General features: G+C 39.3%; 3 protein-coding genes across 4 annotated transcripts; 2 read left to right on the plus strand and 1 right to left on the minus strand.

Moving 5' to 3' along the window:
- Nucleotides 1-227: 227 nt before the first annotated feature.
- On the minus strand, nucleotides 228-21,938 carry LOC139735858 (acetyl-coenzyme A transporter 1-like). The gene is made up of 7 exons (XM_071646605.1): nucleotides 21,849-21,938; nucleotides 10,337-11,299; nucleotides 9,433-9,614; nucleotides 8,798-8,982; nucleotides 5,374-5,494; nucleotides 3,174-3,395; nucleotides 228-407 (listed from the first exon to the last, which is right to left on the minus strand). The coding sequence occupies exons 2-7, from the start codon at nucleotides 11,073-11,075 to the stop codon at nucleotides 228-230; spliced, it is 1,629 nt and encodes a 542-aa protein (XP_071502706.1). The 5' UTR covers nucleotides 11,076-11,299; nucleotides 21,849-21,938.
- Nucleotides 21,939-22,210: 272 nt separating this feature from the next.
- LOC139735898 (uncharacterized) lies at nucleotides 22,211-31,431 on the plus strand. Its single transcript, XM_071646652.1, has 9 exons — nucleotides 22,211-22,255; nucleotides 23,281-23,384; nucleotides 23,926-23,991; nucleotides 26,570-26,700; nucleotides 27,373-27,535; nucleotides 28,170-28,286; nucleotides 28,987-29,091; nucleotides 30,495-30,581; nucleotides 31,258-31,431. The coding sequence occupies exons 1-9, from the start codon at nucleotides 22,237-22,239 to the stop codon at nucleotides 31,429-31,431; spliced, it is 966 nt and encodes a 321-aa protein (XP_071502753.1). The 5' UTR covers nucleotides 22,211-22,236.
- Nucleotides 31,432-40,979: 9,548 nt separating this feature from the next.
- On the plus strand, nucleotides 40,980-47,841 carry LOC139735899 (uncharacterized). Of its 2 annotated transcripts, none has more exons than XM_071646653.1 (6): nucleotides 40,980-41,063; nucleotides 43,332-43,480; nucleotides 44,179-44,290; nucleotides 45,553-45,672; nucleotides 46,509-46,577; nucleotides 47,644-47,841. In XM_071646653.1, the coding sequence occupies exons 2-6, from the start codon at nucleotides 43,424-43,426 to the stop codon at nucleotides 47,664-47,666; spliced, it is 381 nt and encodes a 126-aa protein (XP_071502754.1). In that variant the 5' UTR covers nucleotides 40,980-41,063; nucleotides 43,332-43,423; the 3' UTR covers nucleotides 47,667-47,841. The 2 variants fall into 2 exon arrangements, with proteins under 2 accessions (XP_071502754.1, XP_071502755.1); XM_071646654.1 differs by having other exon boundaries at nucleotides 43,332-43,476.
- Nucleotides 47,842-58,746: the final 10,905 nt, after the last annotated feature.

Below are 58,746 nucleotides of genomic sequence, written 5' to 3' on the forward strand. Positions count from 1 at the left end.
ATATATCCTTACACACACACACACACACAGCATAAAACTGTAGATTTGTTTGTCCATGTCCTCAAATGTTAATCGCAGTTTGAACCAAGACACAGATATGCATAGCAGTATTTTTGATGTATGAACTGCTAAGTTAACTATGTAATGTTAAAAAAAGAAATTAAAATATTTACAGCAGTATGCTACCTGAATGCTGAGAATCAAACATTATAGGCTTTTGTTGCTAGTCAATCCCTCGATTGCTGGAGTCCCTTTAATTTCCATGAGCTGAGGGGAAGGTCTTGGAGTCGAAGAATGCGTCGTCTGTACATCCAATACCACACAAAGCCAATGACAACACAGATCGCTGACTCTATGTAGTAGCCATCAACGTCTGTAATGCACTTCCCTCCTGCACCTGTGCAAGCCTGCAAAAGTTATAATGTGCTGCTGTTTACATTGACTGCTGTGTATTTTTTTCAGAACCAGATTGAGGAGCACACATTTAGAAAGGTGATGAAAGTTACTTCATATGAAATGTTCTGACAAGGCAAATGCCAAGCAATGCCTCATTGTTCATTGAACTTTTGACCTTTGGCCTTGTCTAACATGACCAATATCTTAAAGGGACTGCACAGTACTGGTTGAGGTAGGGATTCATGTTCTGAACATTCCTAAGTGAGATAATGAAAAGCCTCTTATGAAATATGAAAGAGCATGTAATTTTAAGAAGGATTTAACGTTTATTTGATGAAAATTGGTTTTCAAATGGCTAAGATATCCAAAAAAGTGCTAATAATAAAAGGCGACATGCCCCAACTTTATTAGTATCTCTTTGTTTCACCTTGTTTTTGGATATCTCAGCCATTTCAAAACCGATTTTCATCGAATAAACTTTTGATACCCCTTAGAACCGCATGCTCTTTGACATCTCATAGAGTGGTTTCTGAGTATCTCACAAAACGTTAAAAGCTAAATCTTCACCTCGACCAGAACTGTACACACCCTTTAACTTGACTGGCATCTTTAGGTGGTGAATATGTGGTGTAAACTTGGTGGTTATAGCTAAAAGCCATGGAAAGTTATTGAGAGTACACCACGAAATGTTTTATACAGTGCTAATCTGGTAAAGTTCATGGACCTTTGACCTTGTCAGACTTCACATCTTTAGATGATGTACAGAGCTGCCAACCTTTGGAAGCACGAATCCCTACTCAGCAGCTCCAAAATCCGTATTTTTCCACCAGAATCCATATTTTTTCCATCTCCCTCTTTTTGCTTTTTTGAATTAAACTCGTCGACTTATGAGCCCTACATGCTCTAAACATAACATTACGACACATGCCGAAGAATCGAGCTGGTCATCAGCACGATAAAGAATCCAAACGACGCAATGTTCAGCGTTGATTGATTGCTTTCTCGCAATGCATGTGTACAAGTGCATGTATGTACCTCCAGAAACTTGCTGGGCTGGTTATGGAAGCTTCCACTATCTAGCAGGGGAGGGGGAATGCTTTCATCTTCTCAAGAAAGCTTCTGTGTGAGCGAATGCAAAACTCTTTTCGGTGTTTCCAACTATTGTTTACTATAAAACATAATCATGCGTTGTTTTCAGGCTTTTTCATTTTACTGGATTTTAAACATCACTATTTTCCGAAGTATTCCAATTTCTTTTACCCTGACTGGAATCGGAAAGTCTGCTATAACGATGATCGCAAAATGCCGCGCTGTCTGTAGTTGCGCCAATGTGCAAACATGTGGTTTCACTTTCAAGTTTAAAGGAATGCGCCATGTGCTCCTGCCTAAGAGGTTACTGCAAGTTCGATGGATCGAATGCGCCATAGCTGAGCTGAATGGCTTGTTTACGGTAAACATGCAGTTTACATTCGATACGAAGAAGTCATTACGTCTTTCACGAGGAAAAACATACAAAACAAACAAACAAAAAACACCTACGAACAAATGTTGACAGCCAAAACTTTGAAAAGTAATAAGCAGTTATGATGAGCGTAAACTGAAATTGTCATGATTTTGCTGTCTAACCAGGTGATGACTGCATCTCAATGGACCTACTCGTAGTGAATTTGTCTGGGCATACGAGACCTTTTAAGTATTTCTGTGATTGCATTTTTAATTGACTGACTAATCGATCCTTTTTCTACTGTTCAGACATAAGATATTCGATTAAGTACACTATATTCGACTGTTTGATGTTTCCTTCTATGCACCAAAAGAAAGGCTATAGAATCACGATATCTTTGCAATGATTCCTTTAATTCAACTAATGAGCTGGTTCTTCGATCGATATTTCCAGGATATTTACACGCTGTTTATTCCAGTGCGCGCATTCTTTCGTCTGGCACGCACCTGGGTGTGGCACCTGCTTTTGTGGAAATTTCCACAAGAGGAGAGGGGTGGGTGTCATGTTTCTTCCAGCCGAAGAGACTGCATGTATTCAGTATCTCACAATCTCTTCGCTCTAATTTATTGTCATTCGTGCTTTCCCCTTATTCTTTGCTGATATCCAACATTTAGATTTAACTTTACGGACCGGGGCGCGCCGGGGAGAGGCGGGGAAGCCTACCGCATGGATGTAGTGCTTACTGCATAGGCGATAGGGCATTATCGGAATTTCCAAAATCCGTAATTTTTAGGTGACATTCCGAACTCCCGTAATCGTGGTTATTTCCCGTAACAATTACGGGAAATCCGTAATAGTTGGCAGCTCTGGATGTACCTATGGTAAAAGTAACGATAAAGGTCACTGACCCATTGATCTTTGAACTTTATTATATTGAGAAAAATAAAATGAATGTAATTGCGATGAGAAATGGGTAGAGAGAGAGGAAAAAGAGAAACTCAAGGAGACAGTGTGAATGCCAACTTTTATATATTTCATAGTCACCAAATGGGAATCTTATTTCTATCAAAATTTAGGGATACGCCGTGTATTCAATACAGTAGACTTCCATTATAACAAAGTCAGCAGTCGGCAGTCAGGACTGGCAGTTTTCTTTCGTTAGATTGAAATTTCATTATAACTGAACAAATAAGCAATAAAAAACATATTGAGTGGATGGTGTTGCGGTCTATATTTTTATTTTGTTGACTTGTACGCAGAATTTCGTTATAACTGTGTTTGTTATAATGGGAGTGCACTGTGTTATTATTTAATGATACTTTGTCATACACACCTCAACTTCAGCTTGGACATCACAGTCAAGTCCCTCCTCACTGCCCCCTAGACAAGATTTCCATGTCAGGTTGTCAACCAGCCACAGGGCAACAGTTGGGGGCCAGTTGCCCCCTAGGTTGGATAGAGTGTTCAGGAGGGTCATATACGTACCCCCCATCACTGGGTCAGAGATACGGGCGGTGAAGGCCATGGAGGAGACGAACATACAGTAGAGGGCCACCTGTTGGTTATAGACACACCACATGAGCATTATTCTTGTCACATCTTGTAGTTTTTTGGAATTATATCTGGTAAATAAAACTTTTGATTTCTGGGTTATGTTTTGTTTTATTTCATTTTATTTTACTTTATTTATTTTATTTATTTTATTCTATTTTACTTTATTCATTTTATTTATTTTATTCTATCTTACTTTATTTATTTCATTTATTTTATTCTATTTTACTTTATTTTACTTTATTTAACCTTATCTTATTTCATTCTGTTTTGTTATGTTTTATTTCTTTTCATTTTCCAGCACACGTTAGTGGGTCAACAAATGCTAGCAGCCTTCACGATACATTGTGATAAATACATATCCTGGTGGTGGGGATGGGGCTTTTTGTCCAGCTGAGATCTACATCCATAATTTGAATGGGCACAGATTGAGAAATTCTTCTACCATTCTGTTTGGATCCACTGCCACACACTTCTTGACAGTCCATGCCCAACAGTGGCTACAGAAGCAACTCAAATCCAAACTATGGATAAACTGACTCTTATATTTATTGTTTGATATTTCTCTCACACATGACGCAAATCTCTCGTTTGAAGAGGCTACACCCCAGTAAATAATGCCAGTGCATATCTTGGCAATCAATGACTTAAAGTCAAAGATATAAAACACCTGTTTCTTGACCCCGGCCTAATCTAAGCATCAGTCATCGCCACAGCGCCACAGGAGGGGGGGGGGGGGGGGGGGGGGGGGCACCGCGAGAGGAGGAGATTGTTTTGGTTTTGGCATGGGCCATGTAGCTCCATGGTGCGTGTGTGTGTGTACGTGTGTGTGTGTGAGTGTAGACATTCAGCGTATGCAGACAGAGCATGCCTGTACTGTAGTGACCGGAACTATTGTCATTCCATTTTGCTCTCCCCTTCTCCCTCCCCCATCTCTCCCCCCTCTCCCTCCCTCTCTCCTTCTCTCGCTCTCCCTCTCTCTATCTCTCTCTCTCTCCCTCTCTCTCTCTTTCTCAATGATCCAGTCAGCAGGCTGATTGTAACCAGGGAGGTAGTCTCAGCTCCCCATTGTAACTCACTGCCAAATAGCACATTGTCAGCACCGGCAAACTGGCAATGCTCTCCTTCTTATTCCTGTATTTTCGTTATTTACGGGTCAATTTTTTTCGTTCGAAATGTAAAATGGATGACCATAGAATTTCTCAATAGAATATAAAATTGAAAACTTTAGAAAGGATAGAGAAAATTGAGTTCACTTTGAATGGTCTGCCACAGGCAGATATCCTTATCATGCTCTTACGTAATACGACAGCTGCTTTCTCAACGATCCAGTCAGCAGGCTGATTGTAACCAGGGAGTAGTCTCACCTCCCCGTTGTAACTCACTGCCAAATAGCACCGGCAAACTGGCAATGCTCTCCTTCTTATTCCTGTATTTTCGTTATTTACGGGTCAATTTTTTTCGTTTGAAATGTAAAATGGATGACCATAGAATTTCTCAATAGAATATAAAATTGAAAACTTTAAAAAGGATAGAGAAAATTGAGTTCACCTTGAATGGTCTGCCACAGGCAGATATCCTTATCATGCTCTTACGTAATACGACAGCTGCTGGAGTCATCAAACCCTGGCTTGGCCTCCAGGTTTGTCACGCCTGAGCAGAAGGTTTATTTGCAATGAACAAGTACTTCGACTCCCAACTCCCAAACGACAAATATACGCACCCCACTTTGGGTATACCTCAGTTGGGGACTCGCCTCAAACGAAGGATTGACGGCATGAGAAACAAAATACTACATCTTCCCCTTTGGTAGTCAAGGCATCTAAAAAAAAAGAAAAAAAAACCATGTTCTGATGACATCAAATCTAATCTCTAGTGTGGTGGATGCATCATATCAGTATTATGAAAGTGGTAAACTGACTGATGCCAAATTACAAGGGTTTAGTTGTGGACGTGCATTGCTAGTCTTGAGTCAAACGTACCTGATGAAAGGCATAGCTGACTATGAGAAGTCCATAGTAATATGTAGGAAATGTTCCATCTGGTAGCTTCATAGACGGGGTAATCCACACCAACCAGGCAAACTCCAAACCCATAAGTAACCTGAGGGTAAGAGATGGATAGATTGATAAACAGATTTGCATACACATACTAAAATCAAATAGTCAGATGGACTCTTGGAAGTTGGCGGTGAAATAATGTCAGAAGAGGGAGAGGGAAGGCAACAAACTTACTTCCATGGACACAGAAAGACATAACAGTAAAATGCAAGCACACACTTTAGCAATGAGTAGAACTAGCAATATAGATATAGAAACCATCCAAAATCACTGCCAGCAGAAATAAATATCATTACAGATTAAACAGGAACTCCGGACCAGCTACAAGTTATTGCATCTGATTGACAACCATCCTTCAGTGACGTATTATAAGCACTGGTTATTTAGTGTGTTAGTGGTAGCGATTACAATGAAAACTTGATGCAAGAATTCATTCATTTGAATAAATACACAATATTTGTATTTGCCCCACTTTTGTACATCAGCATATGGCCTTTCCTATGCATCTTGTCTGAGATTCCCCCTCCCTCCTCTCCCCCCCCCCCCATGACCAGTTAAGATTCTACAATGCATTATTTCAACCCTTTTTAAAAACACCTATTGTCTTTCTATTGTTCCTGATCTTCTTTGCTGCATTCCCCCCTGTACCTCTATCCTTCACAGGTTGCCCATTCATTAGCTTTGGTGATCATCACTGACCCTACTGTTCCTTTTTGTTTGCTCCCTCCCATCCCTTTAATCCCCCCTTTCATACCTGATTGGCTTCCTGCTAATGACACTCAACACATCACTTTTGTTTCCTTTGTTCCATGTCCCCAGCCCTTCCAAGATAGTGCATGGTACAGTTGATAAATGTCTCTGGTCCATGTAAGTGTCTGCTGACTTTTTCTGTTTGTCATTATGCCACTGATGAAGATTCTGCTGGGATTCAAAGCTCAGGCCCCTTTGTCTCAATTTTACTCGACTGTCTTACTGTTATTGGCTAAGTTTTCAGCAGCTTATTTCCCCCTTTTTTAATGGAGAATTCTCTTCACACTTTCTTGTGAACTTCCTATACTATAATACTCGAAGTTGTTGTTGTTGTCGCGGCCTTATGTATTTCCTGTTTTATTTCGGCGTTGCTGGTTTCTCTATCTCCTCCCGAGCCGTCGGCTCCGGGAAGTTGCGACCGGTGCCGTCGGCCGCAAGAGAGTATCCTACATCGAATGGCGTGGGTTTCGTCCCCTCTCCGCCTCCGTGTCGACGTCGAGGACGAAAAAGAAAAATTAATTAGCTACATGCATAATGCATTTTTGTGCGTGACGAAAGAGCCGAGCGTTTCAATATTCACGGAACCTGCGCTGGCCTCCTGCTTTCTCGATCTTCCATCTTTTAGCTTGCAGAGACACTGGGGGATACTAAAGATGATGGTGCAGCGAAATCTCTGACATCTTCCGGCGGACGCGCACGCACACACACAATGTACCTCGCAGAACTCTATACACACTCTACACTGTGTGTATATAGTTCTGTGATGTACCTTTGCCTCCGCCTGTTACGTGTACTGAATGTATTGACGATGGTTTCACGAATCTGTGTGTGCGTGACATGGACTACAAGGGCATTTACGTACAGTTCGCCATTATTGGCGTCCCCAAATGAAAACAACGAACGTTGGTTATGTAATTGTATTTTGCACAACTGCAGAATACTATATGCAGCTCAGGTACGTCATTTAGTTTGCTCGCCGTTTGCTCTCAAGTCCGGTGTCATTGTACGCAGACTGTTTAGGACGCGGCTAAATATATTTGCCGATCGTACCCTTACATATCAGATTACACGCGCAGCTGTGTCCATTCGTTTACTGCAGAGCTGCTGTAATCATACATATTCATAAGATGAGCGGACGTAGAGGAAAACCTCGCTTTGCCGACCGCCTATTTTCAAAATTGCAAGTGGAAATAGAATGTGTGGTTCTATGGTCTATCAAACCAAGTTTTGGTGACAAAAAAGAGGGAGCAAATGAAGACGAATGCAGTGATGTATATATTCTTCTTTCTTCCATAACATGGGAAAAATATTAAAGAAAAAAAAATACGAGGTCGTGAGAACCTACTCCCACGGGTGCCTATTAAACCTGATGACTATGATCTCCCCCTCCCCAAATAATAACAATGATGATAATGATAATAATAATAATAATAATAATAATAATAATGATAAGGATAATGATAATAATGATATAAATAACAATAATAGGAGCAATAATTGTAGGCCTAATATTAATTATGATAATGTACAATCTGAAGCAGATGTAGTTCTATATTGATATGATATATCAAGCCAAGTTTTGGTGATTAAAAACAACAAGGAGGGAGCAAAATTATGAAGACGAAAATATCTTATTTTTCTCACATAACATGGGGAAAAGAAACATGAAAAAAAAAACACAAAACAAACCGAGGCCTTGAGACCAGCCGTGGATTCCCGCGGGTGCCCGCGTGGATGCAAGAGCAGGGGGTAATCAAAGTCATAGTGTTAATATCTTCCCGTTTCAACGGGAACAACCTGTGGGCAGAACTTTCGGGGAATCTCATTTGCGTTTTTGGTAATTTTTCCCTGAATGTTTTTGTTTTTTTGCCCTGCGGAGGTGGAAATGTGTGTGTGCGTGAGGGGGGGGGGGGGGAGGGGGTGAGGGGCAACAAGACAACTGTTGGACTTCAACGGGTGCAAATAACCCCTCGAAACTCAAGTTCTATAATAAAAGCAAGTAGTGGCGGGAATGATCCCTACCAATGGACCGGATCGCCTGGCATATACTACAAAAATGTATTATAAAATTTCTGGGAAGGGTGGTCATTTAGAAGACAGCACAATTAACGAAAGAATGAGAAGACTTTTCTTTTTATTTCTTCAATAAAAATGTGCAAAATCGTATTATGAGAAAAAAAAATAAAACCCCTCAGACCCGTGGATTTCCACGGGTGCTGCTAGTTCTTTATATAATTATGCTACTGAGACAGCTTGTGCCAGCCTTCTTATCAAGCAATGATGACACTTGGGTTTTATGAAACTTTGAAAATCATAACTTTTGAACAGATGGTCAGATTTTCCTAAAACTTCAGGAGTATGATCTACTACTATCCTGCATTCACTGCATTTTTCAGACGTTTGGGGGTTCCAGTCTTTCATCCATCAATATGTGCCACTAGCAGAGTTTTGCATCAGTATTTCTGTTTTCATTTTCTTTATTTTCTATAGTATTGTTTATCCTTGTAGGTTACTTCACTCAACAGCAGTGCAGATGTCCATGGAAGGGGCCTCAAGACTGTTTATAAACATGTCCACATTGGTTGCATCTGCTCACCTGAATGGCATCGCATTGAGGTTTATGTTGAGGGGCCTGGAGCCTGCAGTGTACTTGCTGATTACCCATGGAAGGATAATTTGGAGTGGCACTAGTGGAACTCCTAGGAGGGCCAGTCGCTCCTTAGGAACTCCCTCCTCAATGAGCTTCAAGGCAGTTATAGAATCTGCAGCTGCAAAGCCAATCTAGAGAAAAGTTACCAAAATCACAAGAATGAGGTCTAGAGATAATTATAATGCAGTGACAGATATATAGCTGAGAAAGAAATACACTGTAGAACAAAACTTGTGAAAGTGTGTGTCTAATCTCTGCCACATACATCCAACACAAAATTAACATCACATCTTTTAATTTCTCATGTATGTATCAGAGCCAGAGAAAATAAAATTTGTAACACTATTGTGCTTTATAAAAGGCTCTCACTAGCACACACAGTGACTAAAATCAGCAACAACTGATATTACAACAAGTAAAGGATTTTTGACAGAATCCATTTGTACTTCCATTACAGGAAACACAGTCGTGAAAGAATTAATATACCTGTAGTGATAGTCTTCTCTTGGTACAACACCATTTAACAGTCATTTAAGATGCTGATCCTCAACCAACAAGCTCAAAGAAAAAAACAAAATTACCTTGCCTGTCAGAAGAATTCCCATGTAAGACATGACAACAGGCAATTGCACAATGCGATACAACTGACGATATGCTGCAACTATACTCATATCTGAATCCTGATGACTGTCCGTCTCCTTTTTGAGAACTGCAACTAGAGTTGTGGTGATGAAGAATACTATTCCCCAGAAGAACAAGAAATCTGAGAATAAATATGAACAGGGATGGATTTAGAACGGCAGGCCAACTGACAAATTCCTTCACAGGCACAGAGTAGAAAAGCCAGGGTGAAAAAAAAAAAACAAGGAAAGTTCCCCCCCCCCCCCCAAAAAAAAAATAAATAAATAAATTAAAAAAAAAAAAAAAAAATGTCCACTCTACTCTAGCATACAAAATTGCATAGCTGGTTTAAAACACTTATGAAAGGTCTTGGATTGTACACCATAATATATATGTTTGCATACGATGTAATCCCTATGATAAACTGCACACTGATAGGAAGCCATCAAACCTTTTCTATGCCTAATAATTTCTAGAGTGTAAGCTGCATCAATTCTCAGACACAATCACATGGTGAGTCAGTATTTTATTAATGTTCCTGCACAATTTGAAATTATTCAGATAAATATACACCTTTCTCTTTTTTTATGACAAGTTTCTGAAAGTCTGGTCACATAAGCTCTATCTTGCATATTTTTCACAGAAGAATAGGAGGTTCAAATCATTCAGAGTTTGCTGTTCGTTTTTTTTTTTAAAACTAATAACATAGTGAGACAAACAGAAGAATAATCTTGCATGGGGAATCTCACCTTTCATTGTAGAGCTAATATTTGATTGTATCAACAACAACAAATAAATAAATAAAAATGCAGGAGATATTAGAGACAATCTGGAACATATACTTGATAGTAAATGAAAAAATACCTTGTAGTGTCATAATTCCATGGGGTAGTGGCTCAGAACGCAAATACTTATTACAAAAGTCAGCAGACTCCAAGGCCATAAACAGAATATTTCCAATGAAGTAACCAGCAGTCTGGCCAACTGTATTACATGTTGATGCATATCCAACATTGCCTGGTGACAGCATAGTAAGGGCCCAACCATCCACAGCTATATCCTGTGTTGCTGCCAGAAAATTTAGTATGAAGAAGAGAAGAGTCAGCATAGGTACATTCGGGCCACTGCCATTTACACCAGTATCCCCGAGCAGGCCACTGACCTGGCTTGACAGTATGATCATGAAGAGGCCAATGAGGTACTGGCTAGGTACAAGCCAAGACTTGCGCCGACCAACGTTGCCGATGAACACTGCATCAACGATGGGTGCCCAGAGGAGCTTAATGCTGAAGGGCCAGTAAACAAAGCTGAACACAGCCTGCTCCTTGTAGCTGATGTTGCGGCTCTGGAGGAGGAGGGGGATGCTTCCAGCCAGGCCCAGCGGTATCCCCTGGAGGACGTAGAGGAAGAGGAGGAGGAGAATACTTCCCCTGTCCCGATCCAGATTGCTGCACCCAGCATGGTGGGATGAGTTCTCATCATGATTTGATGTCGATGAATTGATTGTGTATTCAGAACTTTCCCTCATATGACTTGAACTTTGATCATTCACAATTGAATCACTGCCTGGCTTCTTTGCTCCTCTCCTCTTTGGAGACGACATATTAGAATGCTTTCTTTCCTTCTTATGTTTTGTTTTGTTTGTAAACCACAACTTTTTTGGTCAATCACAGATAAATCTATCTATAATTGCATTGGTGATTGCACTTTCAAAACTGGACAGGCAAATCAGTGACTGTTTCCATACAACCATATAATATCTGCATCTGGTCATTCAATAGGCTTCCCTAATATTTGTTCGAGTCCGGTGTTGAGTGTAGTGTCAATCTGGAGAGAGACAGAGAGAGAGAGAGAATGGGATACACATTAAGACATCTATGAGTAGGCCTACATGACAACAGAATACCAATGTTCTTTCATCTATTCCACAAGTCAACCCATCTCAAGATATAATAAAGGAGTAGTCTTTTTGAAGAGGCCCTTAAATTCTAGCTTTCCTATGTTTCAGCTTTGAATGTTTGTGCCTGGCAAACACTAAACAGCATACAGAACAGAAATCTCATGTAGCTACAGACTGATAAATCTGCCCCCTGTTTGGTGGCCTCTTCTTAACTGTATGGTCGGTAATATGGTCAGTGTAGTGGCAGTGCGAATAAACCCTACCTACACCACACAATTAATTTCTGCATTTTACCTAACTATACACAGCCCAGTCGCTGTATAAATAGCGACAGGGCTGTACCAGAATGGCCCACAACACAAAGAGAGCTCAGTGATCACTTTACGATCGCTTTGAGTTTTGATACTTGACATTATTTTTTGTCACCTCAAACTCGGTACATGTAATCTTCATTAATGACACTACATAGCTATGTTATCAATATTGACATACACATTTCACAACTTATTGAAAATGAAGATTTTATGCAGCATGTGCAAACGGTACATCTGATAATCAGGAGTTTAAAGGCCACGCTGTCCACCATGCTGCTACCAAAGAATGCACGCACGCGTACGCATAATTTGCTTTTGTTGAGTGGTCAACGCGCCATTTTGAATTCTGCAACGATGAACCCCGATGGTCAGGGATTGCGCTAGAAAGTGCCATTTTTTTGTTCAATGGACTTATCGTGAGGGCCCTCTATGGACTTATATACCTTCTGCACCTATAAGCATGCACTTTACGCGAGTAACGTACAAATGTCTATATGTACCGTACTTATGGGTAAACTCGGCCTAGCGGGTGAAGTCGGCCCCCAGCGCGCACAGTACAACTACTTGTAATGCGCGCGCTGGGGGCCGACTTTACCCGCTAGGCCGAGTTTACCCATAACTACGGTATAAGAAATGTATAAATTGTATTTGTAATAAGTTTTGTAGTTGTGTTGTGGTTCCCCACTTTGATGGCGAGGCCCCGTCTGTCTGACGCTGCGAAGCACAGCGTCTGGTCGGGCTACACTTTAATTAAATTACTTAGTTATTACCTACGTTAGATGTCCTACTACTACCTAGTGTACTACTCCTACCACTACTCCTAGACACACGACTAGGATAGGAATAGTGTTGTGTATTGGCATGCTAGGCGCCATTTAAGATCGTTTAAGTTGCCATGTGTTGTGACATTGTGGAGAGGTACAGATTCAAACATACAATTACGCTGTTAAAGTCATCGACGAAATAAAGGAGTTGTGGAGTCCAATAATATGCAGTTGAAGTGTTTATTTCTGAGTCCCGAAACTCAGACAGCAAAATAGCCAAAGTGTAACATAGGAGTTACACAAGTTACAACTAGAAATGTCGCTACAGCGACTGGTTATACCCCCGCCAAACAACATTTCATAAGCTTTGGTCAAAACAACATTTCATAAGCTTTGGTCAAAAAACTGAGGAAGTAGTTAAATCCGCAAGATCTTTCCTTGATCTTCTGCCATTAATATGCCGTTACCATGGCTACGTACTTTCGGGTACTGTCGAAAAATGCGTCTTGCACATCTACAACCAAAGGCACACATCTGTACCAAGTTTCATGGAAATTGGGCAAAAACTGAGGATGTAGTTTGCAACACAAAATTTTCCATCATTTTGGCTCATAATATGTGAGCTGTTACCATGGCAACATACTTTTTGTCACTGTCAAGAAATGTGTCATGCCAACCTATATCCTAAGACAAACATTCAATATGAATTCCATGAGAATTGGAAGAACACTGATGAAGCAGTTTTGCCATGAAGCATTTTGCCCTATATTTTACCAATAACATGCCGTTACCATGGCAACGCACTTTTTGCCACTGCGGAAATATGTGTCTTGCACATTAACATATTCAGATGAACATCTGTACCTAATTTCATAAAAATTGATCAAAAACTGTGGGAGGAGTTCGCGACGCAAGATTTGTACCCATTTTTGCCCATAATATGCCGTTACCATGGTAACGTACTTTTGGGTACTGTCAAAAAATACGTCTTGCACATCTACAACCCAAGGCACACATCTGTGCCAAGTTTAATGGGAATCGGTTGAAAACTGAGGAAGTAGTTCGCGACGCAAGATTTGCAACGGACCGACCGCCCGACCGTCCGCTGATTCCTATATACCCCCTTCAAACTTCGTTTGGCGGGGGTATAAATATCTCCAATGCCGGTAACACAGATAAAATCACAACATGTTCAAAGAGCAGATGAAATGCTACATTCTCATCTGGCTGAAGCTTGGAGTAGCAGTGTCTCGATTCTACTTTCAGAAACTATCTCTCAAAACTTGGGGGAAAATCTCATCCTGAAAAGCACATGGTCCATACACTGTAAGGGGAATAGTAGATCGATTATGTAGAACGATTACAATAGTAGATCGATTATGTAGAACGATTACGATCACGATTGATGGAGATCGATGTAAGAGAAGAGGAAAAGGAACGACGATGTAACGACGAAGAGGTAGCTTGTGTGCCGTGTCGGCAAAAGTAAAAGAGAACAGATTGCATATTCCTGGTGTTGATATCAGTCATTCTGTGTGTTGTCTAACGAACCCTTACATTTGGCGCTGCGAGCAGGGTTAATGATGACTATGAATGTAGGATATATATTAACCGGGTCTGACACTCTCGATTTGATGTGGCGACATGCTATTGGTGTCTCATTGTGTAGTTACAGTGTAGCCCCAGCTATACACTTTTCCGTGAGTAGTGAACGTAGTGATTCCCACTGCTGCGTATCGACGGGTGAATTGTTAGAAGCACTCGTCGGTGGATAGTTTCGATGTGGAGCTTTTTCACATGGTACACAGAGAGTTTGTGTGAATGCTGTCCCTTGGCAGACTTACTTGAGGATCAGTTCACTTTCCTGTCCACATGATTAATGAATGTTAACTAGGATTAGGACTACGGCTATATGTCTACTCCCATAAAAAAAATAGGCCTTATCTAATGCAATGGTTCGTCAGTGTCTGCGTCCATTCGGACTCTCAGTACTGTTTCGTTTTTGAAGCTCAAGTCATCCTTACATGAATTCATTGCTGATTTAGCATTTTTGTGGTTGGAGTAGACAGTACCGATGATTTAGAGAACAGTAGTATTGAAAACGGAAAAAGAGGTGAACCCTAAACGAATTTACCAAATACACCACTTAATGGAAAAGAGATACAAGGGTAAGGAACATCACCACGGTAGACATTCCATCAAAATATCGACACAGACGCAAGACAAACAATAAGGCACATGTGTATGATTTTTTTTATTGCATAAGTGGATAGGAATTTTGTATGTTACTTTTAGAGAAAATTTTTGTATTAAGTTTTTGTAATTGGTAGCTTTGGTGGTTGAGATTTAATTAAATTTTAAATTGATTGTAGAATTTAGATGAAAAGGGCTTAAATAAAGAGAGAAAATATAACAAGTAAACCAAGTATTGTAATATCCTGACACACTAACACTGCATTGGCTGGTTTGAGTTTTTTGGTTGTGGTCAAGATAAATTGCTTTGGTTTTTTGATACTGTGCGGCCTCTAGTGTGTGAGCTCAGTTTTTCTTTTTTTTCCAAGTTTATATGTCTTGAGGTCACCAAGATGTCAGGTCGGTCAGCATATCTTAATCGCTTTACTGCGGAATACATTGCTAAGCTATGTGACTTGAACCACATAGATACACAACTAGTGAAAACCAAAGCAGAGAGAATAGAATGTTTGGTGGAGTTGCCTCACATGGTGGAAGAGGTACGTTCCCAAGAGAATAAAGCAGAAATGCAAAAAGCCATTACTGCAGATGAACTCCTCAAGGTAATGCAACATATGAACATAGCCAGACAGGAGGAGACTGAAAAGTTATGTGATTCATTCATGCAAGTAGTAAACCAAAGTGCTCTGAAGTCGAGTCCACAGTTGGTAGGTTTGCATAAGCTGAGTTCTGATGATGATATCGAGTGTTACCTCAGCACTTTTGAACGCATTGCCACATCTGCAGATCAGGATAGAGCAGATTGGCCCCGTTTGCTAGAATCATATTTGACTGGCAAAGCACAGCAGGCATTTCATGCTTTGGATGGTACAGACAAGGAGGATTATGACACAATTGTTCGAGCCATAAAACGCAGATACAACCTGACCCCTGATGCCTATCGGGTCAGATTCAAAACTGATGCAAAGAAAGGAGGTGAGACCTTTGAAGAGTTTGGATATCGACTCCAAGAGAACTTGCTGAGGTGGCTAGAGATTTCAGAGAGCACCTTTAACATACCCGAGGTGAAGCGCAGCCTGAATTTAATCATGATGGACCAGTTTCTTGTGTCTGTGTCTGACAAATCCCTGCGTCTGAAACTGAGAGAGGCACGGTGCAAGTCATTGCATGACTTGGCACGATTGGCAGATGAGCTACTGCTTCATCGCAAGGCCAATTTTTCCATGGTTGAAGACAATCCTACTCCTCGCAAGCCAAGAACTGGTGGTGATCCAACTCGTAGCAGAAGAACATTCAACATGAGTTGCTATGGATGTGGCAAGCTTGGACACCGCATCGCGGAGTGCCCCAAAAACGTCCCCAAACTCCCAGCCCAAGAAACCCAAGCTTCAACTCAAGCTTCGACTCCAGTCAAAACTAGTGCAGACTGCAGTTTTTTGGCACCCCATCGAGAAGAGATGCCAATGGTGGATATTGGGCTGAGTGGTCCACAAACAACCTCTTGCAAGATTCATGCCCTGGTAGATACTGGTGCCAGCGTATCTCTCATGACTACTAGGCTAGCTAATCAACTTGGGCTCAATCCAGCATCTCAAGATGAAGATGGATCCCTTCGCATGGTTGATGGCACATATTGACTCCGGCGGGAATGGTGCATGCCAAAGTCGAAATAGGGGGTAGTGTTGTGGATAGGACCTTCAGAGTTGTAAAGAATCTCCCAGCTGAAGTCCTTGGAGTAGATTTTGCCAAGCAGGTTGGCTTGGTCTTGGATTTCAGTAGTGGTTCTTTCAGCACAACTGGTCCTGAGGGAAATGACAGGTGCATGCAGTTCTCAATGCAGGGCTTCCACCCTGAAGAAACCACAGAAATCGATGAGAACGATGAAGTCGAACATATGGGGCAACCCACTCAACCAGAGATTGCCCTCACCCCTATCGAAAGTCAACACCTTCAAGACTTAATAGAAGAGTTTCACACTGTCTTTTCACCTGAAGCGGGGCACACCAACGTTGCTACACACAAGATAGATGTAGGAGATGCAACCCCAGTGCGTGCGCACCCGTATCGGATGGGACCAGAAAAGAGGAAGGCTGTAGAGGAAGAAATTGACGGCCTCCTGAAAACAGGAAAGATTGAACCTTCAGAGTCCGCATGGGCATCCCCAGTTGTGATGGTTCCAAAAAAGGGAAATAAATACAGAATGTGTGTTGACTATCGGTGTCTGAATGCGGTGACAAAGCTGGACGCGTTCCCGATGCCCACTGTTGATTCCATTTTGGGGTCACTACATGGTGCAACAGTCTTCTCATCTCTACATCTTCACAGCGGATACTGGCAAATGGGTATTGCTGCTGAAGACGTTGAGAAAACAGCCTTCATTTGTGGCCAGGGTCTATTCCAATTCAAGGTCCTTCCTTTTGGTCTGGTGAATGGCCCAGCCAGTTTTCAAAAGCTGATGTCAAAGGTTCTTGGAGAGCTGATCGGTCGCTGTTGCTATGTCTACTTGGATGACATTGTGTGTTTCTCCCAAGATGTTCCCCAACATTTGGAAGATCTTCGAGCCATCTTCAAGAGATTGGAGGAGGCTGGGCTCACAGTTAATGAGGAGAAGTGTCAACTAATGAGGGCCGAGATGAAGTATTTGGGCCACATTGTCAGTGCCGAAGGACTCAAACGTGATCCGGAGAAACTCTCAGCCATCAAATCCTACCCATCCCCAAAGAATCTCAAGGAATTGGAATGGTTTCTTGGGATGATGGGCTGATACCAAAAGTTCATTCCCCATTATGCAGATGTGGCTGCACCCCTCTTTGCCCTCAAGAAGAAGGGAGAGAAGTGGACCTGGAATGACAAATGTACACATGCCTTCCAAACCCTGAAGGATGCCCTCATGACTGAACCCATTCTTGGTTATCCGGATGAGACTGCAATGTTCACCGTTCACACGGATGCTAGTGATGTGGGGCTTGGTGCCATTCTCACACAGAGCACACCATCAGGGCCAAAGACCATCGCTTTTGCTAGCCGCACCCTCTCCAAAGCAGAACGCAATTACAGTACCGGTACCACTGAGAAGGAATGCTTGGCTGTAGTTTGGGCCTTGGAGAAATGGCGACCATACCTTGAGGGGAGAAGCTGCCGAGTGGTAACTGACCACCAGGCACTGTGCTGGCTCTTCCGGAAAAATAAGCAGAATGGACGACTTGCTCAATGGGTACTTCGCTTGCAGGACTTCCGCTTTCAGGTGATCTACCGTCCAGGTTCCCAACACCATGTCCCAGATGCTCTCTCTAGGATAAATGAGATACCCATGGTGGTTGGGGTGGTGGAAGAAGTGCCAACTGAAGAGGAAGAGTGTGACTTCAAAGATTGCTGTCGGCCTAGTGGAAAAGTGATCGACTGGATTCAATGCGATCAGTGTGATGGCTGGTTCCACCAACGGTGTGTCTCGCTCACCAAAGAAGAGGCAGATGCCATGGAACTCTTCTCCTGCCCGGCTTGCCAAGAGACAAGTACCAACACTCCTGAAACACACGCAAAAACAGTACACACTGTGCCCCTGGATAAGGTGGCCTTTTCCACTGCACAAAGACAGGACCCGATGCTGAATCTCATTCGTGAGAAGATGGCAACAAATCCTGATACCAACCATGGATACTTCTACCTCAAGGACAACCTATTGTACTGCCAGGATGGGTCGTTGGTAGTGCCTAAGGAGCTGCCACCAGCAATTCTACTGGAAGTCCATGCAAAACCAAGTGCAGGACATCTGGGACGAAGAAAAACGCTCCAGAGATTGAAGGACATGAATCTATGGTGGAAAGGAATGTGGAAAGGAATGTCCAAAAGCGTCCGGAGTTTTGTTCGGAGTTGCCGTAGCTGTCAACAAACCAAACCAGTGTACCAAAAGAAACCAGGAAAGATGATCTCCACTGGTTCAGTGATTCCATGGGAAAGGCTTGGTGTAGATCTGATGGGACCACTGCCTCGAAGCTATGGGGGACATGAATACCTTTTGGTTGCTGTGGATCGATGCACCAGGTTCGTGGAAGTGATCCCACTGAAGTCTGCCACAAGTAGTTCAGTTGCAAGTGCCCTGGTCAGACAGGTTTTCTGCAGATATGGACCTCCCAAGGCACTCATCTCAGATAACGGTTCACAATTCCGGGGGAAAAATCTCAGAGCGGTGTGCGAGGAATGGGGAGTGGAACAAGTTTTCACCACTCCATATCATCCTCAGAGTAATTGGGTGGAAAGAGTCAACCGCAATTTGAAGGCAATGCTCCAGGCACACACTGAAGATGATCATCGTCTATGGGATGTACATGTGGCGGAATTCGCCTTTGCTTTGAACTCCAGTTGCCACGACGCTCTAGGAGTGGAGCCTGCCCGCCTCATGTTTGGTAGGAAACTGAACTCCCCAATGACGAACAGGCTTGGACCCCCTGCAGCAGTGTGTACCGACCTTCCAAGCGACCCGGAGTTGGAGCTTCGCCAACAGAAGGCAAGAGATGACGCAGCGAAGCATTACAACAAGCGCCGTTGTGAGGTACGCGTGCAAGAAGGAGACCAGGTGCTAATCAAGACATTTCCATTGTCAAACGCAAAAAAGTCCTTCAGTGCGAAGCTAGCGCCACGATGGGCGGGACAATACATTGTGCGAAAGCGTGTGACACCTGTGACTTTCTTGGTTGTCCACAAGAACAACCCCCGAGACACACGCATCATGCATGCGGACCAAATGAAACTTTGTAAAGACGATTGAACACTGTCACAGGAAGTGTAATGAACACTGAAAAAACTTGTGTATTGCACGACATCAACAAAAAATATTAAGACAAGTGAAAGTTTTTAATGTTTTCTATCACCTTGGACATTGGTGCTTGCTGATTTTGGAGAAAGGACTGGTGTTTTTTGTTGTGTTTTGAAAGATGTGTATGTGAACATGGATTATTTTTCCATGTTCTATCTAACTGTATCTGTTATGATGTTAAGGACATTAATATACTGTATGTTTATAGCTAGACAGAAAGATCCGTCTGTCCGGAGGACTCTTTTATATTTTGCCATTAACGCTGTCCTCCGTAGACAGACGGAAGGTTGCAGTACCCATTGCTGTGTGGATGTTCTTAACCACTGTCTCTATGGAAAATTGGGTGAGGTACCTCACCCTTCTCGATTGCGTCTAATTCACGGCCCTAGGTCGGCAAATTTAAGCTTTTATGGTGAAATTATTTTTTTAAGAATACGTTACACTCACCAGATTAATGAATAATCCAACATTTTAGGAGAATTTTCAACGTAAAACACAGCCTGTCGCGTCGTCACATTCAAACTGCAGAAACATACACTATGAATCTATCAGCCAATCACATGCGAGGTAGTTTCTACGTGTTTGTTTTACTAAAACACGTACCTCGCATGTGATTGGCTTAGCAATTGCTACAGATTCAAAATGGCGACTTACTGCTCGCGAACGGCGATGTTGCGATATCGATAAAATTTCTGCATTATAACCGAGGTTATGTGAGTATTTCGATTGCAAAATGTGAGAAATTTATCCCAAATATTGCTGCATAATGTGTCATGTCATGTCATACTTGTTTGAATGTAAAAAAGCTGTCTGAAATTTGGTTTATCGTAACGTTTGATCTGTGCGCGACTGCTCCACACAGGAGCCGCAATCATTGACTTCGGTCTGTATACGGAGGGGATCCGTGAAGCCAGACGCAGTCTCCGCGGAACATTCCCCGACGGACAGATACAGACCGATCTTTCGGTCAAGTTTATAGCATGCTGACAGTGCACTGATATTTTGTTTTAGCCTGTTCAGAAAGATTTCAATGAAGTGGTGAAAAGGCCTAGGAAATTCAACACTATATTCACAACATCTGTCAGATTTGGTCAGTTATGTGGACAAAATAATACTCTCACATTTGCACGTTTCATGGACTTCAGTCGTATTGTCATGTACCACTGACACAGGGCCTGGGTAGCAGCATTTATGAATACTAAAGTTGTTTGTATACAGAGGTTAGAATACATAGTTTTACAATGTATTTACACTGTGGTGTAAGTGACATTTAGACGTTAAAACGAAAGTGTAGTTCAGGGTAGTGTGCATTGTTTAGTAGCCGTGGTATTTAAAGTATGAGAAGTTGTGTTTACCCGTCTTTGTTTGGTTAAATGTTTGAAAATTCTGTAGAAGAATTTTGAGGGGGGAGTGTAAGGGGAATAGTAGATCGATTATGTAGAACGATTACGATAGTAGATCGATTATGTAGAACGATTACGATCACGATTGGTGGAGATCGATGTAAGAGAAGAGGAAAAGGAACGACGATGTAACGACGAAGAGGTAAAGCTTGTGTGCCGTGTCGGCAAAAGTAAGAGAGAACAGATTGCATATTCCTGGTGTCGATATCAGTAATTCTGTGTGTTGTCTAACGAACCCTTACAACAAAATATGATTGGTCAATTCAACGTGGGCATGGAAACGTAGGGTATGGTCTTAGTCATTTTGGGGCCTGAAACAAAGGAACAGTGTTGAGGGTATTATAATGGGAGATGGATTTGTGGCAGGAAGGGAACTGGACAAGGGGTGATAACTTTCTGACCACAATGGGAGTGGATACTTTGATGTGGGGTTGTTAGGAGGAAACTAACCTTGGTGCATGGTGGTCTGACATAAAAAGGCTCCTATTGACATGAGGGGTGATGGACAGGTGTTGGGGTTACTGTGCTATGGGTTATTGAACTATAAGGGAAAGGACTAAAGCACGAATGGCAACTATATTCCATAGTTAGGTAATGGAGAATTGCGCCTAAATGACGGATGTAACAATATGCAATAGCTAATCATTTAATAGCCAATACTAATAGGATGGCTCCCCTATAATCACTGGTAATACATGATATCTCCTTGCCTACCATCCCACCATTTCCAGTAACGATTCCCACGTGACTCTATGGCTCTACCCTTGATATTTTATAAATAACTCCTGACCTAGATGAAGTGTCTACATTACATAAAGCTCTAACACTGACAGTTAAAATAGACAAGCACCAACGCGTTATTCTACGAATGGGACTGTTACAAGTACAAAGCTGGCAAGATGGTGAATTCCATTGTAAAATTTAGTATGTGACTTATATTACGATGAGTTAATCTGAATGGGGAAATCAAAACAGCACAGGGAACCTACTTGTGCTTGACAAATGACGTGGAGTTAAGCATTCAATCCAGAAAACAAACTCGTCTGAGCAGAACTGATCATACCGGTAACACACGTCAGCAGCGCAGCAGCTGTATGCGATATGCATACGTACACAGCAATGCGGTAATACGATGGTGCGCGGCGCGCGTACGGGGACGCGTCATAGAGATGTACTTAGTATATGTATATCTCTATGGGACGCGTGCATAGATCTGTAATGCAGTGAGAGCATACAGTGTACGTGTGTGTGTGTGTGTGTGTGTGTGTGTACGTGTGTGTTGCAAGCAATGTGTTGCTATATTTTATGGCATGTAAAAGCTGAATGAATGCACGTACGTACCAATACATGTTCTAAATCTGATGCAAGCATTGAAAAATGGCTGAAGAACGAAACGGTAAGTGCTGTGACCATGTGTATGGCTATGAGAGATATTTTGGGATGTGAACTCTCCTTTTAGTGTGTTTTATGTCAGAGATGATGAATGTAATATGTTTCTCGCTTGATTGTGGCGTAGTTTCAAGATTTCTTGGCCTTTCTACATAACCGGTAAAGGTACCCAGTATTATGTTACACTACAGTAATATTATACAAAATACGACTCGACTGGATCTTGGCTGGAAGTGCAACTTTCTCGTTTTTCTACGCTAATTACGTTCCCTTGCTCGGTTGGCCTTTGCGAATACTGACCCGAGTCTTGCCGTGAAGGCCGGGCCAGCCAGGCAGGGCTAGGGACTGGAGAAGAGGGCCGAGGGAGAACCAGGATCGAAGGAGAAGCAATTGGTGCAATTCACCGCCACCCCCCCCCCCTGCTTTTTTTTCCCTCTTTTTGATGGAGATTCAGAATCACACAAAGGCAATTCCTTCTTCTGATCCTTCCATCAGATTCCAATTCCAGTTTAACTTGCTTAGCAAAAAAGTTTTTTTTTTTTTCATTTAAAATTACATGGAGATATTAACCACTGATGATGCTATTTTTGATAAAATTATGTACCGTATAGTTATGGGTAAACTCAGCCTTGCCCTAGCGGGTAAAGTCGGCCCCCAGCACGCGCAGTACACTACAAGCAGTTGTGCTGCGCGCGCTGGAGGCCGACTACCCGCTAGGCCGAGTTTACCCTTAACTATGGTATCCAGGACCAGGTATTTTCAAAATCATCATAGCTCTTTATTTTAAAGCATGAACATCCCATTACCGATCTGACAGTCTTAAAGGTACCCCCACTAATTCAGTAATTTCTTGATTTCATACAAGAAGCACACTCATAGGCCGTATTTGGCATTTTGCACAAAGACACAGCAACTTTTCATGACTCCCAACAAGGATTGTCAGACTAATTATTCCTTTCAATTTGTGAAGTTAGCACTTTCCAACAAAGTTTGAAATTATAATTATCACTCTATCTATTACTATATATGCAGGTGCCAATGTCTCCGATGAGTCGGAAGAGGAGGAAGGAGGACCAGGGGTTGAGATCATTGAGCCTCCAGATCAGGAGCCAATCAATCTTGATCCCAATGCCTGTGTGAGTACAACAAATATATACCCCTTGCCAAGCCAGTCTTGTGAAGGTCCAGCAGAGAACCATATCGTCAGCAAGCCAGTTTTATTAGTTGCAGCAAACTCTCAGAATGCTAAGAGATAAAAATGTGTTGATGAATTGCTTTGATGAAGTCTGACATGAGTTTCACTAAATGAATAAACCTTACATCTGATTTATTTACTCACTGTTTAATAAAAGTGAGTCTTGTCATAATGTTAGTTTTGCAGAGCAAGAATCATGCAAACAGATAGTTTTTGAATGAAACCTTGTAAGATAAAACCCTATCCAGTTCTGGTGGAGGACCGCGAAGACAGAACATGGACGTGATAACAAGCAATTCTATTACTTTCCTTCCGTACATTGTGGGACTGTTGCTCTGATCATAGAATATGACACACTGAACAGATGAATAAAAAAAAACCAAAACAAAACAAAAGCATAAAGAAGAGGTAAAGGAATTATAGACACTGTGGTACATAAAAAGAACTGAGATATATCAACCTTCTCTTTCAAATTTGTGCAGGATGTTGACCTGACGCACAGGAGGATTGGTCGAATCGTTGGCTTTGAAGTTCTGAGACAGGTTGAGGTAAGACCATATTTCCCTCTTTATTTGACCTCTGCATTGAAACTTCTCTGCCATCATTTCGTCTTTCTTTTTAGCTCACCTGAGCCGAAGGCTCAAGTGAGCTATTGCAATCGCTCTTCGTCCGGTGTCCGGCATCCGGCGTCCGGCGTCCGGCGTCCGTCGTGCGTAAACTTTTTACATTTTCATCTTCTTCTTGAGAACCCCTTGACCGATTTTCACCAAACTTGGCAGGTAGCATATCTAGGGGGATAGAATCTCAATTTGTTCAAGTGGGCACCATACCCCATCTGGGGGGCCCCCAGAGGGGCCCAAACCACTCAACATTAAGGAATCTTTAAAAATCTTCTTCTCTAGAACCACAAGTGATAGAGCTAGGTTAATACTATGAATTAGTACATTGATGATTGTTTCAAGTTTGTTCATGGCGGAATCAGGGGTGCCCCCCTTGGGACCCAGGGGAGGGGTCCTAATGGGGCCCAAATTGTACATTTTCATCATTTTATTGAAAATGCCATAATGAATTTTCACCAAAGTTGGCAAGTATCATCTCTTGGGGGAAAGAATCTCATTCCCATCAAATGGGCACCATGCCCCTCCTGGGGGCCCCAGGGCGCCTAAATTTGGACCGAAATTGTAAATTTTCATCTTTTTCTTGAAAACCCTATCACAAATTTTCACCAAAGTTGGCAGGTAGCATCCTTAGGGGGAAAGTATCTCATTCCCATCAAATGGGCACCATGCCCCACCTGGGGGGCCCCAGGGGGCCTACATTTGGACCGAAATTGTAAATTTTCATCTTTTTCTTGAAAACCCTATCACAAATTTTCACCAAAGTTGGCAGGTAGCATCCTTAGGGGGAAAGAATCTCATTCCCATCAAATGGGCACCATGCCCCTCCTGGGGGCCCCAGGGCGCCTAAATTTGGACCGAAATTGTAAATTTTCATCTTTTTCTTGAAAACCCTATCACAAATTTTCACCAAAGTTGGCAGGTAGCATCCTTAGGGGGAAAGTATCTCATTCCCATCAAATGGGCACCATGCCCCACCTGGGGGGCCCCAGGGGGCCTACATTTGGACCGAAATTGTAAATTTTCATCTTTTTCTTGAAAACCCTATCACAAATTTTCACCAAACTTGGCAGGTAGCATCCCTAGGAGGATAGAATCTCAATTCCATCAAATGGGCACCATGCCCCACCTGGGGGGCCCCAGGTGGCCTACATTTGGACCGAAATTGTAAATTTTCATCTTTTTCTTGAAAACCCTATCACAAATTTTCACCAAACTTGGCAGGTAGCATCCCTAGGAGGATAGAATCTCAATTCCATCAAATGGGCACCATGCCCCACCTGGGGGGGGGGGGGGGGGGGGGCAGGGGTCCCAGGAATCTTTACAGATTTTTTCTAGAACAAGAAGTGATTGAGCTAAGTTAATACAATGAGTCAGTACATTGATGACTGTTGTTTCAAGTTTGTTCATGGGAGAATCAGGGGTGCTCTCCCCCACCCCCTTTGCACCCAAGAAAGCGGGATGGGATGGGGGGGGGGGGGGGGTCCAAATGTGGGCATAAATTTTCATCTTCTTGCTAAAAACAATATCATGGATTTTCACCAAACTTGGAAAGTAGCATTCCCATGGGGATAAGATCTCAAAGTGTTTGAATGGGCACCATGCTTTCCTTGGGGGTCCCAGGGGGTCCAAACCTTCTAAATTAATTAATATTGAATAATATTTTTCTCTAGTTCTAATCAAAAGTAATAGGGCTTTAAGTCTTTTTTTCCCCAAGCTGCATAATCCAACATTCTATAAAGCACAGTGTACTTGGCAGATATTTTTACCAGTGTGATGGAATATGTAAATGGACACCATGCCCCCTCTCTCAAAGCTACCCCCACCATAAGTTTTCAATGTTCTCAGGTAAGAGTCTGCAAGAATGCATGGAAGGTGAACTTGCGATACTCAGGTGACTGTGTGACCCCCGGGTCTCTTGTTATATTTCAGGTGAAAAGAATAGTGCTGTATGCACTTTTGATGTTTACTCAGGTATCCTTATAATATGCTCTTTGGCATAGTGTTTGTTGTGCCCCAAATTAGTGCATTAAGCATAAAGTGATGAAATAGCAGTCTTGAAATATTTTTTGTTTGTTTGTTTTTTGTTCTAGATATACAGGAGAATGGAAGAGAGGGCATGCATAAGTCTTGTAGATAATGTGACTGGCATTGATGTCTGAAATATTTAGATATTTACATATATTTTGGCAAAGTATGCTGTTGATCAGCATGCTACATACAGCAGAATCCATGTTTCATTGGCATTGGTAATGAGAGGCATATGGGCAACATCACTTTGTCAATTGCTTTTTTTTAAATATAGATATATCTATGTTCTAGTCATGCATGTCTGTGGTTAGTGTATCATTCAGTGCTTATATAAGAAATGATTCAAACTGATGTCATAAAAATTGTGATACTAAATTGACAATCTATGGCAGGCAGACATTTCTGTAGCTGTGTACTATATTTAAGACATCACAAAGCCTTCAAAATATGTTTCTCTGATATGCGTTGCCTCTGTCAGACACTCACTCTACGGCAAAATGAAATCAGGAAGATTGAAAACCTGGAGACATTGACTGGACTGACTGATCTGGACCTCTATGATAACCAGCTGAAGAAGATAGAGGGCCTTGCAACATTGGTCAACTTGAAGTGAGTTGAAACACTTCAGTCAGAATTAATACTAAAAATTAATGATAAATTGTGGGATTGTAGTAGAACTCAGTAATAAGTCAAATCTTGTGCTATGAATGATGTTGGGGATGAAAACAAATTAGTTATCCAAAATTTATTCAGTATTTATATTGTTGCTTGATCCATGTAGCTGTATGGATGTTTTTGTACAACCCACTAGCATAGTTCAGTGGCACGCAAAAGCATGGTGTGATCACTTGAACAATTTGACATGGCACTATCAGCTGTGATGAAAAGGCAGCTGTAGTGTTTGTAAATAATGATGGAGCCCTTTTGAGCAAAGGCTGCGCCAAAAATGCTTTGAAAATTGAGGTGTACCGGTACTGCCTACTGGGAATCATTTTGAAACTTCTCTTCCACTTTCATGTAAATAGCTCTCAAAATGTATTCAAGTACTGTAAAACATATTTTCGCTAATTGCCTTTAACATTCATATAGCGTAGACAAGATCTTTAGTGTGCATTTTAATTTCGCGAAAGTCTGCTCTTGCGAAATTTGCGAAATTAACATGCATGCGAACATTCCTCGTTCTACAGTAAATTCACCTTTAATGATATTAAGTACTACTGTCATAACTTCTTGGTTGTCTGTTTGCAAACACTACTGGATACTTTCATTGTGTCTTAACAGATTTCTAGACCTGTCTTTCAACAAGATTCGAAGAATAGAAGACTTGGAACCACTGGTTAGTGTAGAGAGACTCTTCCTCATCCACAACAAGATCAGCGTGATTGAAAATGTGTCCCATTTCACCAACCTCAACATGCTTGAACTTGGCGATAACAGAATACGAGTGAGTCATGTAGACCTTAATACTTTGAAATACAGGTATGACTAGTTTTCTCAATTGAAAAAAAAAATTCTAGCAATGGATTGAGTTTGAACTTGATTTTATTCTTATATTATGGAAGCTGCTCGAACCTTAAGATGGCTGAAAAACATCTCCCTTAGTGCATGGAGATTGAATGGGAGATTTTTGTTCTTGTACATTTCTTTTAATTGCAGGCCTGGCATATTGTTTGTTTGTCTTGTTTATTAATTATTATTTTGATGTCATATAATTTTCTTTCATATCTTCATATATCTAATAACTTCAGATGCAAAATAATAGAATCTAGAATAATGAGTAAAATAATGAAGTTCCCATACTTTCCTTCTAGAAGGACCAACAATAAATTGAACATATGCCTGTTGTCATAGTGGAATTAGGCTTTAAAAAAAATAAATAAAAAAAAAACACTATCTCTAAAAGGTATGCTCACTAGGTGTAATGTTCAGTATGTAGATTATGTCTTCTTTCTTGTTGAATCAGTGTTAGGGTACATATTTTTTTGTTCCATGTAAGGGTAGAAGTAGAAGTGAGATAAGATGTTCTACTGCACTTTCGAATGTTTATGTCATGCATTTTCCATTCTTTTCTCTTCTAGAAATTGGAGAACCTAGATGCCTTGCAGAACCTTGAGAGCTTATTTGTGGGCAAGAACAAGATAACCAAGCTGGAAAATCTTGAGAAACTCACAAAACTGAGAGTTCTTAGTATACAGGTTTGTATGAAGGCTGGATTTTTTGTTGTTGTAATTTTCTTCCTTCTTTGCAAAGTAAGTGCTAATTTGAATCAGAATTCACAATTTTGGCCTTCTCAGTTTCTTACCAAGTCTCATAGAAAGTTGACACAAAACTGTTAATAATTTTCTATACAAACGGGGTGAAAGGTATCTTTATTTGTCATTGGATTGCCTGTGATATCTTTTAGCAGAAATGTAAGGGTTTATTGAGTTGACACAAAAGTTAAGTGTAGAATTTCATTTTTCTTTTGTGTGTGTGACAGCAGAGTACAGTCTGTTCTTTGTTTACTCATGTTTGTGAATCTAAGAGAAGTAACAAAATTAAATCCAGGCAACTGTGGGTGTTGCCTGTAGGTCCTCTTGTGAATTGTGTGCAGTGACTCTGTCCTATTGAGACTTTTTGTTTTCAAAAAGAAAAGACAAGACAAGACAAGACAAGAAAAGAAGAAAGAAAAGAAAAGAAAAGGAAAGAAAAGTGAGGAAAATGGGGCACATGTTGATTAAAGCAGCAGATCAGAGAAAATTGTTAAAAGCAGACGAGCATCAGTGTACGATGGTAGGGCCACACTATCAAATTATCCTCACGAGCTTGTCGGGATAGTTCATAACATGTCATGAACAGAATGCTTATCTGAAGGGGACAATGGTAACTAATACTGCCTTTCTCCCTTTTTCTCAGAGCAATCGCATCGGCAAGCTGGAAGGTCTAGAAGCACTGACTGAACTGGAGGAACTCTACATCAGCCACAATGGCCTGGAGAAGACTGAGAATCTGGAAAACAATGTGAGTTCCATATCAAATTTGCCAATGAACATAGTTGCATATTGCAAGACTATTTGCATTTGCACTCAAATAATCTTCCCCAACTTGACTGTGTTGAGAGTTTAAGCAACCCACTATGCCATAATCCCACAGGAAGGACATAGTTGTACAGTAGGGATTAGTATGATTGCATATTCCCTTTCCATTGACCTCAAGGTTCAGGCTATTCTAGCCAATTGCTGAATAAAGCAAATCGGCAGATGTGACAAATGGCAAACAAAGGCTAGTTAAGGTTTAATTATTATTTTCATGGTGTTAACATTATGAAAAGCACAAAGAACTGTATTAGGCTAACAGATGTTAACTAGGTGGGTGTTTGAGCCAAGTTGGAGTATAAATTACGATGTCGGTCAAATTTCATAATACTTTTTTTTTTCTATATCAAGAAGAATTGATTAATCAGTAAAGATGAGTTGAGTGAACTGATGATTGTGAAGACTGTAGCAGTTCATTGTTATGATGGGCCACATTTTAGCATAACAATTGATTAATCAGTAAAGATGAGTTGAGTGAACTGATGATTCTGAAGACTGTAGCAGTTCATTGTTATGATGGCCCACATTTTAGCATAACAATCATGTAGCATTTTTTTAGATTAGATTTGTTTTTGTTTTTTTGTTTTTTGTAAAATTTAATAATTATATAGTAGTCAAGGAGAGTGTGCAAATATTTAATGCAGAATATTGCAGAGGACTCACTGTTAACCAGCACTCCATGTCACTCAATCATTAGCACAGATGTCAGGAAACTAGTAGTATTAAAGAGAAGAGGAAATTTCACAATGCCCATAATTCCCACTGTATGTTACTGACCTTCATGTGGACTCTTGGGATTGTTACACCTACCTCTGATTTGATTCTGCAAGGATATTCCTGGGATATTTTTATTAATCAAATCCTTAACTTTTGCCAATGTGTTTCTGAGAGCAAAATGGCTGTGATTTTTCTTTTAAACTGATTTCTTTGCATTATGAATCTGTAATTTGCTCTCTTTTCTTGCTTTTCCTATCTTACAGAAAGAAATGTGGTATTAATCTGCCTTTTTGTTGCAATTCCTGCCACTGTGCAGAAATCAAAGTATTACCCATCCAGAATGCAGTGTAGATATTATTCATAATGAGTACCAACAGTATTTTACTCAAAACCTCTAGGATGGTTTTTTAGGATATGAAAAGGATGAAAGTGGAAAAAGTTTGACATTACATTAGTATAAATTCAAAAATTGAATACTAAACATTTGTTCAAGTTTTCCAATTTAATAAGAAACCATCATTATCAGACATTATTGAATTTGATACATGACCTTTGGCATTAATTCATATTGTGTATTGTCTTTCTTTTTAATGTATTCATGTTTGATATCAGACAAAGCTGACAACACTTGATCTGGCAAGCAACAAGATATCCAGGATAGAGAATATCGCACATCTAGTATCACTGGAGGAATTCTGGGTATGACCACTGATTACTGTATTCTTCAAAAGATATGTCATCAAGCAATGTGTAGCTATCGGTATTCAGCATACATCAGAAATGATATTCATATCTTCTCTGCAGTGGAGCTCCACCTGTAATATATTTTCCAATTTGTTGAGAGTGAACTAATTGCAAATTCTCGCAAACTCTGTGCGAAAGAAGATGATTTACTCATGCTTTTTTTTTTCTAAAGGCAACTCTGATGAACAAATTGTTCAATTAACTGAAAACTTTCTTTACTCCTTGCCAGGAATTAACAGTAGTCCCAACTTCTGCTAAGTAGGTTTGATTTTACTTGTGTGTTTATACTTAGTTGAATGGCATTGCAGATACATTGCTTTCTTTTTTTTCAATACTTTTGTTGTATTATAAAAAAGTGAAAAATATTTCATCCCTAAGTGCAGTTAGATAAGACACTTTAAGTAATTTTCCCTGCATATATCTTGATGCATAGTTACCAGCTTATACTTGTTTGCATGCCTCGCCCCAACCATCTGAGGTCCATTCAAACAATGGCATGTGTGTGCTCAAGTTCCATCCAAATCATATTTTATATGCGCACATGTATATGACCATTACTTTCTTCCTTGTACACTGCTCATCAAGATCTATATACCTATATTTTTCTTGCATTTCCCACTGATTCAAACAGTTCAACAACAACCTTCTGGATAGCTGGAGGGATTTGGACCAGCTGCAAGGGGCTACCTCTCTCCAGACGGTCTATCTGGAGCACAATCCCATCTTTCGTGACAAGATGTACCGCAACAAGGTCAAGTTAGCTCTGCCATGTGTCAAGCAAATTGATGCAACCTACTGCCGATAACCTATTACAACTGTTTTGATAGGCCTGGCATAGGTTGTACCTTTAGATTCTGGTCCCTTTTTTTGTGTGTGTGTCATTATTTTGTAGTAGTCAATGCATAATTGCTACGCACTGTTCTTCTATTTTTGTGCTGGCTGCACAAATAGATAGTTCAGTAATGACTTCCCTGTTTCTACACTGTCTTTGATGCAAATCTAGGAAAGCACATGTAATTTGCAATGTAGGTGTAAAACTGGACAATTAATTATCTCTCCTGTACAATTGATTTAGTTTTTCTGTCTCTTGAATTTTTGGAAGTTTTTCAAGAATACTGTTAATACCATTAAGCATGAGTAGGGGAAAGAAGTGAGGTTATGAGAAATTTATGTATTTGGTTTTCACATTGCTAGATGATGTGTAACATGGAGTTTGGGGGCAAAAGGGACTTATCAAATTGACATATTATGGATTCAACACATCTAAAACACAAGTTAGTTGCAAATTGGTGTAAACAGATTGAAACACTTTATTTGGTCAGTAGCTATCTGTGTTGCTAGTGTGCTTTCTTATTTATCCACCTACAGTGGAAACTCGATATAACGAGATGGTCGGGGCCGAGTCATTTTCCTCGTTATAGCCGATAACTCGTTATATCAGTAGGCATAAAAGAAAGCATGACATAAAGACATTAATTTGCACATGTGGGACTACCCATCATCTTTCAATCAATACTGATAACTTGATAATGGGTGTGAGGGAATTACCCACCTTTATGGGTAAGAAAAGGTTTTTCGCCAATGAAATCCAAGAATGTGTTTCTTATTAATTGTAGATGTTTGAATCTGTAAATTATATAGCTTGCGATTGTGTCAAGATCGTCTGTGGATTAGTATGTGGTTATGGTGTGGGTGTGTGGAATATATATGGTCTGCACAATACTGTGTGTGTATGTGACACATTCTGTTTGTACATTATGACTGCGTGTGTGTGAAGATGGGGAATTCCCTACGTAGAAAGCCAATCACAGCATCAGATTGCCTCACACCTGCTAAACGTCATGATGATGTCATGTATACATATGGCCGTCCCACCACATTTTCTGCATACAAATCAGTGTGCGCGCACACACACACACATACACGTACAACATGCGGTGGTAGCTGGAGTGCACTGAAGAAAATATGTGTGTACAAGACAGTTTTTGGCGCATCGAGCTTTACAATCTCGGAAGGAGATAACACAGGCGAAGTAAAGCTTTACCCGAGGACATTTTGCTTTACCTCGCTATAACAGGTTTGATTGGCTATGTTTTTCTTTGTTTGGAAGTCACAAAATTTATCTCGTTATAGCAGTTATTTCATTATAGCCGATCTCGCTATAAGAGTAGCATTTTACATAGACTTGTGTGGAAGGAAATTTGGGACCGGAAAAATTTCCTCGTAATAACCGATATCTCGTTATAGCAGTGTTCGTTATACCGAGTTTCCCCTGTATTTACTTTTGAATCAGAAGTCAATCCTAAACTGATTTCACAGTCTGAAAAGTACCTGTAACAGTCTTGCCCTCAAAGATGCAAGCTTAAGGTCTCAACTGCAATACATACTTTCAAACTTGTATGAAGGAAAATGTTACAACATTATATTTATAGGTCACAAACCATAACAAAAACATGTGTTTGCATACAGTAAATATGTATTGGTATATTGTCTCTTTGTCATTGAAAGTAACTATGCAAACATGAAATATTGATACTGAGGAGTTTGCCGTGCATCTACTGAATGATTGATGTGAGGGTTGTGAGAACAAAAGGATTTTTTTTCCCTGGTCAAGACATCACACATACTCAGATGGACAATCAGGCAGTGGCTGTACTTTCAAATGTAACCATGGTTCATATAATTAATCATTCATGTGGAATTTTCTTGACAGAATTGCTACTAAATTTGAGTTTAAATGAATTTGACTAAAGTTACTTCTGCTATTAAACAGCAACACTGGGTTTTTGTTACTGTTATATATTTGTTGTTAACAGAAACTATGAATTGAATTGAATTTGACAAAAGTCACTTTTGTTATTAAATACAAACACTTGGATTTTGTCACTGTTATATATTTGTTGTAAATAGAAATGATGAGTGCATACTTGTACTCTGTATTCTGGCCCATGAATTTTGTTGTTAATGTTGTGTATATTGCAAATAGGACTCCTCTTTGATCCTGGAACTATTTGTAAGCATTCAGACCATCTCTTCCCCATGCTGATGCCCCACAGGAGTACATACCATTCAGTAGTAATGAATGGATGTATGATGTATCTAGAACACAGACAATATTCTATGTCATTATTGCCCATGTAGAGCAATTAACAAAAACCTGCATTTTATTGCAAATACAGTGTACATGTACTCAGAAGTTTGAATCTGATGTAGTTTGACACTACATCCTCGGTGTGAAATAGTGTATCACAAGTGGAAGTACAGGAAATATTTGACTGTCTTAAGTGCTAACTGCATTTTATTATATCAGACTGACGTGAATTACCAACTCATTAGGACTCCTATATCGTTCACTGCTGCCTGAATGCAGACAAATATCTTATTACTGATGGACAATGAGTTATAGATGGATAACCCTTATTGCACAACATTGTGTCCCAGTAATTATCCTGTATCATGTATTATGCTAGTGTGTGAGGGTATTGCTTTGAACATGAGTGACATCACAAATCTCACATGGATCTTTTCAGATCATTCTCCCATGAGAATTTGGATTATGTTGACATAAAAAAGTAATGATATGAGAGATGAAGTGTTAGGGTTTAGATTCAGGACACACTTTACTCTGAAGATGCAGTTGAAGTAAAACCATATCCATGGAGATTTTGTTTGGGTGTTTTGTATTCAAGTTGCATTTTTGTTTCTTGTTTTATACATGTATATGGTCACAAAGCTTGTATGAGGTATCCCATTTAGTTGACAGGCTTTTTAAAGGTGCATGGTCCCGGTAGTATAGAGGGCGCTGTTGCTGATACCGTTAGCATTGAGACAAAGATTACTGAAGTTGAGCTGTCATCAAGAGTAAAGTGCGTAGGTGTTGCTAAGTAATGTTGCCTTCGTTGTCTTCTCTGCGCATCGCGCAGTCTGTAGTAATGCCAGGGTGCGCGCATATGTGCTTGTTATTATGACATCACAAAACAAGTTTGCTAAAGCTGTCATCTCCCTCAGCCGAATCATGAGCCGAACTGTGATGGGACCACTGACTACAGTGAATTGGACTTCTTTGGACTCGGGGAAGTGGGCCACAGCGTAAGCGCCAAAGAGGAGTCGATAGCGTAGGTCTCTATAGGAAACTTGCGCCGTGTGCCCGCGTACGCATTTGACTAAAACACCGGGACCATGCACCTTTGATATAAAGTCTTAACGATGTGTTATCTAGGCTGGCTTTTTAAAGTGTGAAAGCAAGTTTAGACCTCATTTGAGTATGCATTTTCTTAGAGCACTGTGAAGATACATTTGCACACTGTCACATGCAGTGAATACTTCTTTCTTGAATGCTTGAATAAGACATCCTATGTAAGGTTGAGACTTTAAAGAACATGACTAGCAAGACCATTTTCCTTTTGTGATGACTCAACTTGAAGGAAAGTCACAAAAATACTCCCATCACTCACTCTGAAACAGAAGATGAATTTAGCTGACACTTGAAAGTACTATTCTCATACCAAATACCTCATTTACAGGAAACTTGCAGAAGAATACTGATAAAGAGGAGAAAACAACTGACTTGTGTGGACTCCTAACCTTGAAACTGATTGGCTTCACCTTTGTCTTAGACTTATCTGAAGAAGACATATGGTAGATGTCACTGATGCCCATTTTCATAGATGTATGCCACTGGTGATCCAATCCAACTGTTCCTAAAGCAGCATCAAATAAATAATGCTGGCATCAGATTGACTCTGGAAATGGTAACACACTGTTGACATAATCTTTCATTCTCTCCCTTTCTACAAACGTAACCATTCTTGGTTGTCAAAGGATGCAATCCAGACCAATCCAGCTTTTTATTCAGTGAATGGAATATGAACTTGCAACAGTCATTTGTGGGTTGCGCTTTCTGCTACCTTGTAAGTTTATGCACCACAGTCTCATAGTATTCTTTTCCTAGGTGAAATTGCTGCAGTTTACGAGGAGGTGATATTTAGGCAAAAACATATCCTTCATCAGCTATTCTCAAGATATTTCAGTGTGTTTGTACCAATATTGATGCTGTATTATACCGTGCAATTACGTCATGTTTTGGAGCTGTGTTTGCTTTTCGTACTGCATGTGTACAGAATTTGCATATAGTAAAATTATTAAATACTCCATTGAAAAGAAAATAAAGAAATTTGGTATATTGTTTTTACTCTATTGACGATAAAGTGTAAAAAGTCTGATTGATGTGTAGATATGAAAAGAATAGCATGCATCTCTCCATCTTTGCTTTTTGTTTTTGTTTTTTACACCATTTTGTCTATTTATTTTTTCTTTATCTGTATGGAAAAGAACCAGCTTTAGAGATTCTGTTAGTGTCTGGGTGAACAATCTGTGCCTGAAAAAGTAGCCTAAACTGTGTAGTGTTGATTGACTGATGTACGTGCTTTGAGACGTGCAGAATTGCAATTTTTGAACGATAAGTTTAACCAGCTTGATAAACATTAACATTTAAAGACACACATACATAAATACATTCAAAACACACACACACACACACACACACACACACACACACACACACACACACACACACACACACGTGAAACTATTCACTTTCAGGAGCCAAAGCATTTATGACTGAAGGAAAAGCACAACACCTGAACCTCTTGCTGGAGGTGAGGAAGGGAAAAAAAAAAGAAAAGAAAAGAAAATAAAATTAAGGAGAAGATAGCATATGATAGAACTGGGGGAAAAACAAAGTGCAATTCTAATCTCGTAAAAAGTACCTACCGTTATTTAAAGATGTGAAGTGAACAAGTTTAGCCAATCTTAAACATTGTTTTTATGTATATTGGCGAGCCTACACATGTAGTCTTGTGTATTCTGTGCGGTATGGATGTTGTGTGTGTGTTTATTTTATGTGTTTATGGTCTTCATTTTTCATGGAGTCCGGCTATTCCATTGTATAGACCTACAGTGCACTCCCATTATAACGAACACGCTTATAACGAAATTCCGGTTACAATGAAGTAAAAATTCAGGCCGCAAAATTATCCACTCTTTGTTCTTTATTGTTTATTTGTTCGGTTTTAACAAAATTTTGATAAAGTGGAAGAAAATTGCTAGTCCCGAGGACTTTGTTATAACGGGAGTTCACTGTATATGGTATGTATTTTGTATAGGGCCCCACTCACAAGCCTAGCTGCTGAAGCCTAGCTTCTGAAGGGGCCTAAAATTTGAGAAAGCCATTTGTATGTTAAGTTGTGTATTTATGTAATTGCAGATATGTTTGGTTTTGGTGTCCAATTAAATCAACTCCAAACTTCAACTTCAAACTTCGTGGGGATAACCAATACATGTACAAGCCAAGGTGGCCCAGGCTGTTACAAACATGTTAGATGAAGTGGAGCTACCAAGGGTGTGTACAGAGTATGTCCACTCTATATCTAATCCACACTGTGATTACGTATAGTGGGGTGGCTTAGTGACAAATATACTGATAATCGTGACACGCCGGACAAAAGTGTCATTTTTTCCTCAGACATTTGTATATATATGAGGATCAAAATTAGGGGGTGCTCCAAGAAATCCGCTAACAGAAAAGATGAGAAAATGCCCTTAATTTGTACATAACAATAGTGTCTGAATTCAAAGACTATACACAGGGCATTCGCCAGGTTTCTGTACAATGCAATGCAATGTACATGGTTGCTAGTCTTAAAATTCAGACCCATAATACGACATATTGTGTGCATGTTTACAGTAATACACCATTTTTACTGGTTTTCCTATGGTAACAGGTGGTTAGTCTGTGTTGCAGACCTGAGGGAGGTGTGTTGGAATAGTCCAGTTTTCTTAAGCACCTTTTCATTAAATAATTTCCTATAATTTCTGGTAAAGGATTTTTTTAGTACTGTCTACCTCCTGTAGAGAAATGGCAAAGAGTGACATGTGACTCTGGCTCAGATACTTTAAATCTTGGGCAATGACTGAGCCAGGTGTAGGACTATGTCACAGTTCATTTTTTCTCCCAGAACTACTAGTTTACCAGTAGAAGAGCTGCATATTCCATTGAGAACTTAAGGTTTTGGGTATTGACCTACATATTTCCTAACAAATTTAACCCGTTTCCTCCAAGATTGTGTGAATTCCATAGGTTTAGCGCAGGGATTACCTGGTTCCCGTAAGCAATTTTTATAGTCCGCACCTCCCCTCTTTATATGTTTCTTATTTCTTGTGGGGGTTATTCAAATGTTTAAAAAGGTTAAAAGTCTATTTTCATAGATGAAGTTGAATTTAGACAATTTGAATATTTTTAAAAATATATTGATATTTGTAATTTCACTCATAAAGACTTAAAGCGGTTTGAATATTTTTGGTCTGATAGCTATGTATAGACATGTTATTAAAAAGTAAAAGCAATGTTTGATTGGTTCACATTATCCAAAGAGGGTGGGATGTAGTTGGCTGGTGAACAAAGTCTATGGGGAAGTTTAAAAAGTTGATAGAAATAAAACAAAATCGGCATAGAGCAGAATCTAAATCACAATATGATATGACAAAATTCCTGACCCCAAAGGCGGTTGATTCTATGATGCTTTATGTCAAAATACATTCCACCCAAAATACATGTGATTGATAGGAGGAAAAAGTATAGTACATTAAAAACAATATAGTTCAACTAACCCCATTAGTCGAGCAGCATAATGAAATGATTGTTAAGTTTTATCGCCTTGTCAATTGAAGATGATGTTACATAATGACAATTATCAAAGTCAGCTAGATCTACGAGTATATCAAGAAACCAAAAAGAAGGGGTGGGGTGGGGTGGGGAGAGAAGAATGAAGTAAGTTATTAGTATTTGTAGTTTTGGTTTTCAGTATATTCATTTTAATTTCCTTAATTTCCGTTAGGTCATCATGGATTGGAGCATTTGTGTACTAGTAATCTGCCAGGAACAAACACAAGAAAAACTTAAAGGTCCTATATTATACACTTTTGGGAGAGTGACTTGAAAAAAAAAATGTTCAGGATATCACATTTTATGCATAATATGTGTAGGTCTGGGGGCATTTCATGAAGCATTTTGTCCGACAAGTTGTCGGACAAATTTGCTCTCTGCCAATCAGATGCAAGGATTTCTGTAGTTTGTAACAGTTTGTCAGAAAAATATCTGACCAAACTGCTTCATGAAATGCCCCCCTGGGGGGCATTTCATGAAGCATTTTTGTCCGACAACTTGTCGGACAAAAATGCTCTCAGCCAATCAGATGCAAGGATTTCAGTAGCTTTTAACATTTTGTCAGACGAAATATCTGACAAAACGCTTCATGAAATGCCCCCCCCCCCTGTTGTATCACAAGACATCCTACCATATACAGTTTTTGCAATCAAAGCAAACATATAAAGAGATATCAGTATTTTTCTCATTAAAGCATAAATGCGGACGGTTTAGTCTGGAAACATGTTATCATAGAAATATTGTTCACATTTTGTGTTATTAACAATACTTAACATTGATTATACAGATTCATTTTTTACAGAGGTTCTTTGTATCCGTAACTTACACTTAAGAATAATTTTCAAGCACTAATTTTGGGTTTTTGCCTTTAATTATCCACAAAAAGGAGGACTCAGTGCATAAAAGGTGTATGCTTTATTTTTGGAAAATGTTGAGGAGATCAGGAAAATAATATATATTGATGTAGATTTTGGACCTGAAGGAGCAGTTGAAGCATTTTTAAGAAACAATGCCTTGTGGCATCGTTCTTATCATCAAAAATTAATAATGGCAAACTCAAATGAAAATTGGAGGGGGGAAGAAAAGATGAACATAATGACATGAGACAGCTTGGTAAAGATTAAACGCTAAAATAGACAATGCAGCCTCTTTTCTCAGTTCATACTTATCCAGAGTGTGTGCTTTCTTTCCAGTACCGGTATTATTATTTAGATAGGTTAGGGGAATCCCTTTGAATTGTGTGATACATCATTTTAAAGCTTACAGTCTGCTCTTTCAGAATCTGTCCTTAAAGGACAAGTCCACTTTCATGCGCACGTGGATTCAGTGAATACAACAATATTAGTAGGACACATCACAGAAAGCTTGGAAAAAATCGTACAATCCGTTCAAAAGTTATGATTTTTTAAGGTATCTGCACAGTCGCGGCTGGATGAAAAGACTACCACAGTGTATGATGTCACATGCACACATTCTAAGGAAAATGAAATGAGAATTTCACAAAACCATACTTTTTGAATAAAGTTCACATAGTTTCTTTGACTTGCTACTTACGTATGTCAAGGGTAAAATTATTCCCCCTGCCTTCTGAAAGAGAAGTCGAGTATCCTTTTGTAAGCGAAAATAATTTATGTTGAATTTTCTTTATTCATTCTTTATATCGTTGTACACATGTGACATTACAAGGTATAGTAGTCTTCTCATCCAGCCTCGACTGCATGAGCAGAAACTTCAAAAATTCATAACTTTAGAACGGATTGTCCAATTTTCCTCAAACTCTCACTGATGTGTTCTACTATTGTTGCTGCATTCACTCAACCCACATGCTATAAAGGTGACAAATCTTTGTCTGGCGACTTTTTTGTTGATCAATTATACCAACCCTGATGGAAATCTCTTCAAATTCATAAGTTCTGAAGTCTCCTTTAAGTTTAACCAAAATCTATATATGTAGTTGCCATGGCAACATACCACTTAACACTAATGAAAAGTATTTCAAACCTCTATACATCCCGTTGATCAGTTGTACCTATTCAAATGGAATCTCTTCCAAACTGGAAAATAGCCTCCTGTAACTAACTTCAATCAAAAACCCTCGTTTTGGGTTGCCATGGCAACGCACAAATCAACAATTATATTTGACCCCTGGTTTATACTCTTGGTACCTTCTATATAACGTTCATATCAAATTTTGTGAAAATTGAATCTTCCTACCTGGAGAAATAAACAAAAACATGATTTTTAGAAAAAGTTCATTGACCTTTGACCTTTGACCTTTGGAAAATTCACCCCAAATTCAATCAAAATATTTTACTTGTTCTCAATATTCTTCCTGCCAAGTTTTATCCAGATTGGATATTCCTGACCTGAGAAATAGCCAAAAAACCTATTTCACAAATAAAGGTCATTGACCTTTGACCTCTGACCTCCTTCCCAGCATCAATTTTCTTGGAGCACCCTATTTTTTGAGAAGGTACATCATGAAGTACCTTTGGTGAAAAAATCATGCTTTTGTCCGCCGTGTCACGATAATTTCACTAAGCCACCCCACTAGTAATATAGTCGCCAAACCAAAACAAATACACGTACTACATAGCACCACCAAGTGAAGGTACTGAGTACTGAGTAATCATCAGTGTTGTAGCTGTGCTGTGGTTCTACTCGAACTCGTGAAAGGCGAGGTCTTTCTACCATCAATAGCATAGCCCTGCCAGGTAAGTTTAGCTACATGCCATACAAGTTTCGGTTTCCGTTACATAACACATTCTAACGACATCCTACTACTGCAGTATTTTGTCACAGAATAGATCTACGTATAACATGCTGTATGGGCGATAAACACGATAACCCGACCTCTTTTAGTCCCGTGTATAGCATTTCGTGAGGTATTATACCATCAATAGCACACGCGGAGCCAGAGCAGAGCTCGAGCGGACAGTACACACACACAAAGACAAAGGTATTTATAATACACTGTAGTGAAGCTGCCCATGCAATGGACAGAAAGATCCGTCTGTCCGGAGGACTCTTTTATATTTTGCCATTAACGCTGTCCTCCGTAGACATACGGAGGGGATCCATGAAGCCAGACGCAGTCTCCGCGGAACATTCCCCGACGGACAGATACAGACCGATCTTTCGGTCAACCCATGCAATAGATACCAGTCGACAAATCGGACGATATGTTGCAATCGAATGATGTTTATTATGTAATGTACAACGGTCGTATCCGTGAAACTGTAAAGATGATGTTTGATTGTGAGTAGCATACACACAATATAAATTAGATCTAGAAATAGATCTAGTTCAGTTTCACAAATTGAAATTACATTAAGATTGTTTTGTCATTTAAATTTATGTGCGTCTGGGAATTCTACAATCAGACAATTGTTTTTACACTAAAATTATCCGTCTATACAATAATTAATAAAGTTATACACCTAATTACAGCGCTTTCAATCTCATATTCGCTAAAGGATAACATCAACAGTAAACACTAATTCGATCACTCTTTACAGTAACAGTTTTTCGTTAATCTTAACCTCTACAAACTTATGAAATACTGTAATCATTGGAATCATGTAAGCTATATACAAGAACATTTAAATCGCTTACCTCAATGGTGGACATTAATTGCATTAGCAGCGTGTTTCAATTGTTTTTTGGCTTTGAGACTTTTTACTTTGAAGATTTTGTTGCTTTGCATGTAGAGTCTACTTTCGTTGCTTTCAGTTGCAGCCACAGACCGTAAACTGAGCGTAAAAAAATCATTCTAATATTTTGTTCAAGATCAAAGCCAAGCACCTACGCGCATAAACATACTATACAATAAATCAAAGCATACCGCCTACGCGTATAGGGCAGTACACGCCTCATATTGAGCATCTAACAACACCGCCAGGGAGAGTAACCATGGCAGCAGGCTGGAGGCAGCTGCCACATGTAGGCCCTACAGTGCAATGCCCCATTAAAATGAAATTTTAAGGTACCGATTCTCTTTATTGTATGTAATTCTATGCATTCTACAAGCTGTAGCAGTCTTCCCATCTAGCGAAGGTGGCACTGAGACTTCAAAAATTCATAACTTTCGAACAGATTGTCTGATTTTCCTCAAACTTTCTCTGATGTTTGATATACTATATTGCTCCATTTACTGAATTCAGTTATTCACATATATATATATATATATATATATACACTTGTATGCATTGTGGTGAACTTGTCCTTTAAATTTGTGGATCTAAGACTGTGAATTAGATGTAATTGAGGATGGTGAGGGTCCCTCGCCCAGCATGTCATAGGGTCAGAGGTTAAGCATCCCCCACAGTGCTGTTTATGAGAGACTTCCGTCTGTCTCAGAGGAGAACCGTCAATATCAACAAATTTTATAAAACTCCTCTGAACAAACCAATTTTTCTGTGTCGCTGAAATATATCTATAGATAGTTATAATGACATATTTGCTATGAGAGTTCATTATACTGTAAAACATGATACATGACCTATTCGCGGCATGAAATTTTTGCGAATTGGAGCCGACGGCCTTTCTTGTGACATGAAGTTTTCGCGAATTGCTACTGGCGTTCAATGCATATAGTGTAGACAAGAACTTTTGTGGGCATTTTAATTTTGTGAATCTTAGCACTCGCGAAATTTGCGAAATTAAAATGCACGCGAACATTCCTCGTTTTACAGTATTCAGATAGTTGCATTTGCGCTCAAAATTTCTTGTCCAATTTGTCTGTGTAGGGTAGATACAATCTAGAGTCTAGTTGCTAAAGTGAAATTGGCCATCAACTTCTCAGCTTTATGCTAATCAAGACAACTCCCTTTCAGCACTTCATATTGGTACTACTTGGGTATGTAATCTTCACATCTAAAGGTAACACTACTTTGTACAATATAATTTCCATGATGCCTAGCATCAGTTGAATTTTGATCTTTTATTTTCTGTGTTTCTGTTTATTTTTATCTTACTCACAGCTGAGGAGGACTATAAAAACAACCTGCACAATTGTTTCCTCTCATCAAAGTGCATGAAAAGTGGACATAAGAGATTGACAAACTGATAAATAATGCCTCTCTCTCCCTGGACTAGTATGGGGCTGATTGTCAGTCATACATGGAAGTGGGTGAGAAAAACATTGTCTTGTATTCAGTCTTCTAATTCTGCAAGGATACCCTGCAGGATCCATAAGTCAGGAGTTAAATGCTGATGTTTTTAAACTTACAGGTGCACTTTGGCATTGCCTAGATCTATTTGTGTGCATAAGTGCAAGTAAAAGTCGATCCCTCTACTGGGTGGAAGAGCTCTCTTGAAGACCTCTAGTGAAGCAGCTTCAAAGGTGTTGAATGGAACCCCATTCCAGAGTATTATTGCTCTAGGAAAGTCTGTAGAAGTCTATAAAAGTCAATCCATTTGAATACAACAATAGTATGAAGGGTTTGCTGTCATGAGGTTGCCATGCAAGGCTGCCAACTTTCTCACAGTGGCTACTCTCAAGCTCACATGCTCATCTCTCAAATTTTCATGTTAGAGGAGTGAAAAAAAAGTTAGATTCTAAAACCTGATCAAAAAGAGATCTTGTAGCGATCATAACCCCAAAAGAAATGCAATCTAAGTTGGCTTAGTGGATGATATTTAATCAGATGAATAAATTCAATTTCAGCTAATACCTGGTACTCAATTGAGTTTAAAATGTATGCTATACATGCAACAGTACTCATGACATGCAGTATGTACCTGATCTCACCATTTGACAATGAAAATTGTGAAGTTCCCAATGTCCCTCTACTTCCCTCATTTATGCTGTTTTGTTTAATTGCACAGATATGCTGTTTTATGGCCCTGTGGTATCCTAGTTTCATTGGAACTGATGGTGCTGTAATCACTGTATCTCCAGCCCCATCATATCAGCCTAAGGTCACTCCACAAAGCACAGGCAAGTATGGTCATCTAAAACATGCAGACAGACACTTGCAAAGACACACAGATACACACAAACACATACAAAAATCCATTGGGCTGTTCTCTGAAAGGTGAATTTTTTTAAAATTTTTTTCATTTTTTTTGCAACAATAATGTTCTCACATGTTTCTCTTCATAGGATTTATAAGCAAAGTGTAATGTGACTTGATTACATACTGGCCAAGGACTTTTTTTAACCTTAAAATGACAGTCTATGAATTTCTCTGATTTAGATTCGGCCTATGTCCACTAAGGGTACAGATAGCAGACACGCAAGTATACTGTATATGCCATGTATTTTGTGGGCTTTCTTTTCATGAGTTGGGTGCTATTCACGAATATTACAACACGCAAAAGTATTATCTTTGACATGATATATTTTCCTGACATGAATGTGCATGTATGTGTACACTTTTCCATCCATGATCGCGAATTCAACCTCCGGGAAATTGTTAGGAAGGCCCCATTCTCGAAAAATTAGACTTGCTGAATATATGGTATATATTGAAGTATGTGGTGCATTTTTGTGGTTGATGAGGAAATGACCTTGGTATAGGGAAGATAGCCATTTGTATTATTTACAATCACTGTCTATCTTGCAACAGCATGCATGACCCACAGGTGAATGCACAAATTAGGTTAGATGAAGGCAAAACACTTTGAATACATGTGACATACAATAAAGCCAAGCCAAAGACAGTGCTTTGCCAATTCTATGGAAAGATGAATAAAAGAATGAAAATACATTTTCAATGCCATGATGTGTAATACATGATCATTCCAATGTTCAGTTTTATTGGTATACATGTGACACCATCCTGCTTTTACTTGCCAGTATCTTGTCCATAATACTTTTATCACCAGCTTTTTGATTGATTCTGTAGTAACAAAACAGAGAATAACTTTCACATAACATTCACTAAAAGGGTCATCTCTCATTTCACTTCTTATTGATCCTGTTGGGAAAATAAATCGAGATTGAATGACATCTTTGGCATTAAAGTAACTTTACATCATCATGTGTAAGTTCACTCTAGATATCTCATATATCTTAAAAACTTTTTCACCCATATAAACAGATGAAAGAAGAGAATACAAAACAAAAGTGGCAGTGAATCAGTAAGTAGTGTTGGTTGGTCACATTGCTGCTGCCTTGAACAGAGGAAATCAAATCAGGAAAAGTACTTCCATTGATCTTTTCTTCTTCTATTTTTGATTTTACGGTTTGCTGTACAGGTCGAGAAGGAACCCAAGAATACATAGCAGGCTTCCTTGTGTGCTTGACGCTAAACATCGTCTTCGTAGCTGTCGTCCTTTTTGCTCTTTGTTATCTTAAGAAAATCTCTCAACATGGTGGTAAGATACATTTATGAAATCATATATAAGATGATGATATTGTTTTTCTTTTGTATTATCAGGATGAAATACACACTAGGTAGAGTTCAAGAGATTTTGCTACCATTGTAAACGAGACTGAGTTTTCTTATGCCTCCATCGCTGGGGGCATTATTTATTGTTTTGTTTTGTTTGTTTGCTTTACTCATAGGTTTGTGATAACAAAGAGGTTATATACTCACTGCCTATAGAGGGCAGACTATGTAAAATGTCTGAGATCACAATGAGGGTTGGCTGGCCCTACTTGGAAATGGCGGACTTTACTCCGGATGCATGTGCTCTGCGCACTCACAGAACAACTATTGTACAGGACATACTGCGAGTCTGCTCTCCTTGGCTGCTAGTATACTAGCAAAGAGCGCTGTCCACCGTGAGGGGCTAGCCTAGCACCTCACTCCATGCACTCTCCGAGCAATTGTTCATTGCATATTGGGAGTAAGCACTCTATTACCTACTCAGATATAACTGCTTTGGATAGTTGACATTAACAGTTGCACAGATGACATTCAGTTTGCCTACAGAAAGCGATATTCAAGAGACTCCCCCCCCCCCCCCCCCCCCCCAAAAAAAAAAAAAAAAAAAAGAGAGAGAGAAAAATATATAATATGTGTATATATATATACACTATCCAGTGCAGCAAGACCTACAAGTTCATGTAGACATTGAGAAAGAACTTGAAAAAACCCCTATAAGCTTCTAAATAAGGACATACATTATTGTACCTTTATTAGTCTTAAGATTTTTTTTTTGTATTATTGTAGTTTATGTACAATTTTCTTTGTTACATCTTTCTTCAGGTGATGAAATTGATGGAGCACAGCCAAGGCAAAAGAAGTCATGGAAGGAAGCTCTGGAACCTTTAGCAGGTGAGTGGCAAAAACCTTCAGTCCACACTCATTGATCTGGGGGGGGGGGGGGGGGGATTTCATGAAGCATTTAGTCAAAATATTTTTTTCCTGACAAACTGTTTTAAGCCACTGAAATCCTTGCATCTGATTGGTTGAGAGAAAATTTGTCTGACAAATCTATAGGACAAAGTGCTTCATGAAATGCCCCCTCCCCCCATAGTAAACCTAATTGTTGTCTCTTCTTTTTGATATTTCTACCCTTGTTTTCCATAAGTGCAGTATATTTTGTTGTGTTTTTATTTTTGTGAATTTCCTGTGTCAAACAACATTTTCAAAATAAGCAACTCACACAGATATGCTGCCTCTAAAGCCATGACACCTTTCCTATGATAAAAGTATCTATTGTTAAAGAAAGTGAAATGCAATTAAAGTATATTAGAGTACTCAGAGTGAAAAGATTAATCTTTGTTCCTCTTGTTAACTTGTGCAATGTATTCTCTTATATTCTTTCAGTCAAAGGCATTATTTACTACAGTTGATTTAGCATCTTGTTGTTTAAAGCGTTTCTATCGATCCTTGATGATGTGTGACAAGAACTCACAGCTGTTACTGTTGTGATCTGCCAGCATCTTGAGGATGTAGTTTTCAACCACTTGTATGTTTTCCAGTTTCATTAATTCGTATAAAACCCGTTGAGGACGGGCTGAATTTGCTATACAACATGCATTTCCCATAGACACTTGCCCGAGTATACTCGGGACTCGTCTTCAATTGGTTAATATTTGCCATCTTGATATTTATCATGCCACGCTTATTCCCTTATTATATGCAACTGTCCCCATTATTCACAACTATCATCTTGTCTCTTTTTCAGTTTAGTCCACATTCCTCTCTTTTTATTATTTCATCTTTGTCATGTCTTAAAAGACCCAACCTTCTCTTTTTGAAGGGATCTTCCATGTCACACACTCTTTCTCTCTCTTTTCGGGTTTTGTTTATGTCTTTGTGTTTGTTTTGTATTTATGTGATTCAAACATGTTCCCATCTGATAAATCGAGATCATGTCTGATCTTCTCCCTTGCAGACAAAGTCTTCTTAAAAAGTTAGCAGATTAGAGTTACAGCAGCAGCAACAAACAAACAAACAACATGGCTTCCTCATGAGAGAACCTTGGCTTCACCAGGTGTATCAGGGACTGTAGTAGTGTTTGTTACCATAGCTTTTGTGGTTGTCATGAAGCACGCCTTGTTGCTTGTCCTGAGAAAATGTTGTAAACCTCCTCACTCAGCATCGGCTTTACAGAGTCCAAAGTTACCAAAAATGTTTTTGATTTGTTTTGTTTTTATCCCATTTAAACAAGAACATCAGACTTATGCGAGCAATTAAAGTTGCTAAATAAAACACTGCTTTCCTCTGGACCTGTGTCAGGTTACTTAGTGCAGGGTAACTTGCAATATGTGCTTGTACATATATTTTAAAGTTTTTGACCTGCGAAGATAAAGACATTGAAGAGTTTTTGTACATGATCACACATTGATTTCTCGTTATATGACAAGTCCACAAGATTTCAGAGTGTCGCGAGGGTTTTCCTTCTCATATTGTGCTTAAACTCTGTGATTGTGTCATGACATGTTATATCTGAAGTTTTTAATAGTTAATATGTAGCTGTCACTTCCTTTTCATACAGATAAATTATAAGGTTTAACACTGAAGCTTATTTGCGATATTATGTATCGATGTTATGTATTGTCAATTCGTTTGCATTTACAACTATGCTCATAACATTATTATTTTTGAAACTGCCATTTCTAGGGGAAGAGAGATTTTTAAGCCAACACTTAGCTGCCCTTGCTGGTTAAAGGGGCCTGAATAGAGCCCTGAACCTCATGTGTTGAGTCATGACGGCTTTGATATAGCCCTTGTGCCATGAAAAAGTGATTGCTTCTGTGTGTAACAGGGTTTGCAAATTTATTATTTTATCGTAAACTGAGATACTTTAAGCCATTTAGAAATAAGACAAGAGGAATACCATTCACCATATACTGCTCGCTGTATTTTATATTCTGTCATGCTAGGAAAAGTGATGTGCAAGTGTTTGCCGCTTTGTGGCAATGTTTTGCTTAATCTTTCTTTACAGAGAACATAATGTAACTAAGCTGGTGGTACAGTCCGACTTTGATTATCCGGCCATCTCTTATCTAGACTCCGCTATCATCCGGATGTGTTCACACAGTGAAGACAAAAAAAACATTGATTTCAAACTCAATTAAAAATCCTACAAAACTCACACAATATGCCTATGATACTCCCAACAGAAGCATGTTATGAATTTAACAATGATATGTTTCAATTTCTGCAAAAAAGGTGGACTGTAATTTGAAGTAGGCTAGCATAGATTGCACCACTGTTGTGGTGTATGCTACTTATCTATAGCTGCCACTGGGAACTGGTGTTCATGTACATTTACATAAATATTGTTTCTCCCATATCCAACCAAATTGCAAATCCATACGGGAGCTGGTCTGAGCATGGCTGTATAACAGAGGTCTGACTGTACTTCATTTCTCATGATAATTGTGGTGCTTGAATAGTGCAATTTTAAAATCATTTAATAATTTCCATTAATGGATTATGATTTTTTTTCTCACTTCAGCAAGTGTAGAAGTGAAATGAGGTGTTCTCTGTGTTGTGCAGCTTGTTCAATCATAAACTGAAATAGTTGCAATGAGTTATTAAATTTTGGGTTCCTGTATTACATAAAAATTGGGCTCACCTGAACCAATGCATGAAATGAGGTCCTGCTATCACTAACTCCCTTTTGTTATTTTTCATTTTGTAATTAATTGTCTTATGTGGAGAATTATTCTCAAACTTTTCATGATTTCAATTCCATTGCTTTGAAAAAGCAATGGTGTGGTAAATGGATTCCCTGCAGGCATAGTTATTTGGGTAAGGTGGTTTTAAGCTGTCCAGATGATAATGCACTAGAAACTTCATATTGTTTACTATGAAAATGTTATTGTTGGGGAATGTTTTAGTTTTCATGGATAATTATGGGTCCATGTGGTCCTGGAGATAGGTGTCCTTAAGATAAAGTAACATCTAAATGAAAATGTGCAATGAAAATTTATCATAGTGGAATATTTTCTGTCTTACTTTGTCCAGATGTAGCAAATTTCCTTTCAGGAAAGTGTGTAGTTTTTCTTTTATTTGTTTGGTTGTTTTTTTTTTCTTTTCTGCCTTTGGTTGGAGTCACATGGGTGAAAAATTTATGCTCAGGTAAGCCTCGACCCCATGGGTTCTGTGTTCTTTGCTAAATTTTCTAATTTGAAATACCAGGTATATTATTAATAGTATAAAAAAAAAAATCATCAGTTCAAATGTAATTGTGTGTGTGCATGTGTGTATGTGTATATATATCTTAGTTTAACAGTACTGTACTCACTGTGAAGGCAAAATGCATAGCATCTGATGATCGAATGTATACCTGTACTTATAATACACTGCTTGAATATAGTATTTTTGGAAGACGTGTTTAGTTTAGTGTGAAAGCTTGCCTTTATGAACATTCAAGTTGATGTTATTTCTGAGTTACATACTGGAAACCTTATGAGTGCCGTAGTTATCTGTCTGTATTATGTAAACAATTTTATTTGGTTAAAGAGATTCAAAGCTGTCATAAAAAGATGTAAACAGTTAGCCAGCCAAATATAGATATGGATGATTTGGTTCATATTGGTCATGCTGTGAAATCTACACTCATTAGCAGTTTTTTACGGGAGCATCTTTACAAATGTTCCATTTACTTTATAAGAGCCATGTAATTCAAAATTGCAAAATTGAGGTGTGGATACATAGTAAAAGAGCTATTTTTTTTTTTCCTCCAGAGCTAGAAAGTCAATCTTTATATTGCATTCTAAAATCAATTTTGTATATTGCATTCTATATGCAAACTAGTCACTAGCAGACTCACATGCAGACTAGATCACAAGCCATATACATAACATGTTATTATCATTGCTATGGTTTGAAGAATGTCCTTTATGTCCCAATTTTTACATTTTCAAAAGTTGAATCATGCTTTCTTTTGTTCTGTCCAAAACCTGTGGCCCCATAGTTCAACACATGTATTAGGCCATTTGGAATTGCTCTTGGATGTGACTTTACCACATGACATAGCAATGTACTGTACTTTAACACTGATCAAACATTGTGTGTATTGCTGGTGGATCTTTGATGTCTTGTACAAGTAGTATAACTTGTATGATAGGAATTTTGATATACAGTATTTCATCTGTTTTTCACTTTAATAAAGTTATATACTTCTTGGTTCCTCTTAAATGAAACATTTTATTGAGGAAATATCATAAGGCATTCTCTACTGTCTAAGATTTTATGTGTTGATCATTACACATGATTGTATCAGATTATTTTTTTTACTCTGTGGTAAATGAAAAGGAGATAATGTTTAGACTGCTCAACTAAGATTATTCAAAGATGCCTATTTGAATTTTATGTGTGTGTGCCATTCCAAATATGTTTTACTTTAACAGAAAACAAGTATGCAACTCACCACAGTCAGAACCTATTTTGTAATGTTTTTTTAAACATTGTGTACCTATCATCTTTATCTGAGAACAGTAACTAGCAGCTTGTAATGTCTGTTGTGTAGAATCGTTATGTGTAAGAAATGACTAGTGAACTTTTAAACTATACGTGATATTTTAGTCAAATGTCATTTCTAGTGTAGGTGGATTCCTTTGTGTGTCTGCCTGTGTGTACATTGTGCATGTGTGTGTGTGTGTGTGTGTGTGTGTGTGTGTGTGTGTGTGAGTGAATGTGCTTTGCAATGTTTAGTGCAGCAATTGCTCATGAGAAAAATTAATAAAACGATTATTTATTGAATCACCATTTTCCATTTAAACTTCAAGATGAACTTACATTTGAATGCTAAAGAGAGAATGATTAAATTCCATTCCATTGAATAAAATAAAAGTCCAATCAATTCTTTTAATCATATAGTCAATGCCTTTCTATCTATCTTTCTCTTTATTCTGGTCATAAATCCCAAAATGCAGCGCCATGTGTTTTAATACAACCACACAAAATATGCACTAATGTAAATGTATTACATAATCATATATGCATCATACATATAATTAGGGATATATATATATATATATATATATATATATATATATGTATATATATAAGTATTGGAACAAGTTCACGCGGTTGACTGTAGGCTCATCCGTATTTATTGCAAATCTGAGTTTCATGCAACCTCCGTGAGGCGCAATCATCAGGCAATTATTACTTCCCAGAAATAATACCATTGAACCATGCATTTGATTGAATTGACGCGCTTTAAAGCGCGTGATGCCATAACAAGCTATACGCACTAGGACCATAGTGACCAGTGCGCACTGAATCATATTCATTATTACGTATTGAATATCAGGCAATTATAAACTCCCAGAAATAATACCATTGAACAATGCACAATGCATTGGATTGAGTTGATGCATTTTAAAGTGCGTGACACTATAACAAGCTTTACGCGCTAGGACCATAGTGACCAGCGCGTATTGAATCACATTTATAAATATTATAAATATTAATACATTGATACATTTATGAATCACATTTAATCATATACATTATATATATATATATATATATATATATATATATATATATATATATATATAATATACATTATATATATGTATATATATATATATATATATATATATATATATATATATAGATAGATATCTGTATATATCTATATATTCCTGTAACCACCTGTACTCGCTCAACAGATCAACAAATCTGAAAACTATCTTCCCTGACCACCACCCCCTCCCCATGAACCCCCACAACTTTATGAAAACCCAATGGGTAATCCTTCTCGTGGTTCCTTGATATTTGCTCCTGCGACAATATTGTTCCTATGAAATATCTGCACGTTAAGCCAAACATACAAATAACATTCTACCCACAAACATAACCCTAACCCTAATCCTAATCCTCACATCAAACTGAACCCTAAAACCCTATCACAACCCTGACCCTATCCCCAAGTTCTTGGAGAAAATAAGACCGGAGCAATTGTCGTAGGAGAAAATAATGTCGTGTCACCCCTTCTCGTAACCTTTAAGTTTGTAGAAAACAGTGGGCAGGCAAGACAGAAAACACACTCTTAACACCAGATCAGAAAGGTCAATGCAACACACCAACGCGGAAAACTCCCGTGTAAACGATACACTTCAACGCAATCAACGATCTCTCAATCGCTGGGATGGAATCCATCTACATTGGCGGATCCAGGCGGGGGAGCACCGGGCACGCGCCCCCTTTATTTTTTGGTTAAAACAAGAGAAATAAAAAGAAAAAAATTGGGGGTGGGGTACGTGCGTACGAGATCTGGGGGGGGGGGGGGTTGAATCAACCCTCCCCCGGCCACAGAACAGGCCAAAAAGCCCGGCCTGGTTTTAGGGTTAAGGTAAATAATATTATGTATGTATTTTTATGATTATGCATGCATGTATTTCTATACCTGCACACAAATCTTTGTTTATTGTATTTTTATTGTCACACTCGCATGCTTATGCAAAAAATGTACATTTTGTATTCATATCACTTTCATAATATTATATTTGTTGTTAATAAACTCAACTGAAACTCAAATTGGCCCCACAATATCTGAAAATAATACGGTCTTGAATATAATAATGACCTGTAATGTTGCTCTGATGAATCATATCAGAATATGCGTTGGCAATGCTGTACATATAAAGCTGATATGATTTGAACCATCGTGCAACAGACGAATCGTTTGGATGTCCTATTATCTAATCAAGGTTTATAGGCTATATGTCTTGTGATTTTGATATACAATTGTATGTGTATGTAAAAAAAAAACAAAAAAAAACCTGTACTATAATTATGCTATAATTCGGATAAAAAAGAAAACATTTTGCCTGCGGAAATTCATTACGAATATGCATGATGTTCCCCTTTCCAACTTTTTCATGCATGAGTTATTGATGATTAATGTATTTTTCGTAACAGAGAGCTCTGACGAGTTTGCCATTCATTATTAATGATACCTTTTGTCACTGGCGTAGCCAGGGGGGGGGGGGGGGGGGGCGGTCGCCCCCCCTAAGATTTGGACCGGGGATTTGGGAGGCGGAAAAAAAAATGCGTGTATACTGTATGCATGCACATGAAGCGGGTCTCCTTTGCAACCTTTCATCAAATAAGATATTTTTTTTTTGAATATTTCACTCAAAGTGTGCACCAGATCGTTGAATTTCAATTCAAAATATGCAAAATCTCTCGTGCTTGGGAGGGGGTATCCCCCTCCCAAACCCTCCCCCTCTGTGCCTCTTTCCCTAGCTAAGTACACTTTTTAGATTTACAAAAAATTCTGAATAATTCTGAGTGCACAAGACTTATCACTTATATTCCGAAAACTGAAGGTTCCCTCATGTTTAAGGGGAATTTTCCCTTTTAATCGACCCTTTCCTCCCTCAACCCCCCCCCCCATCAGTTTTTTTTTTTTTTTGGGTGATTTCCCAAATGTTGATTCCATCAAATATGCGTATACGAGATATCTCAATTTCAACCTTAAAAAGATAAAAGCTCCATCGGAAGGGAGGGTGGAGATAACACTCGCCCACGCCTTCTCCCTGCTCGCCCCCCCCCCCCCCCCCCCCGCCATGCAAAGAAGTAGACTGTGGCTATACCCAGATCGCTTTATTTCAATTCTAAAAACGCAAAAGCTCCGCGAGCGGGAGGGGGAATCCCCCTTCCCCTAAGCTCTACCTTACTAGACTTTATACATACGCACAGATGGTGCACATTCAGAATAAGAGCTAAATTCCGTGAATTTAACACTTCGATGAAAAAGTATTGCACCAAAAATTTGCACCAGATCGCTGAATTTCAGGTCTGAAAACGCAAAATCACCTTCGTGTGGGAGGGGATATGCCCCTATCTACACCCTCGTGTGCATGCTTTTTTCTGTTTGATTGCTGAACAGACAGCATTCATGATATTCAGTGTAAGAATTAATACAAGAAGACTAGTGTATTTAGATTATACCATTTTATAGGCAAATTGTTCAATAATAATCTACACTAAAATATACTGCAACCTTAAACAAGTGGGACTGTTTCAACTCGTTAAAACACGCAAAAACATGCATAAAATTGCACCATTTGCAACATCAAAATGCAAAAAGTTCTTACCGTGGGAGGGGGGACACCCCCCCTCCCACACCCTCCCCTCCCCCCTCGCTCGCTCCGCTCGCTCGGGTTCAGTCGCGTTCATGATATTCAGTGAAAAGAATTAATACAAGAAGTGTATCTAAATTATACCATTTTATAGGCAAATTGTTCAATAATAATCTACACTAAAATATACTGCTACCTTAAACAAGTGGGAATGCTTCACGTCGATAAAACGCGCAAAAACATGCATCAAATTGCACCATTTGCAACATCAAAATGCAAAAAGTTCTTACCGTGGGAGGGGGGACACCCCCCCTCCCACACCCTCCCCTCCCCCCTCGCTCGCTCCGCTCGCTCGGGTTCAGTCGCGTTCATGATATTCAGTGAAAAGAATTAATACAAGAAGTGTATCTAAATTATACCATTTTATAGGTAAATTGTTCAATAATAATCTACACTAAAATATACTGCTACCTTAAACAAGTGGGACTGTTTCACGTCTATAAAACGCGCAAAAACATGCATCAAATTGCGCCATTTGCAACATCAAAATGCAAAAAGTTCTTACCGTGGGAGGGGGGACACCCCCCCCCTCCCACACCCTCCCCTCCCCCCTCGCTCGCTCCGCTCGCTCGGGTTCAGTCGCGTTCATGATATTCAGTGAAAAGAATTAATACAAAAAGTGTATCTAAATTATACCATTTTATAGGCAAATTGTTCAATAATAATCTACACTAAAACATACTGCTACCTTAAACAAGTGGGAATGCTTCACGTCTATAAAACGCGCAAAAACATGCATCAAATTGCACCATTTGCAACATCAAAATGCAAAAAGGTCTTACTGTGGGGGGGGGGGACACCCCCCTCCCACACCCTTCCCTACCCCCTCGCTCGCTCCGCTCGCTCGGGTTCAGTCGCGTTCATAATATTCAATGAAAAGAATTAATACAAGAAATGTATCTAAATTTTACCATTTTATAGGCAAATTGTTCAATAATAATCTACATCAAAATAAAGTGCTACCATAAACAAGTGGGACTGTTTCACGTCGATAAAACGCGCAAAAACATGCATCAAATTGCACCATTTGCAACATCAAAATGCAAAAAGTTCTTACCGTGGGAGGGGGGACACCCCCCTCCCACACCCTCCCCTACCCCCTCGCTCGCTCTGCTCGCTCGGGTTCAGTCGTGTTCATAATATTCAATGAAAAGAATTAATACAAGAAGTGTATCTAAATTATACCATTTTATAGGCAAATTGTTCAATAATAATCTACATCAAAATAAAGTGCTACCATAAACAAGTGGGACTGTTTCACGTCGATAAAACGCGCAAAAACATGCATCAAATTGCGCCATTTGCAACATCAAAATGCAAAAAGTTCTTACCGTTGGAGGGGGACACCCCCCCCCCCCCCCCTCCCACACCCTCCCCTCCCCCCTCGCTCGCTCGGGCTCGCTCGGGTTCAGTCGCGTTCATGATATTCAGTGAAAAGAATCAATACAAGAAGACTATAGTGTATTTAGATTATACCATTTTATAGGCAAATTGTTCAATAATAATCTACATCAAAATAAACTGCTACCATAAACAAGTGGGACTGTTTCACGTCTATAAGACGCGCAAAAACATGCATCAAATTGCACCATTTGCAACATCAAAATGCAAAAAGTTCTTACTGTGGGAGGGGGGACACCCCCCTCCCACACCCTCCCCTCCCCCCTCGCTCGCTCGGGCTCGCTCGGGTTCAGTCGCGTTCATGATATTCAGTGAAAAGAATCAATACAAGAAGTGTATCTGAATTATACCATTTTATAGGTAAATTGTTCAATAATAATCTACATTAAAATAAAGTGCTACCATAAACAAGTGGGACTGTTTCACGTCGATAAAACGCGCAAAAAACATGCATCAAATTGCACCATTTGCAACATCAAAATGCAAAAAGTTCTTACTGTGGGAAGGGGGACACCCCCCTCCCACACCCTCCCCTCCCCCCTCGCTCGCTCCGCTCGCTCGGGTTCAGTCGCGTTCATGATATTCAGTGAAAAGAATCAATACAAGAAGTGTATCTGAATTATTCCATTTTATAGGCAAATTGTTCAATATTAATCTACGTCAAAATAAACTGCTACCATGAACAAGTGGGACTGTTTCACGTCGATAAAACGCGCAAAAACATGCATCAAATTGCACCATTTACAACATCAAAATGCAAAAAGTTCTTACCGTGGGAGGGGGGAAACCCCCCTCCCACACCCTCCCCCCCTCGCTCGCTACGCTCGCTCGGGCTCGGTCGCTTCGCTCCCTCGCAGACTAACCGCCCCCCCTAAGATGAAATCCTGGCTACGCCGTTGCCTTTTGTGTTAAACTATATAATGCTAATAATAGGGAGATATGAAACTGCAACCATTAGTGGCAGGTGTAAATAAAGATTGCTGTCCTGAAGGCAAAATAATGATTACCATCACGTATACCCTCGCGCGCGGAGAAAATAGCGCCCGAAGATATGCATCACACATTTCATGACCATAAGAAAGAATGCCCAAGGATATATTCTCAAGAATGATATGCTTAGTATTTTTATCATTTTGGGGGTGGGGGGGGGGGTGGGGATGGGGGCAGGGGATGGGATGGGATGCGTATAATCGAGGCACAGGGCAGCAAGGGATGGTCTGCAAAGGGGTATCCGTGCATCTTCCATCATCCACAAATTTGTAATCTTTTGAACAGGTTCGCAGAAATAAACTTTATTGAAATGCTAACAATTTGAATAGAGAAAAATAACGAGATATTGGGTTTTAAAAATCGTTTGTGTGTGGGGGTGGGGTGGGGTTCGCCACAGTAGCTAGACAGACAGACAGACAGATAGTTCGCAGGAATAAAATTTATCAAAAATGTAAACAAAAACGAGAAAAATAAGCTTAAAAAGTCGAGGTATTTGTGGGAAGGGAACGCCCGGTCGCCGCCCCACCCCCCCACCCCCCGCCCCCCACCTTTCCCCGAGCGGGGTTGCTGCCTATATGCTCGCGAGATGATATGCTGGAAAATAAAAGAGAAATATACATGAGGATTGAAACACGTTCATACTCCCGTTATAGTTAGCATTTTGGAAGTCCTTCTTTTTCGTTAAATGCTGTTTCACCATCATCGTCATTACTTCATTTGTACGTAGGAACCCTACATAATTGTACAACGGTCAAGTATCTATATATAATATCAAAATGTGGTGTATACTATTCCAAGATCTGCAGCCAGTGAAAACAAATGTATATTTGAGCAAGAATTACTCTTAATTCGGTAAATGATATTCACTGGTTACATTACAGCGTACTTCGTCTACGTATGATAGTACTGTTGTAAACCGTGTCGTTGCGACAGAAAAGCTGATCAAAATATATTAAGTATTTTTATTGTTATATTTAAACACAAATTGTTCCTGGAGGAGTAAATATGAATCATTTAAGTTTGATAATTCATTATTGCAACAAAAAACAAACAAACAAACAAACAAACAAAAAACAAAACAAAACAAACCTCAGTATGAGGAAGCGGATTGAGCTCAAAATCATTCTCAGTGAGTATTTTCGAGTAATAGAATGTTTTCTTTTAAAAAATGATGCGTGTTGCCCCAAATACGGTAAAATGATACTTGAGTAAAGGATGAATACCGTGGAAGATGCTCAGACGCTTAAATCTTTTAATTACACCTGAATTACATGAAAATATTTTTACAGATAGCATTAACATGTTCTTTCAATGTGCCTTTGTTATCCACATCAGTGCCAAGAAATTTATACTATTTATTTCCTCATGAGAAATATTATTGGTCAATATATTACATAAGCAAAAATACATGTACTTCCCATTATCAAAAGCAGATTTTTTTTTTCTATCATGAAGATCATTTTTTTTTTCTTCTTTATGACTTGACACAAAAA

The sequence above is a fragment of the Diadema antillarum genome, unplaced genomic scaffold (assembly GCF_040938485.1).
Source record: "Diadema antillarum isolate AM-2024a unplaced genomic scaffold, OU_Dant_1.0 seq00000604_RagTag, whole genome shotgun sequence".
Classification (NCBI taxonomy): Eukaryota; Metazoa; Echinodermata; class Echinoidea; order Diadematoida; family Diadematidae; genus Diadema; species Diadema antillarum.

What these genes read in the sequence shown, in the direction of transcription:
- LOC139735858 (XM_071646605.1), bottom strand. Translation starts at nt 11,075, where the DNA reads ATGTCGTCTCCAAAGAGGAGAGGAGCAAAGAAGCCAGGCAGTGATTCA. An exon ending in TGGAATTATGACACTACAAG is followed by an intron (nt 9,615 to 10,336) that starts GTATTTTTTCAT and finishes ATTTATTCTCAG; the next exon opens with ATTTCTTGTTCTTCTGGGGA. An exon ending in GAATTCTTCTGACAGGCAAG is followed by an intron (nt 8,983 to 9,432) that starts GTAATTTTGTTT and finishes ACTTTTCTCTAG; the next exon opens with ATTGGCTTTGCAGCTGCAGA.
- LOC139735898 (XM_071646652.1), top strand. An exon ending in TGAGAGTTCTTAGTATACAG is followed by an intron (nt 28,287 to 28,986) that starts GTTTGTATGAAG and finishes CCTTTTTCTCAG; the next exon opens with AGCAATCGCATCGGCAAGCT. An exon ending in TATCACTGGAGGAATTCTGG is followed by an intron (nt 30,582 to 31,257) that starts GTATGACCACTG and finishes TGATTCAAACAG; the next exon opens with TTCAACAACAACCTTCTGGA.
- LOC139735899 (XM_071646653.1), top strand. Translation starts at nt 43,424, where the DNA reads ATGCCTCTCTCTCCCTGGACTAGTATGGGGCTGATTGTCAGTCATACA. An exon ending in TCAGTCATACATGGAAGTGG is followed by an intron (nt 43,481 to 44,178) that starts GTGAGAAAAACA and finishes TTAATTGCACAG; the next exon opens with ATATGCTGTTTTATGGCCCT. An exon ending in GAAAATCTCTCAACATGGTG is followed by an intron (nt 45,673 to 46,508) that starts GTAAGATACATT and finishes ATCTTTCTTCAG; the next exon opens with GTGATGAAATTGATGGAGCA.